The 72,089-nt window shown below is 40.5% G+C and overlaps 3 protein-coding genes and 1 long non-coding RNA gene across 4 annotated transcripts in view; all 4 read left to right on the top strand.

The window, feature by feature from the left end:
• LOC147867570 (glutamate receptor 3.1-like) overlaps positions 1-3,448 on the top strand; it is an 8,469-nt gene extending 5,021 nt beyond the window's left edge. Inside the window, exons 3-5 of the mRNA XM_087339614.1 lie at positions 2,201-2,232; positions 2,382-2,788; positions 2,883-3,448. Coding sequence (XP_087195740.1) covers positions 2,201-2,232; positions 2,382-2,788; positions 2,883-3,206 — 763 coding nt within the window. The 3' untranslated portion in view covers positions 3,207-3,448. The remainder of the gene's footprint in view (positions 1-2,200; positions 2,233-2,381; positions 2,789-2,882) is intronic.
• A 34,587-nt stretch (positions 3,449-38,035) lies between these two features.
• On the top strand, positions 38,036-47,501 carry LOC147867569 (glutamate receptor 3.1-like). Its single transcript, XM_087315716.1, has 3 exons — positions 38,036-38,396; positions 39,438-39,721; positions 47,432-47,501. The coding sequence occupies exons 1-3, from the start codon at positions 38,070-38,072 to the stop codon at positions 47,499-47,501; spliced, it is 681 nt and encodes a 226-aa protein (XP_087171842.1). The 5' UTR covers positions 38,036-38,069.
• Positions 47,502-47,790: 289 nt separating this feature from the next.
• On the top strand, positions 47,791-48,162 carry LOC147867568 (uncharacterized). The gene is made up of 2 exons (XR_015532400.1): positions 47,791-48,019; positions 48,114-48,162. It is a non-coding gene; the product is annotated as an uncharacterized LOC147867568 (long non-coding RNA).
• A 14,531-nt stretch (positions 48,163-62,693) lies between these two features.
• Positions 62,694-71,028, top strand: LOC147867567 (glutamate receptor 3.1-like). The gene is made up of 5 exons (XM_087315714.1): positions 62,694-63,020; positions 64,067-64,350; positions 69,964-69,995; positions 70,145-70,551; positions 70,646-71,028. The coding sequence occupies exons 1-5, from the start codon at positions 62,694-62,696 to the stop codon at positions 70,967-70,969; spliced, it is 1,374 nt and encodes a 457-aa protein (XP_087171840.1). The 3' UTR covers positions 70,970-71,028.
• Positions 71,029-72,089: the final 1,061 nt, after the last annotated feature.

Genomic DNA, 72,089 nt, shown 5'->3' with positions numbered 1-72,089 from the left:
TGTGCCCTTTTCATCAGGAATCTTCCTGGGTTCGACATTATTATAGACACCTTTGTCCTTCATCATGTGTTGTCAGTCCTTCTCGAAGTGTCTAGGCTTTCCACAATAGAAGCATGCTAGCTTGACTCTAGACTTGGATTTGTCTTAGGACTTCTCCGTTCTTTGTGGACTTCTTTGCCGATTTCTTCCCCTACATGTATGTTGAGTCAGGTTTGACTCCGACTGGGATAGGACACCCTTGTCCTTCCTTCTTGTCTCCTCACTAAAGATGCTTGTCTGTACCATTTGTAGAGACAAGTTCTCTTCTTCAAACATGGTGTTGAGAGTCACCACCAGGTTCTCCCACTTGTCCGGTAGTCTACACAGTGGCAGGATGGCTTGCATTGCATCCTTAAGGAAAAGTTTAGTTGCCACAATTTGGATTACATACCCCATGAATGTGCTTACATGCTCGACTATGCTTTCCCCGTCCCTATACTTCAACCTCACAATCTTTCTCATCAAAGATGTTTCATTGATGGCATTCTTCCACTCATATAGACCTGACAAGATGTTTCTCGTACGCATTTGTGTCATTCACCACATGCTGAAGGACACTCACATCAACACACTATCTAATGGTGGCCACCACCTTTCTGTTCAGAACTTTCCATTCAGACTGTAATAGTCCCGTGGGTATTTATGCTCTATCGATGGGCTCGTATAGGTCTTTGACTAAGAGAAGGCCTTCCATCTTTATCTTCCAGTCTGCAAAGTTTTGAAAGTGTAGAACTATCATGCCTAGGAAGCCACTCACACATGCTTCCATGCTTGCACCTCAAGCTCTGATACCAGTTTGTTGGTCTTCGATCATGGAGATTTGTGAGGAAATCCGATTATGAAATGCACAATAATGCGGAAATAGAAAAACAACAAATGCACTGAATACACAATTTAATGTGGAAACCCTAAACGGGGCAAACCACGGGAACAAAGATCCACTATACAATGGACAATACAAAGGAGATAGTATACAACACTCTCTCTGCACAGAGTGTATTCGCCATGTAGGGTTCTTGGCGTCCAAGCTCACACAGCTATGGCGCCACTCTCACTCTTCACTCTGTAACACACAGTTACTAAGCTCACACAACTATGGCGCTACTCTCACTATCACGCACTCACTCTTCACTCTGTAACACACATCTATAGGAACTCTACGCTATTCTATTCTTTCTATTCTACAATGCATCACACTATGTTTTTGCCTAAGTGTATTTATACTTACACACATTATGGGTTATTTACAAATATAGTTCCTTAGTACTACTCTCACTATCACACACTCACTCTTCACTCTGTAACACACATCTATAGGAACTCTACGCTATTCTATTCTTTCTATTCTACAATGCATCACACGATGTTTTGCCCTAAGTGTATTTATACTTATACACCTTATGGGTTATTTACATATATAGTTCCTTAGTACTACTCTCACTTCTATTATTATACTAACAATAATCGCAGTTAATCAACTGACTGATCGAGTAGTCGACTCCAGTGTCGATTGTCTAGTCGGCCCGACTAATCGGCCTTGTCGTCGACCCTCTGGTCGGTCCGACTAGTCGGTCTTGTCTTCGACTTAGATCGTCTGTTGTCGACTCTCTATGACATTGACTGTTGCGTCTCGGCCCGACTAGTCGGCTAGTCCTTGTCTACAATTGTCCGCTCTCTGTGACATCGATTGTCGGCTCTCGGCCCGACCAATTGGTTCCTCCCATAGGAGGGACATATTCCTAACGAACCCCCTAGAACTCATTATATAATTGGGTAACTAAATAACATATTGTCTCACTTGTCCTTCCCAAAATGTTGGTAATTAGAAAGTCTTAATTAAAGGAAGAAGAAACTATATGAATTATGGAATGGTAAATAATGTGACAGATGTGATTATATTGTTCTATGTACATTCCCAATGGTTTGGTATGACCTATTACCTCATCAAATCTATGCTAGTAAGGGTAGTGGCATTACCTACGCATTACAACTCTCTCTTTCTCTTTGCTAGTTAAATGTTCATTCCATGGTTTGGTTTTTAACCAAACATTATCCTCATTATTCAAAACCCATCTCTATAGTCTTGTTTTTATTCTCTAAATTCTAATAGAATACATCGTTTCTAATTTGTATTCCATCAATTATTTATTGATCTTGCTAGGTTGACAGCCATGGCCATCTTCTTCTCTCATAGTAAGTACACATTCAGATTATACATGATGAGTGGATAAATACTGTTGAATATAAGAAAACCAAAGTTCAAAATTTTTTAGATATCATATATTAATATTGTCCTTGAAAATGTTCAACACATTTTACTAAACAAAGGGAATGCTTCGCAGGGGATGACGCCAAAACCCACTCAGGTCGAGCATTCACACTAGTTTGGCTAGTTTTTGTACTCATATTTTCATCGAGCTATATAGCAAGCTTGTCATCTATATTAATAGCGCAACAACAACAACAACGTCCAACCATTCGAAGTTTCGCAGACTTGCAAAAAAGTCATCTAAAAATAGGATGTCAAGAAGGTTCATTCGAAGTAAATTACTTGAAGAATAACCTCAACATTTCATCAGAACGACTCATGAACTTGATTACTCAAGAAGATTATGACAATGCATTGACGTCAGGTAATGTGTCGGCAATTATTGATGAGTCACCTTACTTGGCAACCTTCCTTACCAACCTAGGATGCAAATACACAATCGTTGACTCGAACATTGGCTACTTTGGCGGATTTGCATTTGTAAGTATTCTTGATCGCATTTAAACTTGCCACTTCCATATGGATATTCTTCAATCGATGTGGTCTATTAAGGGATTTCCCCCCTCGCCTGCAGGCATTTCAAAAGAACTCACCCTTAACTAATGATATGTCACTTTCTATTCTATCTTTACAACAAAACGGAGATCTTCAAAGGATCAAGGATAAGTGGCTTGGTTCCGGAGTCTGCATTACAAGTTCTCCTGACACAGTAAAAATGTCTCTCCATAGTTACGGGGGTCTATTCATTGTCATAGCCGTGTCGTATGTTGGAATAATATTGTTAAGATGTTTATGGTTCCCAGTGAATCAATGCATAAGTAATAGAGAATCAAATCCTCGCCATCCCATTGACATGGAAATGAGAATGAATGGAAATCCTTATGCCATTTATGCTTGAATCAAATATACTCACAAAATCACTAATTGTTGAAGGGGACAAGGTTGTAAAAACAAATGTAGGGGGTGAATATTATAAGGTATTGTACAAAGTGGAATAATTAACAACATAGAGTAATAACATCATTTGTAATCTAAGTTGGGGAAGATCAAAGTTTAAATCAAATTTGCTGGTGTACAAAGTGGAATAAGCAATAACAGAGTTAGAACAACATTTGTAATCTAAGCTTGGTGAGATCAAAATTGTCCTCCTCACATATGTTTGTAATAAATATAACACTTAAGGTCATAATGGAAATTTTCATTTTAAGTATATTATTGCCAAAATCATTAAGTTCTTTTAAATGACTTACAAGAAACAGAATGTGATTAGACTAGCATAGACCCATAGACAATGTTTTAGAATCTTGAGGCACACATAGAAGTACATTATGTGCAAGGCTGAATACACAGGGTTGCCTATTCTAGTTGGCATAAAAACGTCTTCTATCTTGAGGTTTTTATACATTATGTCCAGAAATATGCAATATTATCTTGGATATCCCTTGGAAAGTTTTGTATCAAGAGGGGCATTTGGCTCAAATACATACATAAATATAAAAGGACTATATCCCGTTGATGTATGCTTGGAGCTATTATAAGCAAACTCAAAAGTTGGGAGATAACATTCCCATTTTGTTCGCTTTGCAAGAATGTATGCTCCAAGCATGTCCTTAAAAATTTTATTCATGTGTTTCGTCCGTGCATTCGATTGAAGATGTTCCGTGGATCTCATGGTCAAGGTTCTTTCTAACTTCTTAGGGATTTTCGTCCAAAAGTCACTACTACACCTTCAATCGTGATCATTCACAAAATCTATTGGTAACCCTTAAAAATGAAACCACTCATCAACAAATTGGTAAACCAATTTAGAAGCGATTATCTGTCATGATATGGCAAGACTCGAACCCATGACCTTAGGTTATATGGGTCGAGCTCTTGACCATTATATCATCTATTGTAATACATAAAATATTATTTTCATTTACATTTTATTATAGGAAATTAATGTATATTCCAGATTTCTCTGGAACATTCTAGAAGCTTCAGGATTACTCCTGAGAACACTATAAAAGAGGGCACTAGGCATTATGTTGAACCAAATTGGTTCAACGCCAGTCTTTATCCTCATAGCCCTTTTGTACTTACTCTTCTTATAGTATATAATCTGTTATCATCATCATCTCTCTCTCTCTCTCATACTCTCTATCTCTCTCTCCTCTTCTCTCTTCCTCTCTCGGGAGTCTTACGCAGTCCCGTCCTCTTAGTACTAATCATATTTCCCTTCTCTAGTACTAATTCTCTCTCTGTTTAGTACTATTCCTAACTGTTTGAACCAATTTTCCTTCTATCTCTCTCCCTTCATACTAATCTCTTATTCCTCTTTTCTTTTCATCCCATGGCCATTGGTAGCGCTCAGGAATATCAATCTGTTTTCTCAGTGTTTCAATGCTTGAAAGAGAAGTTCCTTGCTTTGGAACAAGAAAATCAATGGTTGCTGGGGGATCTTCAACAAATCTCCTTAGAAAAGCAGCAAACGCAACAACAACATGGGGAACTTGCATTACGCGTGCAACAACTCGAAGCAACCATCGCAGCGATGCAACAACAAGGCCTCAGAACACAAGGGATTCATAAGGAACCCAAGATTGGCCTTCCCACGAAGTTCGATGGAACACGATCGCAGTTTATAGCGTTCCTTAATCAAGTACGATTAGTTATTCAAATGCATCCTTCCCGATATCCTACCGATGCATCACGAGTGGGTTTAGTAGGGACGCTGTTAAGTGGCTCAGCGTTGGCATGGTTCGCTCCACTGTTGGAAAAGGAGTCTCCATTACTGAACAACTTTGAAGAGTTTATAGGTGAGTTTAAAGCATGCTTTGGAGATACTGACAACATAAGGACCGCAATCAACAAAATCCGGCGATTACACCAAGGAGACCGTCCAGCCTCCGCATATGCTGCAAATTTCTGCCTACTCACCGTTCACATCCCTTGGGATGATTAAGCGTTGATGGAGCAATTTCATTATGGTTTACGCAACGATGTCAAGGATTTACTCTTGACCTTCCCTGAAGAGCCAAAGTCCTTAACAGAAGCAAGCAGTCGCGCTGTGAGATGTGACAACCGCCTCTTTGAGCGACGTTCGGAACGACAACTACAGATGCTGAGGGCAAGAGCAAAGCCCACCTACACTTCAATGGTAGCAAAACCTTTACCGAGGGAGTCCTATAATGCCTCTCCAGTGAATACGCCGACTCTGATGGAGATTGACACTACACGTCGTCGAGGGCCATTATCCGAAGAAGAAAAGCAACGACACCGAACAAATCGACTATGTCTCTACTATGGTGGACCAGGACACATTGCAATAAATTGTCCCCATATGCCAAAGAAGACAGGTAAACCAAATAGTTGCTAGTTCTAATTGTATTAAGCCTGAGCCTATTACAATAGGGATATCTGATAGTACTAATAGTACTAATAGCCTAGATCTAGCGAACAAATTTGATGTCCTTAGTCAGTTAGAAGAAGAGTTAAACGACTAAGTCCAGCCAAAATAGGAGTTGTTTGGTTGGATAGCCCTAGATCTGTGCAACCCATTAGTGGTTCCATTCCCTCTAAGTAAGTTAGCAATGTGTTCGTAGCCCAAGTAACAGTTAGTACTAAAAGTACCCCTCCAATACACGTCTTAGCACTTCTAGACTCCGGAGCTAATTCTTGCTTTATGGATAGGAATTTTGCCCAAGCTCATCAGATATCTCTTAGAAAACTCCCGTGTCCAGCCTCTGTAGTCGTCATTGATGGTCGTCCCATTGCTTCCGGAAATATCATAGAAGAGTCAAAACCCGTTAATATTGTCCTAGATAACTTAGAATGTGTAGTATCATTTAACATAATTAGTATCCCAGAACATCCCATCGTTTTGGGATTACCATGGTTCGAGTTACATAACCTAGACATAGATTGGAGAACAAGAGAAATACGGTGTCGACAAACCCAAGGATCTACTCAGAAGATTGCCACCATTTCACTACATCAGTTGCGGGAAGAAGGACGAAAGGAAGAAATGTTTCTCTTCGCAATATCACTAAAACCCTCCGACACCATTAAAGAGGAGTCCACCGTTCAACTTCCAAAGAAGTATCATCATTATGCCGATGTATTCGATAAAGTACGAGCCAATACGCTTCCTCACCATCGACCATATGATTGCCCCATCGATTTACAACCGGGGAAAGAGCCACCATAGGGACCGATCTACAATTTGTCACCAACCGAGCTAGAAGTCCTTCGAGCCTATATAGAGGAGAATTTGGAGAATGGATTCATTTGACATTCAAAATCTCCAACCGACGCACCCATTTTCTTCTTCAAGAAAAAGGATGGCTCACTTCGTCTGGTGGTAGATTACTGTGGGTTGAATAAAGTTGCAATCCGCAATAGGTATGCACTTCCCCTTAACTCAAGTCTTTTAGAATGGAGCAATGGTGCCAGGTTCTTCACAAAAATCGACTTACAGGGGGCCTATAGCCTCGTACGGATCCGATCAGGAGATGAATGGAAAACCGCGTTCCGCACTAGATATGGGCACTTCGAGTATACAGTCATGACGTTAGGCCTCACTAATGCGCCAACAGTCTTCCAGCACATGGCAAATGATATATTCCGAGATCTCTTGGATGACCTACTAGTTTACTCAAAGACCAAAGAAGAGCACGATTCTCATGTACTGTTAGTACTAAAACGACTTCGAGAACATGGTCTTTACGCAAAGCTAGAAAAATGTAGTTTCGGGTGCAACCACGTGGAATTTCTCGGCTACGCCATTTCATCAGAAGGCATCTCCATGGACCCAACTAAGGTCAAGACGGTGGTAGAATGGCAGACTCCGCGCTCGGTGTGGGATGTGCAATGCTTTTTAGGCTTTGCCAATTTTTACCGGAAGTTTATACAAGATTACTCAAAGCTTGTTCTGCCTCTCACACACTTACCAGGAAGGGACAATCGTTCTTTTGGTCTGAAGAAGCAGATATGGCTTTCGAGAGTCTTAAAAAAGCATTTACATTGGCTCCAATTCTAGCTCATGTCGATCCAGAAAAACCATTCATTATCGAAGCTGACGCATCGGATTTCGCATTGGGGAGCATTTTGTCACAACGGGGTAATGATGAGAAGCTACATCCTGTGGATTTTCACTCACGCAAGTTTGACGCCGCCGAAATCAACTACGAAATTCATGATAAGGAGCTATTGGCAATAATGGACTCGTTTATGCAATGGAGGCATTTTTTAGAGGGATCCTCTCATCAAGTCACCGTATTCAGTGACCATAAAAACCTTGCCTACTTTCAGGATGCTCGTGTGTTAAATCGACGTCAAGCTCGGTGGGCCCACCTCCTCACGCGTTTCGACTTCAAAATTACATATCGTCTGGGGAAGCACCAAGGGAAGGCAAATGCATTATCACGACATTCGTATCTAACACCGCGTCTTGGCGAGCCAACTTTTGATAACCAAAAGCAAGTAATCTTGGGACCGGCACGACTGCAAGCAACACAGGTTTTTGGCATGCCCATGGATTCCCACGTTATTAATGTCATACATGCAAACCTGAAGACAGATGCTTGTACCCAAGCTATAATAGCACAAATTGATCCCTCTCGAGCGCCGTGTTCACAATCGCAACCACCAGGTACGGACTATCGGCAATTCAAATACCATGATGGATTACTCTTCTTTAAAGAATTTTTGTATGGTCCTAATGGTTCTTGCCGCCTTCGAGTAGTACAAAACTGTCATGACACATATACAACTGGGCATTTTGGTAGTACTAAAACATTACATTTAGTACAACGATCATTCTGGTGGCCCCGTATGTGACAATTTGTCGAAGATTTTGTTCGGACTTGTGATACATGCTACAGAGTGAAAATGCCAAGGCATCATCCATATGGTTTATTAGAACCATTACCAATTCCAAGCAAGCTGTGGCAATCCATTGCTCTAGACTTCATCACAGATCTTCCAGTCTCTAAAGGGTTCAATGCAATTCTAACAGTGGTAGATCGATATACGAAGATGGCTCATTTTTTGCCATGTACTAAGGAAATCTCCAGGGAAGACACCGCCGAAATTGTCATGCGTGAAGTATGTCGGCATCATGGACTTCCCGATAGTATCGTCAGCGACCGTGGACCCCAGTTCGTGTCAAAATTCTGGAAGCACCTTTTTAAAATGCTCAAGATCACTTATAACCTCTCCTCTAGCTACCACCCACAAACCGACGGCCAAGCCGAATGAACAAATCAAACGTTGGAGCAGTATCTGCGGTGCTTTCTCAGCTATCATCAAGATAACTGGGTAGATATTCTCCACTAAAGTTACGCCATTTTATGCTTATACGGGATGTCACCCTCGGTGGAGTGTACTTGAAACCCTAGAGGTGTCCACAAATCCTTGCGCGGAGGATCGACTGGAGCAGTTACGCAAGATACAAGTGGATTTATCTACTCATCTCCAGCAAGCTCAACAAACACACAAGGTCTATGCGGATCGTCATCGACTTCCATCTAGTTTTAACATTGGAGATCAGGTGTGGCTGCTACGACGACCCATCAAGACTACTCGCCCATGTGAGAAGTTGGATTATCAGCGATTAAGTCCTTTCCGTATTATCGAAAAGATTAATGATGTCGCTTTTCGCCTCGATCTACCTCCTCAACTTTGGATACATCCAGTGTTTCATAGTTCTCTCCTCGAACGCTATCACGAGAGCACCATCCCAGGACGTATTATACAACCTCCACCCCCGATCGAGCTTGAAGATGGAGCAGAGTACGAGGTTGCCGTCATCCTTGATTCCAAGATTGTTCGTAGCAAGCTCTACTATCTAGTCGATTAGCTAGGCTATAGTCCCAACGAACGTACTTGGGAACCAATCGAGAATGTGACCAATGCTCGTGCGCTTCTTGAAGACTTCCATCGTCAATATCCACACAAACCGGGTCCTCCATCCAAAACGACTGGTGACACTCGTCGTTTTAAAGGGAGGATAATGTCATGATATGGCAAGACTCGAGCCCATGACCTTAAGTTATATGGGTCGAGCTCTTGACCATTATATCATTTATTGTACTACGTAGAATATTATTTTCATTTACATTTTATTATAAAAAATTAATGTATATTCCAGATTTTTCTGGAACATTCTAGAAGCTTCAGGATTACTCCTGAGAACACTATAAAAGAGGGCACTAGGCATTATGTTGAACCAAATTGGTCCAATGCCAGTCTTTAGCCTCATAACCCTTTTGTACTTACTCTTCTTATAATATATAATCTGTTATCATCATCTCTCTCTCTCTCCTCTTCTCTCTTCCTCTCTAGTTTTTCAAAAAGATCATACACATGATCATAAAGATCAAACGTTTAGTAGGTTCTCAAAGAAATTAGCGAGATGTGATGCTTTCATGCTTCCTACGCTGTCAAAGTTGATCCTTGAACCTTATACCGCAAAGCAAGAAGTACAACATTTGGATGAAGTTTATGATTTTAAACACTTTTGCGTGGATGGTGATGGGGCTCTATGTAGGGTTCTTGTACCGCTTAATAATATCAATTTTAACCACATCTTCCTCATAAAAAGAAGTTCTATGAGCCACAAACAAATATTGTTGTATGCCAAACAATACTCATCTAGTTCACAATGAGAGCCACAAGAGGGATGTAGGCTCCTATTGCGTTTTCCTTATGCGGTAATCCATGGTGCAGAACAAATGTCGTATGATAACTATAAAAGATTGACTCTTGGTAGTTTGATTGAAGAGAAAAAGATATATTGGATGCGATGCCTGGAAGAGAAATAAAAAAATATTGAGTGCACCAGGAAGTACGTTGGTGATCAGGATGTTGAATGGTGGTGTTGAATGTTGAATGGCGAGATGGAAAGGCAGTTTGCATGAGCTACAAGTTGGTATGTTGGTTGCAATATTAGCTAGGGGTGATGAGTTGGGGCCTCCCTTTTGGATTGCTAGAATTCTTGAAATGATTAAGGATGAACAAGGCAATCAAGTTATGTCCATTGTGGTTCATTGGTATCATACCTCTTCCCCAGATGCATTTACTGGGAAGTACTCTTTAGAGATGGTTAAGGATGTCGAACGCACACACAGAAACCGGAGAAGAAAGAATGTACCAAGCACGTCTACTCTCACATTGGATAATGTAGACATACTAGTGTATGACTTCTCCTTGACCAAAACACACCATCTAAGATAAACCACAACCAAGATAATAAACGTGAAGATACCAAATGTAGATCCCACAATGACACAAAGAAGAACGAGGAGCATGTCTCATAATCACGGTGACGTTGGATTGCAATTGGATGAAGACAATGCGTTGGTTGCTAGTGATGATGAGGATGAGACCTCACAAAGCTCTTCTAGTTCATTGGATGGGTCTAAAGGGGATGACATAGCTTTGGGAAGTGATTGTTCAGATACATGAACTATAAAAAATGTATTTTACAACAAATTGTCGATTCACGAATATGTATAAATATAGGTGGTAGTCCTTTTGTAAATTTTGTACATTCTTTTGTAAGTTTTGCGTGTCGATTATTTAGGCATTTGAGGAAAGTCCTAAACTTTCGGACATGCTAAAAATCAATATATTTTGATTCAATTTTGAAAAACCTTTACGCATGCGGCATCCCTTTTTCTGAAATGACCTATTTTGTGCCTTTTTATGACGGAAAATTCTTAGAATGTGACATTACCTATTTCAAATGACCCGGGGTTCTGGTCATTTTAGTTTGTCTATCAACAAATACCCAACTGGCATCATGGCCTTTTTGGGTGCGAGGAAGGCTAACAATAAAATCCAAGGATATATAGTTTTGCATTTATTGTTGGGAATGTCCAAGGGACATAAAAGTCCCACATCTTTAAGTCACTCAACTTTGTTGAATTGACATTGGTGCCATGCGAACAAGTGTCAGATGTATTCTAGGCTGCTCCTAAGAGCGCATCATGGCATTAGAAAATAACTTTCATTTTTGTTGGGAATAAGGTCGTCAAGATGTAGATACAACTCCAACAAAATGTGTCAATAAACTAACACGATGAGGGATCAAAGTAGATTGAACAAGATTAGACATAGACAAACTTCAAGATCAAGCTGAACAAGTAAAGGGAGAGAGAGAGAGAGGCACACAAACAATACTCTATATAATTCAATAGTTAGTTACAAACCAATGGCAACATCATCTTACAAACTGGTTATATACAAACTAGACTAGGGCAATTACCCTTTATGTTATTTACATAAATAACCTATCCTAATTTTTCCAATGGGGTAATGTGAATATGGCCATTATATCCCTATATTCAATAAAAATCAACAAAGGTTCGGTTTAGTTCAATTAAGCTCAAGACTATCCAAACCAAACCATTTAAAAATTTCGAGACCTCAACCAAACTGAACCGAACCACAAAACCGTTCAACTAAAACCATTAGGGCAAAGTCCAAACCGTTAAACCATTAAACCGTTGTCATGATGTTTTCGACACATAGTGTGAAACCACCCTCAAAAGAGAATAAAATAGTAGTCCAAATAAACTAATGTTGTTAAATCAACTATAGTAATAAATGAAAGGATAAAAAGTTAGACGTTGTTTTCAAAAGTAGAGAAAAGTAGAGAAAAAGATGGGAAAAGAAAAGCTAGGCGTCGATATGAGGAGCAAGGTCGAGTAAAAAGCTATTAATTTCCTCGTCCAATTTCCAAATCAGAAAAGGAAATATGCATAAGAAAGCTAACATAAAGAGCTTTCTAAGAATATCTTGCATGTCAGATTTGATGTTACGAAACAGAAATAGTGATAAAAAGAAACTCAATTCATATAGACAAACTTTGAGGGAAAACAAAAGAAGGGAAGCAAGAAATCCTAAACCTATAATAAGAGCTCCATTTAAGAAGAAGGGGGAAGGGAGAAGGGATGTGGAAGCTCTACTAAATTGGAGAGCAGAAGGAGAAGGGTCAACAACATCAAGAGGTGTCATCAACAAAGGAACTCCTTCTATATTCCAGTCTCTTCTTTTCTCCACTTGTCTTCCCCCATTCCTTTATAAACAATCCTTTATATTCACATCCAAACCGTTGTAATATGATTCTTATACTAAAAGAATCTATTATTTTGACATAAACTAATTTTTTCTTTCATCTACATGTGTTATGTGTAAATCTTCCTTGTGTTATGCGTATGAGCCCTAATTCCTTCCAATCCATAACCCTGGTGGTTCCGCCTCACGATCCGCACGTAGTGGTGGATTTTCACGACATCGTTTCAACGTAGGTCACAATTCAAATTTTACAATTTAAAATTTAAAAATGATTTCATTATTTCTAATTTTAATTTTTCAAAATTTTAAATATTTTTCCTAAAATGTGAGAATTAGGCTTAAAATTAAATGGTTGTTTAAAACAAGTAATATTTTTGAAATAATTTTTTTTTACAAACCGTTAAACCATTTTAACCGCAATTTCAAACCATTAAAATCGAACTGAACTGAACCAAGCCGTTTAAACCATTAAGGCATGGTTTCACTTAAGTTTTGTCTTAAGTTGCCGAATCAGCTTGGGCCAAAGAATTAAAGTCGAGTCGGCTGGGCTAAAAGATATAAGTCGAAATTGGTTGGCTTGAAAAACTATAGCCAAATTCGCTGAGCCAAAATCATCTGTGTCTGAATTGATGGATGATGAATGAAAGAATGCGCGGAAGAATATGTGTGAGAACCTGTTGATATATGCACAACAAATGCCACATATATAGGAATAAGAAGATGATTATAGACATACTTCAAGCATGAATGGAAGTTCTTATTTCTCTCTCTAACTCTTTCACTCCAAGACTCAAGACACTCACTTATACAAAGTTAGGTTAGAGCTTATGTAGTCAAGCCCTAACTATCGGACGTGTTCACACTTATAGATTCAAAGTGGAAGGAGTCGACCTTTTATGCCAACAAACTCCCCCATAAAAGGACTACTCTTTCGTATGTATACAAATGATTTGGGGTTAAATCTCCCACTGTCCAATGAAGCCTGTCGGTTGAGACATGTAAATATCTTCTTCCAAATCTCTGTGTACAAATGTAGTCTTTACGTCCATCTGCTCTTGCTCTACATTCTTTGCCACCATGACCCCGAGTAGGAACCGAAGGGTGGTCATCTTGACTATTGGAGAGAATATCTCATCATAGTCAACCCCGTTGTTGCGAAAATACGACGAGGATACGTGAACTTGAGGCAGGACCTTGGGGCCTTCGATAAAGGATATCACATTCGTGCGTTTATATTTTTAACAATGAACGGAAATATGAAATTTAATAATTTTCATTAACAAAGTAAAAGAAATTACAATATGTCCCAAGATTGGGATTCCGAAGTTTTAGGTTTACTGAGATTAATAGAAAAGAAAAATTAGGGGTTTTGAGAGATATGGCTTCCGTAGGGAAAATTAGGGTTTTTGAGTGTTATGGCTTCCGTAGGGAAAATTAGAATTAGGTTATATGAGAGATATCGCTTCCGTAGGGAAAATTAGGGTTTTTGAGTGTTATGGCTTTGATAAGATAAGGAAGCTGAGAAAGAAAAGAAAAAAAAATGGAGAGAGGATAAAGTGGAGGAAAAGAATGGAATATACATGGAGTTCTCCGTTGATCATAGCCTCCCATGATCCTTTGCATGCATCCGCTTTTAGTTGCATGGCCTCCATTTTTAGTTGCTTGGCCTTTTTTTTTAGTTGCATGGCCTCTTTTTATTTAGTTGCTTCGCCTTTAGTTTACTTTACTTTAATTCGCCGCATGATCCTATCATTCGTCCATCTCGACCGTCGCCCATCCGATCTGTCCGGTCCGCATCCGGTTTCCGTTCCGTCGTCGTCCGATTGATGATTGCCGACTACGTCCGATTGCCAGTTTCCGATTGCCGGCTCTATCCGGTTTTCGGTTTTCGGTTTCCAGTTCCCGACTTTGTTGCCGGTTCTATCTAGTTGTCGGTTCTATCTAGTTTCCGGTTCCCAGCTTTGTTGTCGGTTCTATCCAGTTGCCGGCTCCATATAGTTTTCAATTCTCGGCTTTGTTGCCGGTTCTATCCGATTGTCGGCTCTATTCAGTCGCCGTTTCTTTAGCCACATTTGTCCATGTAGACAAATTGGTCCAAGTCCAACTATTCCTTTTGTGCTCTCAACACATAGATGGAAACTAATGGTTCTCAATCTGCTTATATAGATAGATCTATGTGGGATATTTCACAATTCTATTTTCCTTATCTTCTCAAACTCTATATTCACATAACTTAATACTTACTTATCCGTTTCATGTGTAGTAAAATGCGTTATGAAGCTTTTCAAGACATCTATCTTTCCATATCAAGCCATTAAGCTAATCTTAAATACTTATTTTACTAGTTTTCATATTGTGTGTGGAAAACCACACGACACCGTGTTCTTGTTTGAATCCCTTTGCGAGGAGCGGAACTTTGTATTTGGGCTTCTCTGAATCAAATACATATTTTTATCTAAAAAACCATTTGCAGGGTAGCGGTTTCCTTCCGGCTAGTAGTTCTACCAACTCCCATGTTTGGTTCTGATGGTTGTGGGAGCTCTGTTAATCACTGTATCGAGTCATTCCTCCTTGTACGCTTCGGCTTCTAAGCGAAACACCATTAGATCGTCGTTGAATTCCTCTAAGAGTTGCTCCATGGCCGCGGTGTGGGAAGCTGCTAAGGCATGATATTCCTCCGTTAAGTCCTCGCGGAGGGTCTGGATGCTGGTGTCATCCATCTTGTAAAAACCTCGGCCCTCCTTCCATCGGTTCTCGGCATCCGCGCGTAGTATGTGTAGGTCCGCGGCTTGGGTTGACCACCCCTGCCAGACATGGTCAAGCATTTCTTTGATCTTCATGGTGAATTGTTGGCGATACTTGTTGATTAGGATCTTGATTTTAGTATCATCCATGTTGATGCTACCGTGGTGAACTTCCATTGCCTTCCATGCTGGCTTTTGCTTAGCTTTTGCAGATGAGGAGTGCTAAAGTAGCTAAAGTAGTTTGATTATCCTTTGCTTTCTCGGTGATGAGCGTGATTGTCTGCTCATAGCGTGTGGTGATCTGAGCTACAATTTCGTCCATGTCCTGTCGCCAAGCATCCCGATGTTGTTCTTTAGCGGCGAGGTGCTCGGTTTGCAACTGGTGATAGGCATCGGAAATTTTTTCCCTTTGCTCTTCTGAAATCCTCCATTTTTGCATATGTTCGTTGGCCATGTCTTGTAAGGCTCTTTGATGACGTCGTAATTCTTGGTTGTTCTCCAAGAGCTCTTGTTCCCGTTGGCTATTCCACTCGGCTTCTTTGAGGAAACATTCTTTGGCCTCAATGATAGAGACCTGAAGGCTCATCACCTCTCATTCTCATGTTTCAAGCGCGCCCGACCTTTCAGCAAGCAGTCGCTTGAGGTTCACTTCGCGGCTTGTGGCTTGTTCCCTTAGCTGGCCAAGAATGTTATTGTGGTTCTTTTCTGCCAACTCGGCCAGAGCGATCTGGGCTTGAAGCTCCTCCTGGTAGTCCTGGAGAGAAGGCCCTGTCTAGGTTTCCGCTTGCTGGATTTGGGGCGAGGGCTCCCTGTGTATCTGTGTAGATCGTTCCATGACAACGGAGGGTGGTGGCGTTTGCGTAGAGGCTTGGCTGGTTTGGGGGTGCAGGCTCATATCTGCTCGTGACAATGGTTCACTTGTCTGTACCGAGTCCTTCATTGTGCTGGCCTCGACCGTGGCTACCCTGGGGTGTGCGGTACCTTCAGCACTCGGGCTCAGGTTTGGAAGAGTGGCTGGTGAGACAACGTCACTCTGCGCAAGGAGGCTTAAGGGCGGTTGTAGCTGCTTGAATGTCGCAAGTTTCTCCTCGGCAGTTTGCCATAGCTCGGTAGCCCGTTTGGCTTGCTGATGGACCGTTTTGATAAGTCAGGCCATGTCCTTGGCTGCCTGAGTAGTGTGGTGTAGATTGCGATATGCCTCAAGTAAGGCCGTGTTCAGATCTGGTAGTTCCATGAGGAGCGAAGCATTCTATGCTTGCTTCTTCCGTCCTATCTTTTGTAAGGCTTGATCCTCGTGAGGTTCGATTTCACCCATTAGAGCGCCAAAATCTTCTCCCTTTGTTTCCTTGGTGGAGAACACCTTTGGAGGGTTGTTATCCGTTCCTTTGGAAAACACCTTCGATGAGCCCACAAGCTATCGATGTCAAGGGATCGTGTTACGTGGAAGCTTCTTCTACACGGGGGAAAAAATGGAGAACATGGATCGTACACGGGCTACAACCCGTTAAGTATGAACGTAGCCCGATTTACGAGTACGGGGAGAATACACAGATAGAAGTTTAGAAAAGACGAAACTTATATTTCATGATAAAGCTTACAGCGATTACAATACTCCGCCTCAACTGGAAACAATATGTACAGAGCTTGCTCCTATGATATTACCCTCGCTCAGAATGATCTAGGTAGCCCCCCTTGCCGAGGTATGCAGACCTCGGTTTATATACTTTTTGTTCATACAAAGCCGAACCATCGACTGACTGTGAGGCTCGAAGCTCGGCGTTTTCCTAAACTCTACCTTCCTCACCTACTAACCTTACCTACCGTCGTATTATATTTAACTAATTTATCTTTTTGTCCCATGGATAACAAAGTTATACGACGAGTTTGACCAGATGTTTAATCATCTCCCCGCCACGAACGAAGTGCTGCTTGAGGAGGACAAGACTTTTTACTTCTTGAAAGTTGTGGATATGAAGGATAGACGAGAATTCTAGACTCTCCTCGAAGATGATACCCAAGAGAAGGGGCTTGTGGCAGACTGGATTGCAGTGAAGTGAGCATGCAACAGGCTTGACAAGCGTCGTCAATGGGTTCATGACACTGACTTGGCAGGATTGAGGGGGGGGGGGGGGGGAAATGAGATAACCAAAGGTGATTGAGTCGCCCAAACAAAGCAACTCAGATGAAAAGAAGTTTGATGATGACATCATTGAAGAATTGGAGAGAAGAAGTTCGAGACAGTCACACTAGCGAACATGAATCGTCGAGGCCCGAAAGGAAAAGAACCCTTTAGATGTGTGTGGTGCGACAACATGGACCACATGAGAAGGGTCTGTTCGACCCTTCGAGAGGCCATTCGACAAAATATCCTATACATGGATGGCAACATGATCTGCTCGAATGAAACCAGAAGACCCTTGAGGGTGAATTTCGGAAGAGGGGGAATGAAGAAAGTTATGTAAGATGCCGACGCGACTCATGTGGATGCGATGCACTATGCTGCATTGACCGGAATAAGAGTTGGGAAAGTTTTGGTCTTCTGTTCTAGAGTGTAAGAAAAAGGGCAAAGTTACTTCAGACGATGTAGAGCTTGTGGACCAAAGTGTGCAAAGATAACTGGATGGTCAGATCCATTAGATGACAACACCATACTTGCAAAAGTGATGTGTCACAAGCACGAGGTGCTCGTGGATGAAAAGAGAAAAAGAATGGAAGAGCAAGAAAACCCATCAAAAAGACATGAAACAAGGAGCACAGAAAAGAAAGAAGATGCAGAGGCAAGTCGAGCTTTACGAACGAAGGATGGAGACTCAAGCCGGAAAGGGGAGTCGAGCAAACGAGTCGAAGAAATGGTTCGGCTCATGAGGGTTGACGTCGAAGACCTCGCTCGGAAGACAAGAACTATGCCTACCTATAACCTATGGTCGGACATAGCACAAATGACAAATTTGAAGAAAATTCTCAAGGACCGTGTTCTTGATAGCCATGTGACCTTGTCCTTGAGGGAATTGTTTGGCATTAGGAAGAAGGAATTTCATGGTATGATCGTGGACCTTGAAGGAGAAAAAGGCGAAAGTCAGATGGGGAAGAAGAGAAGCCATAAGAAGCAAAAGAAAAATCCATAACGATGGCAGGGGATGAAGTCAATAATGATATGGTGGACAACCATTATACTCGGCCTCATTGGGCACGAGCGACGACGGAGATGTTAGTAAAGTTGGGAGAGAGAAAAGATACAGTCGTAGCTTTAATAGACCATGGGTACAAGATCAACCTTATATCGACTGAGGTCTACAAAAAGGGAAGATGGCCCATAAATACGAATCATGGGTGGAAGATCCATGCGGCAACGAAATCTACCGAAGACCTCTATGGTGCATGTCCTAATATCCCCATGATGATTGGCAACGTCGAGATAGATCAACATTTTTTTGTTCAAGATTCAACATCCCATCCTATCATTCTTGGGAAATTCTACATAATATCATCCCGTATGGAAACCAAAGTGTTCGATAATGGTGCGGCATTTTCTCGAATAAGGAGTCTTGATGGGAAGAAGGCCGTACAGTTCTTGACTATACGTGCCAATCATGAAAGGAATCGGGATAGTCTCGGAGAAGATGCTTCAGGTTGCAAGCGGAGTGTGAATAGTCCAAAGAAGTGTATGCCCCAAGAAGAAAGAAAAGTTCGAATTTGCAAAAGGAGGGTTGTACGTAGCCCCTAATGGAGTGTGCAAAATCAACACGTTTGACAAAGAAGAGAAGTCTCCGATGCAAAGCTTCAAGGAAGCTTTACGAGAAGAACAAATATTGGAAAGTGATGAAAGCATCGAATGGGTTATGGAGGAAGCCTCATTTAACAACACCATTGGAGGAATGGAGAATTTCGTGAACTTGGGCCCTCGTAGCTAGCGATCAATTCAGATAAACTCCATCGAGATGTATGTCGCCATTGACGAGTATAATCAAAGTATCATGGCAGAGAATGTCGAAGCTAATACGAAATACAAAACAGTGGACAAGAAAGTAAAGCATGTTGCTATTCCACTATTTGAGGATAGTTGTCAAAGGATGAATGAAGTTGCACAAGATCCAAGCCTATGGGATCCGAGAGGAATCAGACATGCCTTCAGTAAAGAGACAAGAGAAAAGTTTCGTGCCGAGAAAGATGATTTTTTGTTGCTAGAAGAGGAAGTCGCATTTTGGGAAATGCTCAAAAGACATGGGAAAGCATTTGCATTCCATCCAAATGAAATAGGATGCACCAATCCAAGGATGATAAAACCGATTATGGTATTCACAATACCACATGTGTCGTGGAACTTGAAGCCAATACCAGTCCCAAGAGCGAACATTCCAAAATTAATCAAGCTCTTGAAAGAGAAGGTTGAGATGGGAATTCTGGAGCCATCAAATGCCCCTTACTCGAATAACTGGTTCACGGTACCAAAGAAGAATGGAACCTTAAGGTTTATACAAGATCTTCAACCAGTGAATAAAGTTACGATCCGCAATGCTAGGATTGGTCTAAGTATCAATGAGTTTGCAGAAGCATTTAACACCAGGACATTTGAAACAGGTAATATGTCCCATTTTGAGAACTGTCCATCAAAAAATGACACAAATTAGGGTGATTCACAATAAGGGGTGCCGCATGCGTAAAGGAATTTTAAAAATGACCCAAAAATATATTGATTTTTAACATGTACAGAAATTTAGGTGTTCAAAAAAATGCCTAAATAATGGACATGCCAAACTTACAAATGAATGTCCAAAATGACTAACCCCAATATTTATAGAAATTCTGAATCCAAATCTTGATGTGCAATACAATATTTATAGTTAACGTATCAGGACAATCATTTTTCAAGTTTATGTCATCATCTTCATACCCATTAGATGAACTAGTATGAGTTTATGAGGTCTCATCCTCATCATCAATGGCAACTAATGCATTGTGTTGATCCAATTGCAATCCAACCTCATCGAGTTTATGAGCCATGCTTCTTCTTTGTCTTTGTGTTGTGTCTGAAGCCACATTCCAGATCCTCTTTTAGTATCTTCATTGTGGTCTGTCACAGATAACTTGTTTTGGTCAAAGATAAGTCATACACTAATATATAAACATTATCCAATGTAAGAGTAGATGTGCTTGATGCATCTTTCCTCCTCACTTTTTGGTTATGATATTTCATTATGTACTTTCCATTTACAAGATTAGATTATGTGAGAGAAGCTTTCTACCAAAATCATTAGAATCTAAAAAATGTCTTAAAGATGTTTTCCATTTTTCTTAGATTCTCATAGTAAGCCTTTGATGTCGTACAGAAATCTGATTCATTCCATCTAGATTTAATGCAACATGTCGAATTTTAATCTATACATCTAGAATTGGATATAATGCATCAGATGCCTGTAAGTCTTGGAATTTTTTAAAAATTTCCATTAAAAAAATACTCTTGCATTTTAATGCATTGCATTGAATTCTAGCTACATAGACTAAAATATGATACATTGCATGGATTTCCCGAAAATACATAAATAAATACAAATTGAAAAAATAAAACATTTTCCCATAAATAAATAAATAAACATTTTTTATTTTACTCGTAAATAAATAAATAAAAATTGACAAATTAGATTTCAATGGAAATCCAATTCCGTGCATCGGATTCAATTGAAAATCCAATTTCTCTTATTTTTTTGAAAATTTTCTTATTTTTTGAATTGTTTTTGAATTTGTTTTTATTTTTCCCATAAAAAAATAAATAAAAATTGAAAAAATGGATTTTCAACGGAAATCCGATGCACTGCATCGGATTTTGGTTGAAAGTCCACTTTTACGTATTTTTTTCCAAATTTCCTTTTTTTTTTTGAATTTTTTTGAATTTTTTTGAATTTTTTCTATAAAAAATAAATAAATATTGAAAAAATAGATTTTCAATGGAAATCCGATGCACTACATCGGATTTCCGTAGAAAATCCACTTTTTGTTTCTTTATTTTGTTTGTCTATTTTCTCATAAATAACTATATAGAAATTGAGAAAATGAATTTTCAAAGGAAATCCAATGCATTGCATCGGATTTCTATTGAAAGTCCACTTTTTGCTATTTGTTACCAAATTTTCATATTTTAAAATATTTTTTTGTATTTTTTAAATTTTTTCTCATTTTTTCCCATAAATAAATAAAATAAAATTGCAAAAAATGGGTTTTCAACAGAAATCCGATGCACTACATCGGATTTCTATTGAAAATCCATTTTGTCTTATTTGTTTCCAATTTTTCAGATATTTTGAATTTGTTTTTGTATTTGTTTTGAATTGTTTTTGTTTTTATCATAAATAAATATATAGGAATTGAAAAAAATGGATTTTCAACGGAAATCTGATGCACTGCATCGGATTTCCATTGAAAGTCCACTTTTTATTGTTTGTTTAAAAATTTTCTTATTTGTTTATATTTTTCTCTAAAAAAATTTTAAAAATAAACAAATTGTGATTTTTTCCATTTAAAATGATGTGTTTTCAACGGGAATCCGATGTAGTGCATCGGATTCCCGTTGAAAACAGATCATTTTCAACAGGATTTTCAATGAAAATCCGATGCATTGCATCGGATTTCCGTTCAAAATCACTGAGTTTCGTTGAAAGTCCAATATTTTTCTTATGTTTTTTCATAAAACATTAATATGCAATTGAAATCCGACTCAATGGTTTAGATTTTGTTGAAAATGTAATATTTTTTTATTATCTCATTGTTTTATGAAAAACCTAAAAGAAATTTGGATTTTTAATTGAAATTCGATGTAGTGCATTAGATTTCAGTTGGAAATCCACTTTTTTAATATATTTTTATTTATTTTTTGAAAAAATGAAAAACAATTGAAAAGAAAGAGGATTGCCAGCTAAAATCTGATGCAATGCATCAATGTCTAGCTGTATAGACTACGATCTGATGTAGTGTATCAGATTTCAATTGAAAAGCCGTTTATTATTTTTTTATATGGAAAATAAATAACATTGGAAAAAGAAAAAAGAAAAAAGGATTTTCGACTCTAATCCAACTCATTGCATTAGATTCTAGCTATATATACTAAAATATAATGTAGTGCATAGTATTTTAGCTGAAAATCCATTTTTTATTTTTTAATGGAAAATATTTTAAAAATTACAAAAAAAAAAAAAACTTGGATTTTCAACTGAAATCTAGTGCATCGCATTGGATTCCAATTAAAAATCCAAGATTTTTTATTTTTTCAAATTTTATTGTTTCAAATTTTCAATGGGTTTTAGATTAGTTTTCTGACACAGGTATATAATATAAAACTTACATCATTTTAGATTAATGTTATATTCTATTCTTCAGTTTGATGTTACCTGTGCAATTTCATTCTACTGTCATGTACTACTAAGACATACGCCTTAAAGATTATCAGGAACTCTGTTGCATTAGAGAAGGACCTTGAGCAAGTTAATGTCATCAAAATGAGGATCCAAGGTATCTGGGGTTGTCCTGATCAAGACCAAGAAGTTGGGGCAAAGCATATCAATAAAACTTAGATGTTCCAGATGACTTTTAGAAAACTTGTGGAACTATAGATGAAGACGCAGGGCAACTTGTTGAATTAGAAGACGTTTCAGAGTCTGAACATACTAACAATTCAACTTAGCGTACTGACGAAGCCAATGAGGACAATCCTGATGAAAGAGCTAATCCTGAGTAGACGGCTTTACCAGACTTATTATTCGATTGAATGGTTATGGCTTATTGTAAATTTTGAACAATATGAATTGTTAAATTTTGACGTAATATATAAGTTGAGCTTACTTATAATTTTCGTGTAACAATCATTGAACTTAGAAATTAAGTATACTTGTATGTGTACATGTTATCTAAACTCTCCTTTATCATTTGGGGTATATCGGAGATAAGTTTATACTCTATCATTTACTCGTATGATTGGAATGTTATTGTAGACTAGTTTATTTATACATTGACAGTGTCATGTATCACGTGTCAATGGAAATTTTCTCTTGACATAGTAGTATCTCTTAATTGCAAGGTTCACAATTTGCTTTAAGATGTATTATATTTAAATATACACACATAATTAGAAGAAGTCACTTATTCAATGGGGCATGCTTTTTAGAATATGCACAAGGACCCGTGTTACTATTATACTTGTGTTGACAAATACACCCCTGTCTAAGATTTGGACAAAAACATGGTAGATAGAATATACGTCGGATGATTTTGTTGACGTGATATTAATTAGTTCTTTTTTTCGCTATGTGTTCATAAACCACATACACATGCGTCGTGCCTTGTTGAAATTCTGCTTAAATAAGGCATTTTTTAACATCTCACTAAGATATGAAAAAGAGAATGCGACATATTACCTGTTTCAAATGACCCGATGTTATTTGTGGGAAGGTTCATTTATTCTATTCTATTTGTGGCCGACCAAGGGGAGTTAGATTCACACGAAGCAATGGAGCTCTTCGAGCGACTAGGCATAAAGCTCTCTCTCACAACTGCCTATAATCCGGAATCAAATGGGAAGATCGATTGAGGGCATGGGCCAATAGTCAAAGCCATCATACGAGCATGCGATGGTCGAGTTGGGAATTGGCCACGATTATTGCCCTATGCATTGTGGGCTGATAGAACTACACACAGTCATGTGACAGGCTATATGCCAGCAAAGCTCATGTATGGACAAAAATCAGTAATGCCCATCGAGAGGATGATCGCCTCATGGGTAGCAATACCATGGGAGAATGACATTAGCCGGGATGAATTATTGGCGGAATGGATAAGGCAGCTCAAAACAAGACCCGAAGATCTAGAGAACGTGCGAAAGATAATGGAGACAGCCCGAGTGAAGAATAAGATGCGACTCGATAAGAAACACCGACTGCGTCCAAAGAAGATCGAAGAAGGAGATTAGGTATTGGTCTATGACAACAACCTTGACAACCAAAATAGGACAACAAGGAAGTTCGCAAGAAGGTGGTTCGGACAGTATGTGGTGATGAGTGCCAACGACAACACCACCTACCACCTCGTGGAGCTAGATGGATCAAGGTTGGCCATACCCATTGCGGGGAAAAGAGTAAAGATATTCAAGAAAAGACAAGATGAGGGTCCTAACCTCAATGACCTCAACAATGAAGATAGTACGGCGGGACCCACAAACGTGAGCGAATTCAATGAGGACATGGAGGAAATTGATTAATCATCGTAGCCAAAATCTCACTCATTTCTTGGCACGTACCAGAGGACGTGCGGTTTGGTGGGGGTGGATGTCGTGAAGATTTTCGGCAACAGTGTGAAAATCACGTGGAATGAGGAAAATCGAGAAGGTGCAATGTGCACACGTATGAAAGAATCGATGGTTACACATGTATGTTAGCACATTAATGTGCATGTGTGATGTGTGTTTAGGTGTTCATTACACAAAATATAAAAATAAGCCTAGGGCTTAATGACATACAATGAGGTGCAAGTAAGGTTTTGAACCTTATACCTCCAAGATAGGAGGCAATTCATATACCATTAAGGCTAGGTTGTTTTCTTTAAATTTTTTCATTGTACTTTTCACATGCAACTGCTCCTACATGAGAGCTTGAATGAGGGACATGGTCATCATGCATCACATGTGATGCATGAGCGCCAAATGGCGATCATGCATCACATGCATTTCACGCATTATATGGATGTCGTACACCCTCACATGCATCATATGCATGGGGGCATCTATATAAGAAGGAAAGGAAAGGAAAGCAAGGGAAAGGAAATTAAGCAATGTATGAAATCAATAGCATAATAATAGTTGTCTCATTGGCAATGTGTCTTATCTCACATTTTTTAAGTCAAAGGTTCAATCTGGGAATTGGAATTCTCGTCTGTATCTATCTATCTACCATCTATCTTTAATACTTTCTCGCTTGCACTAGTCCTTCCGGTCTAGAACAATGACCAGTCCAGAACACTGACGGTTCTGCTTTATTGTCATAAACGATCCTTTCGATCCTCCATCACCACTTGCGGATAGAGGCTGGTGCTTGTCTACACACATCGTGACGTTTGGCACATGTGTCACGTGCTTCACGACATCTTGGTGGTGCGGTAAATATTTTCTTAATCTCTCTCTCTCTCTCTCTCTCTCTCTCTCTCTCTCTCTCTCAGTCAACCCACACAAGCATCTTTGACAACAAGAACAACCTGATTGTAAACCTAAACGATGGTCGATCCCTTACAAGCACAAGTCACCAGATTCATCTTGCTTGGTCAAAGCCCCCGGTGGTCCCGTTCGACCGACCTGCAGGCGAGGATTTTCGTGACAAAAGTTCGTATACGCACCCTCCTCCAAATAAAGCATGAACAGTTTACGGCCCAGCCACAAGCCGCATTAGATAAAGGATGGGCCGCATGGGCGGCGTAGGAAGCAGAACTTCACACTTATAGAGTAGACTGGGAAATTTGGCGTAAGGAAGGGAAAGGTTTTTATAAACTAAGCGAGGAAAGCATCGCTACGGTGCGCGAGGACCTTACGCAGGATTACCAAACAGTGGCCGATCGTCACACTGAAGAAATGGCACAACTATTGGAAGACTTTAGTGAAAGTCAAGAAGAAGTGTTACACTAGTTGTGCGACAACGAAGTGAACATCAAAGGACGGAAGAGATGGAGAAGTCGGAAGCCATCACCTTATAGGATAGTGACTCCGCGGAGCAAGATGAGACCCCGACCGAACATGCAGGCACTCCGGAGGTGACTACGATGACCGTACCCAACGACACAATCCCGCAGGATAGTGAATCCGCGGAACAGAACGAGACACCAACCAAACATGCAAGCACTCCAGAGGTGACTACGACGACCATACCCAACGACACAGTCCCAGGCACGATAGGCACTACAGAGGAAGCAGTACAAGAAGAGATACGGTCGGAGCCACCCACGGAGAGACTACAGACGGAAGCGCCGGTTGAGCCACAAAGCGACGAGCCTAACCACGTTACGGTGCCACCAATCACAACAAGTAACGATGAACGCCAAATATCCTCGATATTTTGGAAGACGAGTAAAGGGAGGAGGGGTCCGACATGCCAAGGCATTGTCCCACAGGCGTGCTAGGTGTTGTTTGCCGTAAGAGGACACACGTAAATAACTCATGATAAAGAAGCGTATTAATTATAATAGAAGCGTTGAAGTAACGCGTTTAACGGTTTAGGCGGGAAGCGTAACCGACTAGGCCCTGTGTATATAAAGGGCATATGAACATTATAAAGAGCTAGCGCAATACTAAGCACAATCGTTTAATATAGTTTTGGTCTTCTCTAAGTTCTGTCTCTTATCTCTTGTCTCTTCTCTGTTGTCTCTGTGTGACTGTATCAACGTAAGTGTGTAAGGTGAATACAAGTTGCGTGGTTACGCACACTAGGAGCTCGGTTGTAGCCGTCTCAAGTGTTACGCCGTTAGTAAACACATTGTCGTGAAAATATGATGAGGATACATGAACTTGACGCAAGACCTCGGGGCCTCCAAACAGAAGATATTAGATTCGTGCGTTTATACTTTTAACAATTAATGGGAATGAGAAAATTTAGTAATTTTTCATTAGCAAAGGGAAAGAAAATTCCAATATGTCCCAAGATTGGGATTCAGAAGTTTTAGGTTTACTGAGATTAATAGAAAAAAAGAAAAATTAGGGTTTTTGAGAGATATGGCTTCTGTAAAGAAAATTACGGTTTATGGCCCTGATAAAAAAATTAGGGTTTTTGAGTGTTATGGCTTTGATAAGATAAGGGAGCAACCCCCATGGAGAAAAGAAGAGAGTAAAATATATATGGGGTTCTTTGTTGATCTTTGCCTTTGATGTTCCTTTGCATGCCCACTTTTAGTTGCATGACCGTTACTTTTAGTTGCATGGCCTTTACTTTTAGTTGCATCAATCATCCATAAAGTTCAGCCCGTGCATGATTCGTACTTGCGTCCCGACCGACTCGAGCCGTGCAATTGTCCTGACCGAGCCGTGCGTGCATCCCGCAATTGAGCCACACCAAGCCGTGTGTAATGAACCGTCGAGCCCACGTCCTTTTGAACTATGCACGCATCCCGCACTTCAGCCGCCAAGCCGTACGTCACAAATTGCCGACCCACGTGTCCTTCCGAACCGTGCATGCGCCCGTGTGTAATGAACCGTCGAGCCCACGTCGGGCTTCTGTAAAGAAAATTACGGTTTATGGCCCTGATAAAAAAATTAGGGTTTTTGAGTGTTATGGCTTTGATAAGATAAGGGAGCAACCCCCATGGAGAAAAGAAGAGAGTAAAATATATATGGGGTTCTTTGTTGATCTTTGCCTTTGATGTTCCTTTGCATGCCCACTTTTAGTTGCATGACCGTTACTTTTAGTTGCATGGCCTTTACTTTTAGTTGCATCAATCATCCATAAAGTTCAGCCCGTGCATGATTCGTACTTGCGTCCCGACCGACTCGAGCCGTGCAATTGTCCTGACCGAGCCGTGCGTGCATCCCGCAATTGAGCCACACCAAGCCGTGTGTAATGAACCGTCGAGCCCACGTCCTTTTGAACTATGCACGCATCCCGCACTTCAGCCGCCAAGCCGTACGTCACAAATTGCCGACCCACGCGTCCTTCCGAACCGTGCATGCGCCCGTGTGTAATGAACCGTCGAGCCCACGTCCTTTTGAACTGTGCACCCATCCCGCGATTCAGACGCCAAGCCGTACGTCACAAACTGTCGAGCCACGCATCCTTCCGAACGGTGCATGCGCCCGTGCGTCGTTCTAACCATTCATCAACACAATCTAGCCCAAATCACCTTGAACATTCTATGCTCCACACATTGATATAACAAATATGTTCTGACCCTCCTTATATACTATTGGATCCGATGTTGTCCTATCTATGTGGGATATCTTGAAGACGTCCATCTTTTTGTACTAAGACATTTAAATTAATCTAAAACAATTATTTACTATTTTTTGACATCGTGTGTGAAGAACTACATGACATTCACCCCCACCAAACCTGCACATCCACCAATATGTGCCAATTGTGGTGAGGTTCCTCTTTTGATTACTCTTTTTCAACCTCGATGGTCGAGGCTACATCGTTTAGAGCTTTGATTTCAAGATTTGGGGCCTCTCTTCTCTTAAAGATCTTGATTCTGTTTCTTGCAATTGGCAAAGCAAGTGGTGTACCATCCAGTTCTACTAAACGATATGTTGCATTATTTTCCACTTTCTTCAGCACATGGTCCAAACCATCGTTGTGAAAATTTTCGAGCCGTACTATGTTGGTTGTCTAGGCTACTGTCGTAGACCAGCACCCAATCTCCTTCAACGATTTTCCTCGAACAAAGTCAATGTCGTTTGTCGAAGTCTTTCTTGTTTTTCAGCCTTGCATTCTTTTGCCACGCTTTAGCCACTTCTATATCTTCCAACTTCCGCTCCAACTAGTGAATCTTCAATGCTAGAAGATCTTCTCTACTTATCTCATCTTGCCATGGCAATGCAAACCATGAAACTGTAATACTCTGTTCCACTGGCATTATCGGCTTCTGACCGAATATAAGATCTTCCAGCATGTATCCCATCACCGTGCGATGAGTAGTCCTGTCAGCCCATAGTGCAAATGGCAATAGACATGGCCATTCTCCTATTTTCCCATGGCAAGCTCTCACTAGAGCCTTCACAATCAGTCCATGTCCACATTCCACTTTCCCATTCGCTTCCAGATTATACGCCGTGGTAAGAGATAATTTGATTCCCATCCCTAGACAAGAATTCTCTAGCTTCATTGGCATCCAACTCGCCTCTATCAACCACTATCTTGCTGACGCATCCACATCTGCAAATAACATCTCCAAGAAGGAATCTGCATACTGATGATGTCTTCTTAATTCTCAATGCTAGCCCTTCAACTTGATTGGTAAGATCCTCTCTCGCGAGCACAAGATACTTCATTTGCCATCGCCCCATTGGCATCATTACGATGTCCACCATCCACTTGTCATGCATAGCCAACGGGTAAGTCAGATGAAGTTCATCTCGATGGCGAACATTTGAAAACATCTAGCATTCCTTACATGTTTCCACATAAGTTGCTACATCTTTGTAGATGCACGACCACCAATATTTCTCCTTAAGCTTCGCGAATGTAGCCCATATTCCTCGATGGCCTACAAAAACATTGTCATGAAATTCAGACATTAGTTTTTGTCGGTCTTCCAGCTTGCAAACAACTCTCATTGGGGTCCCATTCTTCTGTTTTGCATGCCTCCAAAGAGCTCCATCCTTAAGGAAATACTTGTACCCCTTCTTCCGAATTTGGTGGAAGTCTTCTGTCAACCATGATTCATCTTTTTGGAGAGAACTCAAGTATTTCCCGATCTCCACGAATTCTCCTTCGTAGTCCTCTTCTATGAAAGTAGTCAGCACCCGAGGATAGGAACTTGTAAAGAAATCCAAGCCAACATCCTCTTCATTAGAATGTCGATCTTCTTCTCCGTCGTATCTTTCTCGTGCTAGTATGTCTGCAATGACGTTACGCTTCCCAGCTACATGAAGGATCTCTAGGTTGAGTGATTTGATATATGCAATCCAACGTAGTATGGCAATATCTAGTGTACTACAACTACATATCATACCCAAGATTGGTAGGCAATCTGTCTCGATTATGACTTCTCCTCCAATAAGGTAGTCACGATCAGACTTGATTGCCGATACAATTCCCCATAGCTTCCTCTTCACTTGGGCATACCTTCTTTGCCTATCACTTAACACTTTTGCGCAAAACTGAATTGCATATCGGTTGCAATCTTCGTCTTCTTGGTTGACAACCCATCCAATTCCAGTCGGACTAGTATCCACGGTCACGAAAATGGGCTTGCCGTTTGAATAGTCTGCCTTCCATAATGCAGGTGCCTCCATCAATAATTTCTTCAGCCTTCAGACGGAGAAAGTATGCTCGCTCATCCATTCGAACCTCTACTTCTTCTTTAGTAGACCATACAATGGCTCAACAATGTGGGCGTAGTGTGGAATCCAAATATGATAAAACACACATGCTCCAAGGAACCTTTGAACCTCCGTTTGGGTTACTCATTCTTCTTTCATGTCTTGGATCGCATTCACCTTGGATGGTGAAGCCTTCTGACTGTATGCTCCACACAAGTGACCAACCACCAAGATCTCTAGTTTCCCGAATGAGATTTTTTCTTCCGAAAATGTCAAATTCGCATCTTTGAGCATTTGAAGCACCTTCTCGCAATCTTTCATATGATCCATGACGAACTTTCTGCATCCATCCTTATCTTTCGATTCATCCTTCTCCTCATCCAAACATCCTTTTCTCGGATTGTCATCCAAGAATGGCATCGTGATGCTTGGGATGCAATCCTTCAAGACCTTGTTCATGGCATTCACCATATGAGCCACCAAGTTCATTGCACCTTGAGGTAAGGTACACATCCGCACAAGCCCGATCGGAGTCCTCATGGTTGTAATGTCACGACTGCTGATCGCCAACTGGAATTGATCATATCCAGAGTAGAGATCAGCAATGGAGTAGATGGACCGGCACGCAAACGCCTTGGCAAATTCATCCACACTCAGACCGATTCCATCATTCCAAATTCTTTCAAGCATTCTGCAGAACATTCGCTCCTCTTCAAGGGGGAGGAAATCCTCCCTTCCAACTTGTACCTTTCCTTTCATCTCTTCAATGAAGACGTGACCTATTGTCTTTGGATTCCTTAAGCTTGGATCTCTTGCAACTTCCTTCATCTTTTGCCAGCTATCTTCCGGTAGCGGAATTGCAATTGGCTTCATCTTCCTATCCACCATTTTATATTTTGTGGTGACTTTAGCTTCCTCCATCAAGATGCCTCGATGATATTCATCAATGATAGTATACATGTTGACAGAGTTAACAGAAATCACATGTTGATTGTGAGGATAGCTCAAGTCCATGACTTCCTCTATTTCGCCGATGGTGTTGTTAAATGAGGCTTCCTCCAGAATATGAGATAGGAATTCTTCTTCTTCGATTATGCTTTCTTCGTCTAGCACCTTCTTGGAGTCTTGTATCCAATGCTTGTCCTTCTGGTTGAGTAGTGTTAGTTTACATGTGCCCTAGGTGTGACGCATGTTGCTTCTCCTTGCAATCCACGGTCTTTGCTTCCTTGTGGAGATTTTTGATTGCTCAGACTATTTGTGGGCCATGCGTCAATAGTTCGCTTTAAAAATCTGAGGATTCACCTCCAAGGCTATCTCAGTTCCTTTCGTGATTAGCTCGCACCATCAGGAGTTGAACAGATCTTTCACTATCAAGACTCTTGACTCACGCAAAGGCTACTCCATTATCGAACACCTTGGTCTCCATCCGGGACAATGTTATATACGGTTGTCCTAGGATGACAGGATGCAAAGCCGAGTCTTGCACAAAGAAGTGTTGATCAATCTCCACATCCCTGATCGTGACCTTAACATTGGGGCAAGCTACGTACAAGTCCATGTGGCCTTCGTTGCCACTGAAATCCTCCATCCGTGGTTTGTATTAATCGGCCATCTTCCTTTCTTGTAAAACTCGGTCGACATGAGGTTGATCTCCAAGCCATGGTCAATCAAGGCCACCACGGTCTCTTTCTTCTTCTCGATCTTCACCGGCATCTCCGTTGTCGCTCTTGGCCAATGAGGTTGAGAGTAATGGCTATCTCCCACCACTTCTTCTTCCTCCTCCTCTTTCGATCTTGTCATGGTTATGGCACTTGTTTTCATCTCCCCTTCATCATATTGTTGCCGCTTCCACTTAATAAGGTCCACGATAGTATCATGGAACTCCTTCTTCGCGATCCCAAGTAGTTCTCTCAAAGTAAGGTCGACATGACTATCTAAAGCCTTCTTCTCAAGGACCTTCTGCAAGTTAGTTGTTTGTTCTATGTCCAACCTTAACTTGTAAGTCTGTGCCACTTATTCTTCTTCTTTCTTCGCTGATTCATCAACTTCCATCTGAGCAGGTTGGCTCAATCCATTGGGCTTCATGCTTGTTTCTCCAACCTCTCTTCGTGGCGTCCATTGGGCTTGCCCTTCTTCTTATTGGAACCTCGTACCTCGTATTGGAACGCTTTGATGTGCCATCTTCTTCTCCAGTTCTTTTCCTCTATTCTTCGACAAGAGCTTCATAGTTATCGCACACAACCTCCGCAAAGCTAGTGTTATCATCGATTAGATCAGACCATCTCATAACTTGTCGCATGTTCCGATTAGCAAGTTTTAGATCCTCCAAATCGATTTTCCTTTTTTCTCGCACTTGAAGACCGTCAGCCAAAACCCAACTCCTAGCTTGATCATTTTAAGATTCTCTCTTCCAAGTCATATCCCGGCCGATGCAGCATAGTGATGGCTTCCACATGCCTTGTGTCTTCCTCTTCCACAATCTTTTCATCCCGCCTCTTCCGAAGATCACTCGTAGTGGCTTCCGGGTCTCGCTCGAGTGGATCATATTGCCCTTGGGCCCGCGTCGACCTAAGTTGGCTAGTGATACAGCTTCAAACTTCTTGGAGAGCTCTTCGATTATAGATTCCTCCATCGCTTTCTTGTCAAAATTGTTGATCAGCTTGCTCGGCTCGATCATTGTAGGCATTGTCCTCCACGATTGTGGATTCTCCACATCAGTCTCCTCTAACCATTGTCGATGCTTATCAAGACGGCTACAAGCCTTCTTCACCGCCGCCCAATCCGCTACCAAGCCATTTGGTTGCGTTTCAACCTCCAAAAGGCTGCCCAATTCTCGCCGTTCTTTCATATCCACCACCTTCAAGAACAGCAAGACTTTATCTCTTTCGAGAACTCGTTGATCCGCACTCAGAAGTCAGTTGTACTTTTCGTCAAATTCCGCATATACTCCTGCCGCACACATATTCTTCCCTTTCTTCTCGATCCAAATCATTAGTGTATGTCGAGTCATCCTTGATGCATCTTCAAGCATGTATTCAGCAAGAACCACATTTTCGAACTCCGCCCAAGTTGTGTGCTCATTTTAGATCTCCATTATGCGCTCACAGATCCCTGGTTCCACCACACGTTTAAAGCTAGAAATTTGTTTTAGATCATTGACATCCCTCTGCTACATCTCGTTTAGATAGGTAGCAAGGAAATCTGTGATATTCTTGCCACCAAACCATCCAACTATCTCCACCGTTCAATCAACATCTTTGTCGATTAAAGCCTCCCGATCTCTCACCTTCAGCATGTATTCAACGACGAACACCATGCCTTTCGTTAATTCCTCTCCTTGAGTTCCGCTTGTCGAAGCCATCATCGCACTTGATATCCTCCTACCGCCTTGTTTCACGTTGGGTTCACCAAAGATGTTGCGAAAATACGACGAGTGTCGTGAACTTGAGGTAGGACCCTGGGTCCTCCGACCAAAGGATATGAGATTCATGCGTTTATACTTTTAACAATTAACGAAAATGAGAAATATTGTAATTTTCTTTTCCTTTGCTAATGAAAAATTACAATATTTTCTCATTTCCATTAATTGTTAAAAGTATAAACGCATGAATCTCATATCCTTTGGTCGGAAGCCCTGGTGTCCTACCTCAAGTTCACGTATCCTCGTCGTATTTTCACCACAATGCTCTAACTCACTACGTTCCACACGCTATGCAATTTCCTACCCTGTACCACGATCACCTTGATACGTACCCCGAAGGACTGAGGGTAGGCCATGTTCCTAACCGGCAACACTTGGTTGCTTAACATGAGAACAAGTGACTGAAGAGTATTCGATTACATCTTCATACAAGGAGTTATCGGAATATTTTATTGCTTTTAAGGATTGGGTTAGTATTACATATTTGAAATTTTCCATTCTAGTTTATTACATATGTGAACAATGTATGAGTTACTTCTTTTGTTGTTTCACATAGAAACCATGTCATAGCAAGAAGCCTGGAGAAGTCAAAGACAAACATGATTTTCCAGCTTCCTTTCTTGCCCATCTTGAAAGAGCACAGAAACAAAACAATCGGTGCTTAATGAAGGCATTCGATGTGGACGATTACGGAACTTTCAAGAAGTTTAGCCACAAAAATGATGTCACCCAAGAATTGTATTATAATGTGTACTATGGTGATGTGCCAAAGATGATCCAGAAGTTGCCAAAGAAGCAGTACACGTTACTCATTGTGGATATTCCATACGATTTATATATGGTCGGATCTTCTTATGATGATTAACCATTTAGGTTCAAACAATTGGAGAAAATGGTGAAGGATTTCGCAAAAGTTGACCAAAACGAGCTTGTGGAGAATAGTGGTCTTTCATAGCATGGACCAAAGATATTCTATGGCTCAAGCGTTGAGATCTCGTTGTCATGGTGTAGAGAACCTTGTTTGGTAAGCCTTACTTTTGGGTGTGACCATAATGAGTCTCCAAGTGTATCCACTATATGATACGTGTGTATGGATGTCCTCATTCATGTGTGTGTATTGGGAAAACTCTAGATGATATTTCACATGGACTTTATATCCATAGTGTCCATATGTTTGATTTTCTTCTTTCTTACTAACATTAGAGTAAGGTATTATATCGGGCCGCATTCACTAAGTATTAGAGTGCATAATGCATAATCACTAACTATAGCTATCAAATGTTGTATACACCATGTCCGTAACCTGTAATTTAATTACATTTTATGTCTAGAGGTCATGATTTTCTCAATATTTCAACCAACTTTGCATATTACATAATATAGCATTTCAATTGAATAAGCAATTGTCATATTCTTAATTTTAAATAAATTTTGTATTCAGAGATCATCAACTTTATAAATATTCAAAGAATACATGTTTTTTACTTTAAAACTTGTTAACTATTAATAATTTAGCAAATTCTATATGGGTTGACGAACATGTGATACTAATGTAACAAGTTTCTATATATTGCATAAATTTGCAAAATTATAAAAAGAATCTAAAAATGGAATGCACTATCCTTCCACTTCTGAACGCGAACGTGTTTATTATAGGATCATGTTATGACATTGAGAGCATGTCAAAACCTTTATGAACTCTTTCAATGGGTCTCTCTATTTGAGGGAGGTATGACTCCACAAAGTCATCTAACTCTTTTAAACAAAACCATAACTCCTAGAGAAATCCCATCAAGGCTCTTGTCAAGATTACAATCAATTCTTAGAGTCACGCGTGATCGTGTGGAAGTTGATGATGTATTTGTAAACCCACCAGTTGTAGGTTTCAGCCCATGCTAGAAGTCAAGCTGGTTACGACCTTTGGTACACCTCTAGTATGTCCTTACAAAATAAAGCAAGATAATCAAGAAACTATGGACTAAAATATGGCTAATGTTTCTTGACATACAAACCTTTCAAGACCCTCCATCTTGTCAAGTCAGTCTAGTTGGATCTTTCAATCAAACCTTATTGCATTATTTGCAACATGATAACAATGTAGGAAGTGCCCTTGACGGTGCCTATACGTGTTCTTGGTTTTGGTGATGGTTCTGGTGCTGGTGGTTGTACTTGAGTTGTCCTCCTAGTGTGTGTTTGCAATGGCATCAGAGAAGCACTTACGGAGGTCATCATACTCAAGCGTTTGTAAGAGAGCCAAGTGTGATGTTATATCCTCATCTGTATACCCCGATACCATCGTGCAACTATATGGAGAATATAAGTGCTGGGATGGTTGATGGTAATTTCTCCAACATAAGTTCCATAATACCTAAAACACGTACATAAACAATTTTAGTATGTATGTGTGTGCATGAATGATTGATTGTAGGAATGAATGTGTGCATCAATTTATGTATGCTATATGTGTGTGACTGAATGTGTATGTATGAATGAGAATCTTGTGTATAAATGTTAGTTTGAATATATTTATGCTAGTTTATAATTGAATTGTTAAACGTAAGGTATCTATGTGTACGAGTGTATAAATGTACGTGCATGAATGTGTTAATGAATAAATTATTATATGGATGTTTGTATATGATTGTGGTAATGCGTACATATATATGAAATCATAAATAGCCTGAATAATGTGCATGTGTCCATTACCATACACACTTACATTACAATGTAACAATGAAGTCCCAAGTACCTTTGAGATATTGGATATATTTTTCTCATGAATTAGAATGCTTGATAATAATATAAAAGGAAAGAAGGTGGTCAATACAATGGTCCATGCATTGGGACATGAAGATTATAACAAGGGTGTAAGTGTGGTGTAGAACAACTTCGCATCATTTGATCGTGAAGTGCCCAATGATAAGGCTAAAGATAAGAACATGTGTGAAAACGAGATCCCTTGGAATAGTTTGGACAATGCCGTGACATAAATCTCCAAGGCTTCAAGCCTAGCCTACACTACATTGGAAAATATGAGAGGACCATTGGCATTGTGCAACAATATGCACCTTAGAAGCTTTGAGTTGGAGCACTACTATACCCGATAATGGAAATAAGAAGGTTGAAGGTTGTCTAGATGATGGCATGAATGTCCTCTCCAAAACTTCATCCCCAAGCTTCACTATACTTTGTAACTTTATGAAGCAATGAAGTTATATGGGAACAAAGAATATGTAAAGGCCAAATTTGAGAAGTCATTTGCCATATAGAAACATTTAATACATGCATAAAATCATAAACATACATACAATTGTACTTTGTACATATATACACATACAATCATTAATTTATACAAATGCATACATTCATTCATTTACACATGCATATAACAATTACACACGCACATTTTTTACAATCATTTGCATACAATCATAGAAATATAAATGCATTAATTTATATACATATAAACATTGGCATAAGCTCTTCATCATTGCGACTTGCCATTTTATTTCCATTTGACATTCCTCACCATCTAGTTCTATATGTAGCTCAAATTTTAATGGTAACTACTAACGGAGGAGTAATAGGAACACTTCAAGAAAAGGAAATGAAGAACTATAAATAAAAGGGGTTGTACTCCCCTAAACTATATTACGGATAATGTTGCTTTCCATTACTTTATGAATGATAGATTAAGTAGAGTAGGCCTTTGACATTTATCTCATTATATTGCAAATTACATTTTGCTTGATTTATACTTCATTTTCCATATATATTAAGTAGAGTAATGCAAATATGGTCAAAACGATAGATGATGAAAAAAAAAACCATAAAAAATGTGGAAAAAAAACCTAATCCAAATTATGTTATTTAGATTTCGTAGATTAGACAAATAAAATTGCATATTGTATGTTATGTTGTTATTGAAGTTATGGAAAAAGGATGGATCATGGGAGACGATACAATACCCCCCCAAAAAGAACAAAAAAATACGAAGAATATGCTGGGTAGGAATCTCCTCAAGGTCAACACAGATACAGAGGGTAGTGCGCACAGATGATGTTCAAAAGAATTCCTCTCTACATAATTTCCTGAAAAAGAGGTTTGAATATAATGAGTCTGTGCAGATTAAATTTTTCAATGAGTTGAATGGCGATTGAGCAATGCATGATCTGTGGGTCTCCCCTTTAGATGACCTTACGAACGAGGAGAGCTCAATCAGAATCTCCTGGTTCTAGCAGCGACACATCAATCCATCCTTACAGCGAAGGATTGACCAAAATGCATGATTCTCTGCAGATGATGCTCTCTGAGCAATAGACCATGACTTGCTCATTCTGTACATATACATATACATATACATATACATATACATATACATATACTACATATACATGATATATATTATGTATATGTGTATGTATACATACATTATTACATATATAAACCCCTCTCTCTCTCTCTCTCCCTCGTCCCTTCCACCCCCTCAGTTCACACTTGGCCACCCGTTGGGGCCGTCATTCTCATCCCCCGACCATGTATGCTCCGATGGGCCTCATCACGGCTCTCCTAGTGCTTGCCATCTTCTTCTCCCCTGAATTTCCGACTGCGCACGCGACCAATTCCTCCAACTTGAAGATCCTTGTTCCTCTCAAACTTGGATTCGAGGAGTTTGTGAGTTGGCAATCGTCTGAGATACCGGTCACGCCCAACTCCGTCGTCAATTTCTCCGGCTTCGCCATCAATGTGTTTCAAGAATGCGTTGAGAAGCTTAATTATCGTATTAATTACACATTAATTGGCTATGGAGATGGCCTTGTAGACCCAACCTATAATGACCTTGTGCAAAAGCTTGTCTCTAAGGTATTACATTAGCTATACGTAATTTTTTTTTGTTTTTGTTGTAGTAATGACACTTAATTTTCATAAAAATCAATCGCTTAAGGTTAATCATTTATGATAAATGGACCTCGATAATGTGTTTATATCTATGTTAGCAAGAATTTGTACGTGCACATTAATGATAGAAAAGACATAAGGGATTGTGGCAATCCTCAAGTAGGATGTCATGGCTAGACAGGGAGAAACTAATATCTAAGTCCATAAAATACCTCGAGACTATATGTAACAAATTACTAAGATTGTCCTAATATCATACCCCTTACCATGGAATCTCGTTCAAAGATTGACATAGGCACTAACAAATTGTTGATAATTCCATCTATAATTGAGGGTTTGATCCAGTGGACAAGAGTTTGAACTCCAATACATATGAGTGTTTTAAAAGTAATTTTTAGCATCGCTAAAATTATTTTGACATTCCATGATATACTATTCAAGCATCGGTTGGCCAAGGTAATGTTTTCTAGTTATTCTTGTAAGATCTATTTGATTAATTGTGCAAGATCTATATTTCTTAGCGCCAAATAAGTCAAATATGAGAGGCTTATTCGGTGAATAATTGGTTTTGTTGTATTGTATGGAAAAGCTACTCTCAAGAGAGTACGATGTGCTCACTTCGAAGAGATAAAGTAACTTTGTTAGTAATCCTTGTGTAGAATGGTCCAAGGAATAGTTTGAGCAAATTTAATACCAAAGATTGAAATTTTTACTCAAAGAAATACATGTGCAATCAAGTACAAGTGTATGGAGTAAGAGCCAAAAATGTATGCAGTAGAATCGCTTCGTATGGAGAGGGAGTTGTCCGATTTTGACATACGGAAGCCGATTTGATGAAGATATTGCGTTATCTTTGAATGCCAAGCACACGGTGCTTTGAATTTCCACTGCTTGATAATGATATTTACATAGCATACAACAAGTTGGATTAATAAGGTTTTAATTAATTCTGTGCTCCAGTAATACGTTCGTATTGGTTTTCACTATATGCATGCATGGTCATAGGACGTAGATGGAGTAGTTGCTGATTTGACGATCACTAGTGACCGGTTACAGTTAGTAGACTTTACCCAGCCATATATAGGATCAAGTCTTCAAATGATCGCGCCACTTCAATCTAGGAGTAATATTTCATTCTGGACATTCATTTCCCCTTTCTCTTGGCAACTTTGGATAACCATTGGAGCATTATTTATTGTCACAATGTCTTTGATCTTCTTCGTGGAATGGTGTGGCCGAGCTGATGAACACGATGGAGGTTGGGGAAAGGCCTTCTCAAAATCGTTTTGGTAAGAACTCATGATCACCTCATATCATATTGTTTGTATCAAACTAGATTTTTCAACACCTCATATTAGTGTGTAATTTAAACGCACACAACATATGAATGCGAATATTTAATTGTATATATTGATAATAAATATGTTAAATTCGAGTCATAATATGGCATTGATGGCAATTGACAAGGTGCGGAACAACTTTCAATAGCAGGTACTATGACATTGACAAGGGATACAAGACTCTCTTAGGTGGAGGGTTTGTCGAGGTAGTGTTTATAGCAAAAAGAAGACAACCCAAACTTGAAGATAGATGTCTAGGGTTTACGGTTTAGGAACATGGAATTGGACGAGGTCCGGGCTGGGAGTACATGTGTAATATCGCGCTTTATATCAAAATGAAGTTAACCCAAACCCAAAGATAGACGTCTAGGTTTCTCAAGTAACCCTCACCTAATAGGGTTTAGGGTTTCATAGTAACTGCTACCCAATTGCTCTAGATTGTTTTCCAGGAGCTATTTAGACAACAATCTTACGATTGATTGCTAGCCATAGTTGGTTGGGAGATTAGTTACAAGCATAAACTGAAAGACATGAAGGGGATAGATATCATGAGGAATGTAGGAAGACAATGTGTTGTTGAAGAAGAGAAAAATCTAGAGACGTGAACCATGGGTAGAGTTCATCATAACAATAAATATATTAGGAAAATAAATATATCAAGTAGCTAAAATTACAAGTTAGTTACCTTCGACGGAGAGTTACTTGGGTGTTGAAGGACTATAGACTATGCCCTCACTAGTGTGCATTATATAATTGAGTACCTAACTAACATACTACGCCTTGCCTCATCTCATCTTTGAAGATCCTTGTCCCATTAGGAGCATCTACCCTTCAACAAAGCTTTTGCTTGAGTAAATGACAATAGAATAGTATGCTTGCCCAAATCTTCAACTACAAACGTGTTGGTCTTCGATTACTGAGATTCGTGAGGAAATCCGATTATGAAATGCACAATAATGCGGGAACAAAAAAATAGGAAATGCACAGAGTACACAGTTTTACGTGGAAGTCCTAAACAGGGAAAACCACGGGAATAGAGATCCAGTATACAATGGAGAATACAAAGGAGACAATATAAAACACTCTCTCTGCACAGAGTCTTGGCGTCACTCTCACTCTCACTCTTCACTCTGTTCCTACTACTCTTACTTCTATTATTATACTAATAATAATAGAAAATAATCAACCGATTGACTGAATAGTCAATTCAACTAGTCGACTCTAGTGTCGACTGTCCAGTTCGCCCGACTAATCGGCCTTGTCGTTGACAGTCCGGTCGGCTCGACTAGTCGGTCTAGTTTTCGACTTGGATCCTCTGTTGTCGACTCTCCTTGACATCGACTGTTGTCTCCCGGCCCGACCAGTCAGCTACTCCTTGTCTTCGACTATCGGCTCCTCCCATAGGAGGGACATATCCCTAACAAACTCCCCCTTCACTCCTATGGGTGGAGTTAGTTAGCCCTGTCCTTTGTCGACTTACTTTGAGTTTGTCCATCGATAGGTTCTTCGTGAGCATGTCGGATCCATTTTAGTCAGTATGGATCTTCACAAGAGTAAACTCTCCATCTTCCACTCTCTCCTGTAACCAGTGATACCTTCTCTATATGTGCTTGGTTCAGGAGTGGTACATAGCGTTCTTGGCTAGATGTATGGGGTTGTGGCTATCACAGTGAAGCAAGGACTCCCTTTGCTTCATTCCTAACTCACTGAGAAAATTTCTCATCCAGATCAGCTCTTTTCCGGCCTCTACCGCTGCCATATACTCTGCCTCTATGGTCAACAAGGCCACATATTTTTTGAAGTTGTGACTGCCATGACATTACTCCCCATGCATAAGTCATCATGTACCCTGAAGTGGATGAACTTGAGTTTGTGTCCCCCAATGTTTCCGAGTCGGTAAACCCTTCAACCATACCTTAGGCATACCCCAAAGGTGCCTTTCAAGTACTTGAGTATTTATTTAATAGTTGCCCAATGTTCTCTTCCTAGATTACTCCTATATCGGCTTATTGTCCCCATAGCAAATGCTATGTATGGTCTCGTACAAACCATAGCATACATTAAACTGCCGACGGCTAAGGCATATCGTACTTTCCTCATCTCAACCTTTTCTTTCTCACCCCTTAGGCATTGCTTAACATTCAACTTAGTTGGCCGGTAACATAGAGCCGACTAGCTTTGCTTCCGAGATGTTGAATCTTTCTAGGATCTTTGTCACATACTTCTCTTGTGACAACCACAACACTTTCTTAGTTCTGTCCCAAACTATGTGCATCCCTAAAATCTGTTTAGCGGGTCCAAGATCTTTTATTGCAAACAACTTGCCTAGAGCTTTCTTTTAGCTCAAGATCCTCTTCATGTCTTGTCTGACTCTCAAGATGTCATCCACATATAATAAGAGAATTAAGAAGTAACCTTCATCATACCTCTTTACGTACACATAGTGATCAACTTGTGTTTTCTGGAACCTATATTCCAACATGAAGGACTTAAACTTCTTATACCATTGGCATGGAGCTTGTTTTGAACCATACAAGATTTTCTTTAGTTGACATAGTAGGTTCTCTTTCTCTTTCTTCGCAAAGACTTTGGGCTAATGTGGGACATCACCTTTCAATGGTATTGAGGGAGACCTATTGATCAAATAAACAGTTGTGTACATCGCCTCAGTCCAGTACATTTTCGCCAGCATAGCATGCAACATCATGCTCCTTACTCTTTCCATTATCATCTGATTCATCCTCTTTGTAAGCTTGTTTATTGTTGGGGTCTTTGGCACTGTGTATTCGATTCGAATACTTTGGGCCTTGCAGTATTCTTCGAAATGCCCTCTATATTCGCCACTATTGTCGGTTCGGACCACCTTCAATTTCTGACTTGACTCTCTTTTTGCCCTTGCTTGGAACTCCTTGAAGAACGACAATACTTGATCCTTCAATTTTAGTACTAAAGTCCACAATTTTCGACTGTAGTCATCGATGAACGTGACAAAGTACTGTCCGCCTCGATGTGATGGAGCCTCCACATAGCACACGTTGGTGTGCACTAGTTCCAAGAGCACTTCTCTTCTTGGTGGTCTTGAGTAGAATGTTGCTCTGTTCTACTTTCCGACTAAGCAGCCGACACACTTCTCCAAGTGTACTCCTTTCACTTCCGGGAGAAGTTCCTGGTCAGCTAGTAGATGCATTCCCTTCTAACTCATATGGTCTAGCCTCTTATGCCATAACTCTCCACTCGAGTTGGCTACCAAGTTCACTTTCGACTTGTATAGTCCGGCATGCATCATATACAATGTGCCCTCTTTTTGTGCTCGGGCCACTATGAGGTTTCCTCGATAGAACTTCCACTTGCCGTTTCAAAAGCTACCATTGTAGCCTTCATCGTCTAGCCTTCCAGTCAATATCAAATCAATCTGATATCGGGGACATCTAGAACTTCCCTCAGATTAAATCGATAATCTATCGACATCATTAGGCTTACACTTCCTATGTCCACTATCTTGCACTCCCCATTATCTCCCATCTTTAGATAGCCATGATTCCTACCTAAGTCGAGAAACACACTCTCGACGGAGTTATGTGGAAAGATCCACCTGAGTCGATTACCCACGTACACTCTTCACTTGCAAGATTTGTGCTTGCCTGTTCACAAATGAACAAGATCTCCTTAACACTTGTATCTACGACCAATGTGCCCTTTTCATCAGGAATCTTCCTGGGTTCGACATTATTACGGACACCTTTGTCATTCCTCATGTGTTCACAGTCCTTTTGGAAGTGTCTAGGCTATCCACAATAGAAGCATGTTAGCTTGCTTTTGGACTTGGATCTGGCTTAGGACTTGTCCCTTCTTTGTGGACTTCTTTGCCAATTTCTTCCTCTACATGTATGTTGAGTCAGATTTGAAACCCTTGTCCTTCCTTCTTGTCTCCTCGTTAAAGAGGCTTATCTTTACCGTTTGTAGCGACAAGTTCTCTTCTTGAAATGAGGTGTTGAGAGTAACCACCAGGTTCTCCCACCTGTCCGGTAGTCTACACAATGACAGAATGGCCTGCATTGTATCCTCAAGGGGAAACTTAGTTGCCGCAATTTGGTTTACATACCACATGAATGTGCTTACATGCTCGACTGTGCTTTCCCTTTCCCTATACTTCAACCTCACAATCTTTCTCATCAAAGATGTTTCATTGATGACATTCTTCCTCTCATATAGACCTGACAAGTTCTGGCACATCTCATAGGCATTTGTGACGTTCACCACATGTTGAAGGAAACTCACATCGACACACTATCTGATGGTGGCCACCGCCTTTCTGTTCAGAACTTTCCATTCAAACTCTAATAGTCCCAGGGGTATTTATGCTCTGTCGATGGGCTCGTATAGGTCTTTGATTATGATAAGGACTTCCATCTTTATCTTCCAATCTGCAAAGTTCTAAAAGTGTAGAACTATCATGCCTAGGAAGCCACTCACGCATGCTTCCATGCTTGCACCTCCAGCTCTGATACCAGTTTGTTGGTCTTCGATCATGGAGATTTATGAGGAAATCTGATTGTGAAATGCACAATAATGCGGAAATAGAAAAACAACAAATGCACAGAATACACAATTTAATGTGGAAACCCTAAACGGGGCAAACCACGGGAACAAAGATCCACTATACAATGGAGAATACAAAGGAGATAGTATACAACACTCTCTCTACATAGAGTGTATCCGCCATGTAGGGTTCTTGGCATCTAAGCTCACACAGCTATGGCGCCACTCTCACTCTTCACTCTGTAACACACAGTTACTAAGCTCACACAACTATGGCGCTACTCTCACTATCACGCACGCACTCTTAACTCTGTAACACACATCTATAGGAACTCTACGCTATTCTATTCTTTCTATTCTACAATGCATCACACTATGTTTTTCTCTAAGTGTATTTATACTTATACACATTATGGGTTATTTACAAATATAGTTCCTTAGTACTACTCTCACTATCACATTATGGGTTATTTACAAATATAGTTCCTTCAACTTTTGACTTGACTCTCTTTTTGCCCTTGCTTGCAACTCCTTGAAGAACGACAATACTTGATCCTTCAATTTTAGTACTAAAGTCCACAATTTTCGAATGTAGTCATCGATGAACGTGACGAAGTACTGTCCGCCTCGATGTGATGGAGCCGCCACATAGCACACGTTGGTGTGCACTAGTTCCAAGAGCACTTCTCTTCTTCTTGGTGGTCTTGAGTAGAATGCTGCTCTGTTCTACTTTCCGACTAAGCAGCCGACACACTTCTCCAAGTGTACTCCTTTCACTTCCGGGAGAAGTTCCTGGTCAGCTAGTAGATGCATTCCCTTCTAACTCATATGGTCTAGCCTCTTATGCCATAACTCTCCACTCGAGTTGGCTACCAAGTTCACTTTCGACTTGTACAGTCCGGCATGCATCATATACAATGTGCCCTCTTTCTGTGCTCGGGCCACTATGAGGTTTCCTTGATAGAACTTCCACTTGCCGTTTCAAAAGCTACCATTGTAGCCTTCATCGTCTAGCCTTCCAGTCGATATCAAATCAATCTGATATCGGGGACATCTAGAACTTCCCTCAGATTAAATCGATAATCTATCGACATCATTAGGCTTACACTTCCTATGTCCGCTATCTTGCACTCCCGATTATCTCCCATCTTTAGATAGCCAAGATCCCTAGCTATGTAAGTCGAGAAACACTCTCTCGACGGAGTTATGTGGAAAGATCCACCTGAGTCGATTACCCATGTACACTCTTCACTTGCAAGATTTGTGCTTGCTTGTTCACAAATGAACAAGATCTCCTTAACACTTGTATCTACGACCAATGTGCCCTTTTCATCAGGAATCTTCCTGGGTTCGACATTATTACGGACACCTTTGTCCTTCCTCATGTGTTCACAGTCCTTTTGGAAGTGTCTAGGCTATCCACAATAGAAGCATGTTAGCTTGCTTTTAGACTTGGATCTGGCTTAGGACTTGTCCCTTCTTTGTGAACTTCTTTGCCGATTTCTTCCTCTACATGTATGTTGAGTCAGATTTGAAACCCTTGTCCTTCCTTCTTGTCTCCTCGTTAAAGAGGCTTATCTTTACCGTTTGTAGGGACAAGTTCTCTTCTTGAAATGAGGTGTTGAGAGTCACCACCAGGTTCTCCCACCTGTCCGGTAGTCTACACAATGACAGAATGGCCTGCATTGTATCCTCAAGGGAAAACTTAGTTGCCGCAATTTGGTTTACATACCACATGAATGTGCTTACGTGCTCGACTGTGCTTTCCCTTTCCCTATACTTCAACCTCACAATCTTTCTCATCAAAGATGTTTCATTGATGACATTCTTCCTCTCATATAGACCTGACAAGTTCTGGCACATCTCATAGGCATTTGTGACGTTCACCACATGTTGAAGGACACTCACATCGACACACTATCTAATGGTGGCCACCGCCTTTCTGTTCAGAACTTTCCATTCAAACTCTAATAGTCCCGGGGGTATTTATGCTCTGTCGATGGGCTCGTATAGGTCTTTGATTATGATAAGGACTTCCATCTTTATCTTCCAATCTGCAAAGTTCTAAAAGTGTAGAACTATCATGCCTAGGAAGCCACTCACGCATGCTTCCATGCTTGCACCTCCAGCTCTGATACCAGTTTGTTGGTCTTCGATCATGGAGATTTCTCTAAGTGTATTTATACTTACACACATTATGGGTTATTTACAAATATAGTTCCTTAGTACTACTCTCACTATCACCCTCACTCTTCACTCTGTAACACACATCTATAGGAACTCTACGCTATTCTATTCTTTCTTTTCTACAATGCATCACACGATGTTTTGCCCTAAGTGTATTTATACTTATACACCTATGGGTTATTTACAAATATAGTTCCTTAGTACTACTCTCACTTCTATTATTATACTAACAATAATCGCAGTTAATCAACTGACTGATCGAGTAGTCGACTCCAGTGTCGATTGTCTAGTCGGCCCGACTAATCGGCCTTGTCGTCGACCCTCCGATCGGTCTGACTAGTCGGTCTTGTCTTCGACTTGGATCGTTTGTTGTTGACTCTCTATGACATCGATTGTTGCCTCTCGGCCCGACCAGTTGGCCAGTCCTTGTCTTCAATTGTCCGCTCTTTGTGACATCGATTGTCGGCTCTCGGCCTGAGCAGTTGGTTCCTCCCATAGGAGGGACATATTCCTAACAACCCCCCTAGAACTCATTATATAATTGAGTACGTAAATAACATATTGTCTCACTTGACCTTCCCAAAATGTTGGTAATTGGAAAGTCTTAATTAAAGGAAGCAGAAACTATATGATTTGTGGAATGGTAAATAATGTGACAGATGTGATTATATTGTTCTATGTACATTCCCAATGGTTTGGTATGACCTATTACCTCATCAAATCTATGTTAGTAAGGGTAGTGGCATTACCTACGCATTACAACTTTCTCTTTCTCTTTGCTAGTTAAATGTTCATTCCATGGTTTGGTTTTTAACCAAACATTATCCTCATTATTCAAAACCCATCTCTATAGTCTTGTCTTTATTATCTAAATTCTAATAGAATACATCGTTTCTAATTTGTATTCCATCAATTATTTATTGATCTTGCCAGGTTGACAGCCATGGCCATCTTCTTCTCTCATAGTAAGTACACATTCAGATTATACATGATGAGTGGATAAATATTGTTGAATATAAGAAAACCTATTTTCAAAATTTTTTAGATATCATATATTAATATTGTCCTTGAAAATGTTCGACACATTTTACTAAACAAAGGGAATGCTTCGCAGGGGATGACGCCAAAACCCACTCAGGTCGAGCATTCACACTAGTTTGGCTAGTTTTTGTACTCATATTTTCATCGAGCTATATAGCAAGCTTGTCATCTATATTAATAGCGCAACAACAACAACAACGTCCTACCATTCGAAGTTTCGCAGACTTGCAAAAAAGTCATCTAAAAATTGGATGTCAAGAAGGTTCATTCGAAGTAAATTACTTGAAGAATAACCTCTTCATTTCATCAGAACGACTCATGAACTTGATTACGCAAGAAGATTATGACAATGCATTGACGTCAGGTAATGTGTCGGCAATTATTGATGAGTCACCTTACTTGGCAACCTTCCTTACCAACCTAGGATGCAAATACACAATCGTTGACTCGAACATTGGCTACTTTGGCGGATTTGCATTTGTAAGTATTCTTGATCGCATTTAAACTTGCCACTTCCATATGGATATTCTTCAATCGATGTGGTCTATTAAGGGATTTCCCCCCTCGCCTGCAGGCATTTCAAAAGAACTCATCCTTAACTAATGATATGTCACTTTCTATTCTATCTTTACAACAAAACGGAGATCTTCAAAGGATCAAGGATAAGTGGCTCGGTTCTGGAGTCTGCATTACAAATTCTCCTGACACAGTAAAAATGTCTCTCCATAGTTACGGGGGTCTATTCATTGTCATAGCCGTGTCGTATGTTGGAATAATATTGTTAAGATGTTTATCGTTCCAAGTGAATCAATGCAGAAGGAATAGAAAACCAGATCCTCACCATCCCATTGACATGGAAATGAGAATGAATGCAAATCCTTATGCCATTTATGCTTGAATCAAATATACTCACAAAATCACTAATTGTTGAAGGGGACAAGGTTGCAAAAACAATTGTAGGGGGTGAATATTATAAGGTATTGTACAAAGTGGAATAATTAACAACAGAGAGTAATAACATCATTTGTAATCTAAGTTGGGGAAGATCAAAGTTTAAAGCAAATTTGCTAGTGTACAAAGTGGAATAAGCAATAACAGAGTTATAACAACATTTGTAATCTAAGCTTGGTGAGATCAAAATTGTCCTCGTCACATATGTTTGTAATAAATATAACACTAAAGTTCATAATGGAAATTTTGATTTTAAGTAGATTATTGCCAAAATCATTAAGTTCTTTTAAATGACTTACAAGAAAGACTGGGTGATTACACTAGCATAGACCCATAGACAATGTTTTTGAATCTTGAGGCACACATAGAAGTACATTATGTCCAAGGCTGAATACACAGGGTTGCCTATTCTAGTTGGCATAAAAACGTATTGTATCTTGAGGTTTTTATACATTATGTCCAGAAATATGCAATATTATCTTGGATATCCCTTGGAAAGTTTTGTATCAAGAGGGGCATGTGGCTCAAATACATACATAAATATAAAAGGACTAGATCCCGTTGATATATGCTTGGAGCTATTATAAGCAAACACAAAAGTTGGGAGATAACATTCCCATTTTGTTCGCTTTGCAAGAATGTATGCTCCAAGCATGTCATTAAAATTTTTATTCATGCATTTCTTCTGTGCATCTAATTGAAGATGATATGTGGATCTCATGCTCAAGGTTCTTTCTAACTTCTTAAGGATTTTCGTCCAAAAGTCACTACTACACTTTCAATCGTGATCATTCACAATATCTATTGGTAACCCTTAAAAATGAAACAACTCATCAACAAATTGGTAAGCCAATTTACATGCAATTATCGTGATTTTAGTTGCAATAAACCTAGCAACACCAGGTCATTTGAAACAGCTAATATGTCGCATTCTCTTTTTCATATGTTGGTGAGATGTTAAAAAATGCCTTATTTTAGTAGAATTTCAAAAAGTCTCGATGCATGTGTACATGGTTTCGTGAAACATAACGAAAAATAGAACTAAATAATATCATGACAACAAAATCATCGAGCATATATTCTGTCTACCATGCTTTTTACCAAATCTAGTGTATGGTATGGAAGTCAATGCAAGTAAAATTGTATCACTAGTCATTGTGCATAATCTAAAAGTCATACCCCACTAAATAAGTTTCTTCTTCTAATTTTGTGTGTATATTTATATATAATAAATCTTAAAGCAATTTGTGAATGTTACAATTAAGAGATGTTACTATGTTGAGAGAAATATTCCATTGACACGTGACACATGACACTGTTAATGTAAAAATAAACTAGGTTGCAATAACTTCCAAATCATACGAACAAATGACAGAGTATAAATTTATCAAGTGAATACCCCAAATGATAATGTAGACTTTAGAGTCCAACATATACACATAAAAATTATACTTAAACTCTAAGTTCAATAAGTGTTACTCGCAAATTAGAAATAAGCTCAAATTATATATTACACCAAACTTAAATTAACAATTAATATTGTTCAAACTTTAGAATAAGCCATATGCATTCAATCCAATAGTAACTCCGGTAAGGGAGGCTCTTCAAGATTAGCTATTTGATCAGGATTGTCCTCATTGGCTTCATCAATAAGCTCAATAGAATCTTTAGTATGTTAGGGCTTTGACACACCTTCTAAGTTCACAAGATCCCTTGCTTTTTCATCTATAGGTTCCATTGGTTCTCTAGAAGTCATCTAGAACATATCTATTTCATTGATCTGCTTTGCCCCAACTTCTTGGTCTTGATAAGGACAATCCTAGATACCTTGGATCCTCATTTTGATGATGTTAACCTGCTCAGGGTCCTTCTCTAATGGAACAGAGTTCTTGAACATCTTTAATGTGCATATTGTGGTAGTACCTAATAGTAGTATGAAATTACACATGTTCAAACAAACTGAAGAATAGACTATACGTTAATCTAAATTGATGTGACAAGTTTTATATTATATACATGTGCCAGAAAACAAATCTAAAATTCAAATAGGTCGATGAGGCGGTTGATTAATCTTTGTGGTTTTTGGTAGGGGTTCACCAACAGGCTCTTATCGCTAGATACATGGCATAACTTCTTTGTCACCGCTGGACACAAGATGTACATATTTCTTTCATTCACATGAGCCCAAGCCTTCTTCTTCGTAATTGCATCGTAGTACCCCACAAAAAGATGTTCAACCACACTAACCATTCGATCACCCGTACTATGTTCAAAAAGAGATGAATGCCTTCTATCGGTGACCCAATATGTTTAATATGTCGAAGGTTGCCAAAGGATATTGAAGATGAATGCCTTCTACAAATGCATTTAGTAGGTAATACGTCAAACAATAAGGCCTCAAGTCTTCCTAACTTATCCTAATATCTACAATAACCCTAATCTTACAGTGACAGTCATGCAAAAAATTTTATAGACTTGACAAGGTATTCTCCCGCTAGTACTATACGTGCAACTAGACAACACGGCCGGAGAAAACAAAAACTCAGCTGTGTTTGGTTATTTAAGAATGCTAGTAGAGAGGGGCATATTAAAAAAGATGAAGGTCAACTTCTTACTAGTTGGTCATACATATGATCATAAAGATCAAACATTTAGTAGGTTCTCAAAGAAATTAGCGAGATGTGATGCTTTCATGTTTCCTACGCTGTCAAAGTTGATCGTTGAAGCTTATACCACAAAGCAAGAAGTACATCATTTGGATGAAGTTTATGATTTTAAATGCTTTTGCGTGGATGGTGATGGGGCTCTATGTAGGGTTCTTGTCCCGCTTAATAATATCAATTTTAACCACATCTTCCTCATAAAAAGAAGTTCTATGAGCAATACTCATCTAGTTCACGATGAGAGCCACAAGAGGGATGTAGGCTTTTATTGCGTTTTCCTGATGCGGTAATCCATGGTGCAGAACAAATTTCGTATGACAACGATAAAAGATTGACTCTTGATAGTTTGATTGAAGCGCAAAAGATATATTGGATGCGATGCTTGGAAGAGAAATAAAAAAATATTGAGTGCACCAAGAAGTACACTGGTGATTAGGATGTTGAATGGTGGTGTTGAATGTTGAATGGCGAGATGGAAAGGCAATTTGCATGAGCTACAAGTTGGTATGTTGGTTGCAACATTAGCTGGGGGTGATGAGTTGGGTCATCCCTTTTGGTTTGCTAGAATTCTTGAAATGATTAAGGATGAACAAGGCAATCAAGTTATGTCCATTGTGGTTTATTGGTATCATACCTCTTCCCCAGATGCATTTACTGGGAAGTACTCTTTAGAGATGGTTAAGGATGTCGAAGGCACACACAGAAACCGGAGAAGAAAGAATGTACTGAGGACGTCTACTCTCACATTGGATAATGTAGACATATTAGTGTATGACTTCTCCTTGACCAAAACACACCATCTAAGACAAACCATAACCAAGATAATAAACGTGAAGATACCAAATGTAGCTCCCACAACGAGACAAAGAAGAACAAGGAGCATGTCTCATAATCACGGTGACGTTGGTTTGCAATTGGATGAAGACAATGTGTTGGTTGCTAGTGATGATGAGGATGAGACCTCACAAACCTCTTCTAGTTCATTGGATGGGGCTAAAGGGGATGACATAGCTTTGGGAAGTGATTGTTCAGATACACCGAATTCGGCACACAAGGACTTCCCGGTATGGGAGCAAGGAGCGAGCAGAGTGTTGTATTGCCTCGTGTCCTATGTGGACGACTAGATGCTAGGCTACATCAAAGATGCAAAGTCACAGAAGGAGGCCTGGGAAAATCTTCAGAAGATTTTCGTCGCAAGTACCATAGCTCAGACGTTGCAGCTCCGACAAGAGCTCAACAATATCTGACAAAAGGCATGTCGGTTACCGATTACACCACCAAGACCAAGGAGATGTGTGACGCACTCGGTTCTAATAACGTGACATTGGACGAGGGCGAGATCTTCCTCAGTGGTCTAGCACAACGGTAGGGATATGTCAATTCAAAGAAAACCACACAAGTGTGTCAAGGACCACTCAATCGGACAATCGGCTGTTTTACACGAAGGCGGATTGGGCCTGTGGGCGTGGAGAATGAGGTGGGTCGGCAGCAATGCAAGCGGCCGACAAGAGCAGAACCCAAGGCACAGAGATAGTGCCGATAGCAGTTCCAAACCCTCCACAAGCGGCAGGAGTCAAAGCGTTGTCATGGAGAAAACCGCCCCTAGGAGGAATCAGGGAAATATGCGCAAGAATTGGCCCTTACGTGTGGGCACGTTATTAAATAACTTGTACATACTTAGGAGGAATTCAGTTGATGTGAAGATAGTAGGTAGTACACATTTATTGTTTAGGAAATGGTAGTGTATCTTTGTCCGAAATGACAGAGAATAAAGATGATGAAGGCCGAGAGAGGGATCGCTTTTGTCGAGGACTAAGTGCTATCGGACTGGAACCGAGCTCTTCTCCTCTATCTTTCATCATTTTCTGCAGGGTTTGGGGAGGTAGCCTCTGCTTCGTGGAAAGCCCGAGTGCTTCCAGCAGAGGGTCCATCTCTTGTTGTTGTGTGCGTTGTGTAAGTTGGTGTCAGCAAGTTGGCACTTGCCGGCTAGCCGGCTGTAATCTTGATTATATATATATATACACATTCGCCTCACTCGTTGTTGGACCTTGTTTGTGAGGTCTCTGTGAATCTGTGTGTGCGCGGTTGGGCCGTATGTTCGTGTGCTCCTCCTTCTGTCCAGCTATTCCCAGGTTTAGGGCCCCCGCAGTTCCGCCTTGGTTTCTCCTACGCGTGCAGAATAACACGACATTATTTGGTGAACCCGACATGAAACAAGGTGATAGAGGAATCGAAGATGAGGGGATCAGAGCTCGCCGAAGCCATGGCGGCAGCAGTCGATCAGATAGTAAGTGCTTGTGAGGGCATGGGTGCCCTCGACAGGGCCATTGAAGCAATTGTCGTCACAATAGGCCGGTTCGATGGGAAGGATGCCATGAGTTATTTGGTGGCCTACCGAGCCGAAATGGTGATGAGGGACATCCCGGAGGAAAGGCGTCTGGTTGGGTTCCCTTGGGGCGACACTAGGCATCCACGCAGAGGTGCTCGAGGTGCAAGTTGGATGTCGGACCTGGGGAGAATTCAAAGTGTGGCTCCTCGAACTGTATGGGCTTGATGACGCGCTTCGGTTAACGAAGCGGGACTTCGTGGATTGGGTAGAGACGCCTGGGAAGGGGAGGAATGCGTCGGTGCTCCTCTGGGAGTTTGAGGAACGCTTTGCATGACTTTCGGCATTGGATAGGACCATATTGGACACGAGCCATGTTCTTTTATTCATCAAAGCTGTGGACGAGCGGGATCGGGAGCAAGTGGGTCTCCTGCTGGAAACGGACGATGGGCTGATGGCCGACTGGGCCATGGTAAAAGGGGTCTGTGGCCGTTTCGACAAACGGCGTGAGTGGGCCGACAAGACCTCATCGGAAGCAGGAGCGGTTGCAGCAAAGAAGCTCGAGGGACCCCCATCAGCGCGAAGGGAGGAAGCCTGGGATTGGCTTGAGATAGGCTCGACTTCGACCAGCGTGGTCAAGGGCCCGCCCAGAGGAGCTGACGCAGATGGTACGAGACCTCCAGATTGCACAGGCAAGGAGGGACGAGTTGGTAGAAAGCCACTATTCAAAGCTACACTAGCCAAGAGCCACTACGGAGACCCTGGTTAGGATTGGAGACGTCTAGGAGCCGGTGGTGGTGTTGGTAGACCATGGTTCAGAGATCAACCTGATGTCTATGGACTTCTACAAGAAGGGCAAGTGGCCAATCAATACCAAGCACGGGTGGAAAATACGAGTGGCGATGTGCGCCACGGAGGAGCTACACGGGGCCTGCCCAAATGTAAGGGTGAAAAACTGTGATGTCGAGATTGACCAGCACTTCTTCGTGCAGGAGATATCCTCTTATCCGGTGATACTCGGAGAACCGTACATTATGGCAGCACGCATGGAGACGAAGGTGCTGGATAACGGTTCGGCGTACGCACGTGTGAAGAGCCAAGATGGGCAACACTCATCCAATTTCAGACGGTGTGACCGAACCACGAGCGCAACCACAAGACCCTTAGCGGCGAATGCCAAGGGGATTTTTAGAGAGGGCTATCAAGGCGTCGGGCCGCGATAGTCCAGACACCCCAGAAACACCCCACACGTGTACCATAGGAAGGAAACCCTGTACTGTAGATAGGAAATTTTGGTTCTCCGACAATGGAGGCATACGATAACCAGCATTAACAGCGGGGAGAAGAAATGGGCAGAGGGACGTCTCAGGGCGTGCGGAGTCCTAGGCCCCGACGATGAGATTGGTGGAGTCGTGGAGGCGGTCTCTTTCGATGACACCTAGGGGGAATTAAGGAAGGTGTTCGAAGAAGGCCTCAGCGAAGACCGGAAGATTCCGGTTAGTTTAGAAAGGATGTACGAAGTCATCACCGACTTCGGGGAGAGGGTCGAGTTGGATCGGACGGCCCATGTGCATACGAAGTACAAGACTATGGACCGGAAGGTTAGGCCAATGGCGGCACCCTTGCTGGAGGGCAGCGAGTTACGGATAAAAGGGGTCGCGTCGGACCCAAAGTCTACGGGGTCTGGCCGGCATAGGACACCGATTCACCAACATAACGCTACGGGAGCTCAAGGTTGGTGGGGGTGGCTTTCTACTGCAGGCGGAGGAGGAACGGTTTCGGAGGATGCTCGGGAGGCATGGGAAGGCCTTCCCATTCTCGCCGGACGATTGTTGAGCCGATGGTTATCTTCACGGTACCGCACGTGCCATGGAATCTCAAACTGATTCTAGTAAGCTGATGGAGCTGCTGAAGCAGAAGGTGGTGGATGGGCATCCTTGAACTGTCGAGTGCCCCATACTTGAAACGGTGGTTAACCATGCCTAAGAAGAACGACACGTTGCCCTTTATTCAGAATCTGCACTCGGTCAACAAGGTGACCATTCGGAACGCAGGAATCAGACCGACCATTGACGAGTTCACGGAGGCCTTCGCCGGAAGGTCGATTTACTCGGTCAAATATCTGTACTCGGGGTACGACCAATTCCAACTAGCCGTGGAGAGTAGGGATATTACGACAATGCGGACTCCTCTCGGCCTAGTGTGGATGTGTACGCTTCCGCAAGGGGGGACAAACTCGGTAGCACACATGGTGAATGCGATGAATAAGGTGCTAAGGGATTGCATCCCGAACATCACCATGCCGTTTTTGGATGACATTCCAATCAAGGGATGTCCGGTGGAGGATAAGGACGAAACGATCAGACCAGACGGGTGTCGGAAATTCATCTCAGACCACATCGGAGACTACGAGAAGCTGCTACAAAGACTAGAAGGCGCGCAGCTCACCTTCTCCAGGGAGAAGTCGGCTTTCGGACAGTCGGAAATCATGGTCGTCGATCACTTGTGTGGGCCTTATGGCCGGAGACCGTCTCCGGCAAAGGTCAAAGCCATTTCCGCGATGAAGAAGGAGTGCAAGTCAGTAACGGAGGTGCGGAGGTTGCTGGGGGTGTGTGCGTTCTACCACATCTGGGTTCCACATTATGCGCACATCGCGGAACCACTCCACGGGCTGCAAAAGAAAGGGCGGAAATTCAACTAGGACGAGGAACATACGGAGTCGGTCCGAAGATTGAAAGAAGCGCTTACCGCGGCACCGACACTTTGTAAAGCGGTTTACAGCAAGGATGTTCTGATCTATGTAACCGTAGATATGAGCCCGACATGGATAAGATGGGTGATCAGTCAGGAAGACGAGGGCGGCACACGGGTCCCTATCCGGTTCAGAGCGAAGGTACTCAGTGAGCGACAATGAGGATATGCCCAAACTAAGCGCGAGCGCTGGGGTATTGTTTCGGCAGTCAAGGCCGATAAAGATTATCTTATCGGGACGGAGGTAATAATCGAGACGGACTTCCTACCGATCCTTGGGATGGTTTCCGGATGCGCGACGCCGGACCTAGCAATGCTCAGGTGGATCACGTACATTAAGTCCCTGAATCTGGAGGTACGACACATCTCCGGAAAGGACAACGCCATGGCCGACATACTTTCGAGAGCGACGTTCGACGACGAGGACGGCATGGTTTCGGAGGACGAAGAAGTCGGCGAGGACTTCTTCGAGTCGGCTTGCCTAACAAGGGTAGGGAATTTAACGAGGGTAAATATGAAGGGGAGTGTCTTAGGATTCGTAGATTCCTGAAGACAATGACGTTGGATGCCGCCTGGACGAAAGGCGAAGCTAACCGAGTCCGGAAGAAAGCGTACCGGTTCTTCCTATGGGACGGGAACCTATGGAAGCATCCAAAGAAGAGAGGCGGCGTCCCACTACGAGTAGTGGCAGGAAAGGAGGAGCGGCAGATGCTGCTCGCGGCGTACCATGAGAGTCCTTGGGACGGTCACCGCAAGACTTGGGTCACATTCGAGAAGCTAAAGGAGAGGTATTGGTGGCTAATGCTATACTGAGACATGCACTGGTTCGTGACGACGTGCGAAAGTTTCCAGATGCACTCCATGATCTGGCATCGAGACGAGCTACACCCGACCTACCCGCCAACCGTCCATTTCAAGTGGATGGTAGATTTGGTGACGATGTCGATGGGGGTAGGACAGATGCGGTACTTGGTACTGGCCCGAGAAGACTTGAAGAACCAAGTGGAGGTCCGCGCACTGCAGAATAAGACGACTTTGGCGGTATGACGATTCCTGATTAAGGAGGTGGTGTGCTGGTACGGGTGCGTAGGAAAGATTGTGGCAGATTGGGGGGAGCTGGACGCGCAGGAAGTCGAAGAGTTGTTCGACCGGTTCGGGGTCAAGCTCTCCCTCACTACGGCGTACAACCCAGAGGCGAACGGGAAGGTGGAACGAGGGCAAGGCCCAATCGTGAAGGCGTTGGTGCGAGCGTGTGAAGGACTGGTTGGGAATTGGCCGCGGCTTCTACCTTACGCATTGTGGGCGGACTGGCGCACAGTTTGGTGACTGGGTTCATGCCGGCGGAGTTGATGTACGGGTATAAACCGATTATGTTGGTGGAGCGGGCAATCACTTCGTGGGCCACGGTGGATTGGAGGAACGAAATGAGCCGGGAAGAGCTATTGGCGGCGTGGATTCGACAACTTGAACGGAGACCAGAGGACGTAGAGCGAGCAAGGGAGAAGTTGCGCACAACACGGGGAAGGAACAAGGCCCGGTTCGATCGGACACACCGGCTCCGGCCGAAGGAGATTGAAGAAGGCGATTGGCTGCTGGTATATGACAACAACCTCAACAATCAGCACAAAACAGTGCGAAAATTTGCGAAGAGGTGGTTCGGGCCCTACGCCGTGACGAGCGCTAACGACAATGGCATGTACCATCTCGTGGAGCTTGAGAGGATGCGGATAGATGTGCCAGTAGCAGGGAAGAGGATCAAAGTATTTAAGAAGCGACACGAGGACGAACTGGACCTGGCAAGCCTAGACGATGGTGACGACAACACCAACGCGGACAACGACTTGGAGAATGAAGGGTGATTACGGGCTGGTCTTCCCCGGCAATTGTTGTATTTGGACTATACGTTAATCTAAATTGATATGAAAAGTTTTATATTATATACATGTGCTAGAAAACAAATCTAAAATTGAAAATAGCTCCATGAGGCGGTTGATTAATCTTTGTGGCTTTTGGTAGGGGTTCACCAACAGGCTCTTATCGCTAGATACATGGCGTAGCTTCTTTGTCAACGATGGGTGCATGATGTAGTTGACAACATTTTTTACATTGACATGTGCCCAAGCCTTCTCTTCGTAATTGCATCGTAGTAGCCCACAAAAAGATGTTCAACCACACTAACCATTCAATCACATGGACTATGTTCAAAAAGAGATGAATGCCTTCTATCGGCGACCCAATATTTGTAATATGTCAAAGGTCGCAGAAGGATATTGGAGATGAATGCCTTGTACAAATGCATTTAGTAGGTAATACGTCAAACAATAAAGCCTCAAGTCTTCCTAACTTATCCTAATATCCATAATGACCCTAATCTTACAGTGACATTCATGCAAAAAGTTTTATAGACTTGACAAGGTATTCTCCCACTCCCACTCCTACCGCCTTGTTTCACGTCGGGTTCACCAAAGATGTTGCGAAAATACGACGAGTGTCGTGAACTTGAGGTAGGATCCCGGGTCCTCCGACCAAAGGATATGAGATTCATGCGTTTATACTTTTAACAATTAACGGAAATGAGAAATATTGTAATTTTCTTTTCCTTTGCTAATGAAAAATTACAATATTTTCTCATTTCCGTTAATTGTTAAAAGTATAAACGCACTGATATCCTTTGGTCGGAAGCCCTGGGGTCCTACCTCAAGTTCACGTATCCTCGTCGTATTTTCACGACAATGCTCTAACTCAGTACGTTCCACACGCTATGCAATTTCCTACCCTGTACCACGATCACCTTGATACGTACCCCGAAGGAGGGTAGGCCATGTTCCTAACCGGCAACACTTGGTTGCTTAACATGAGAACAAGTGACTGAAGAGTATTCGATTACATCTTCATACAAGGAGTTATCGGAATATTTTATTGCTTTTAAGGATTGGGTTAGTATTACATATTTGAAATTTGCCATTCTAGTTTATTACATATGTGAACAATGTATGAGTTACTTCTTTTGTTGTTTCACATAGAAACCATGTCATAGCAAGAAGCCTGGAGAAGTCAAAGACAAACATGATTTTCCAGCTTCCTTTCTTGCCCATCTTGAAAGAGCACAGAAACAAAACAATCGGTGCTTAATGAAGGCATTCGATGTGGACGATTACGGAACTTTCAAGAAGTTTAGCCACAAAAATGATATCACCCAAGAATTGTATTATAATGTGTACTATGGTGATGTGCCGAAGATGATCCAGAAGTTGCCAAACAAGCATTACACGTTACTCATTGTGGATATTCCATACGATTAATATATGGTCGGATCTTCTTATGATGATTAACCATTTAGGTTCAAACAATTGGAGAAAATGGTGAAGTATTTCGCAAAAGTTGACCAAAACGAGCTTGTGGAGAATAGTGGTCTTTCATAGCATGGACCAAAGATATTCTATGGCTCAAGCGTTGAGATCTCGTTGTCATGGTGTAGAGAACCTTGTTTGGTAAGCCTTACTTTTGGGTGTGACCATAATGAGTCTCCAAGTGTATCCACTATATGATACGTGTGTATGGATGTCCTCATTCATGTGTGTGTATTGGGAAAACTCTAGATGATATTTCACATGGACTTTATGTCCATACTGTCCATATGTTTGATTTTCTTCTTTCTTACTAACATTAGAGTAAGGTATTATATCGGGCCGCATTCACTAAGTATTAGAGTGCATAATGCATAATCACTAACTATAGCTATCAAATGTTGTATACACCATGTTCGTAACCTGTAATTTAATTACATTTTATGTCTGGAGCTCATGATTTTCTCAATATTTCAACCAACTTTGCATATTACATAATATAGCATTTCAATTGAATAAACAATTGTCATATTCTTAATTTTAATTAAATTTTGTATTCAGAGATCATCAACTTTATAAATATTCAAAGAATACATGTTTTTTACTTTAAAACTTGTTAACTATTAATAATTTAGCAAATTCTATATGGGTTGACGAACATGTGATACTAATGTAACAAGTTTCTATATATTGCATAAATTTGCAAAATTATAAAAAGAATCTAAAAATGGAATGCACTATCCTTCCACTTCTGAACGCGAACGTGTTTATTATAGGATCATGTTATGACATTGAGAGCATGTGAAAACCTTTATGAACTCTTTCAATGGGTCTCTCTATTTGAGGGAGGTATGACTCCACAAGGTCATCTAACTCTTTTAAACAAAACCCTAACTCCTAGAGAAATCCCATCAAGGCTCTTGTCAAGATTACAATCAATTCTTAGAGTCACGCGTGATCGTGTGGAAGTTGATGATGTATTTGTAAACCCACCAGTTGTAGGTTTCAGCCCATGCTAGAAGTCAAACTGGTTACGACCTTTGGTACACCTCTAGTATGTCCTAACAAAATAAAGCAAGATAATCAAGAAACTATGGACTAAAATATGGCTAATGTTTCTTGACATACAAACCTTTCAAGACCCTCCATCTTGTCAAGTCAGTCTAGTTGGATCTTTCAATCAAACCTTATTGCATTATTTGCAACATGATAACAATGTAGGAAGTGCCCTTGATGGTGCCTATACGTGTTCTTGGTTTTGGTGATGGTTCTGGTGCTGGTGGTTGTACTTGAGTTGTCCTCCTAGTTTGTGTTTGCAATGGCATCAGAGAATCACTTACGGAGGTCATCATACTCGAGCATTTGTAAGAGAGCCAAGTGTGATGTTATATCCTCATCTGTATACCCCGATACCATCGTGCAACTATATGGAGAATATAAGTGTTGGGATGGTTGATGGTAATTTCTCCAACATAAGCTCCATAATACCTAAAACACGTACATAAACAATTTTAGTATGTATGTGTGTGACTGAATGTGTATGTATGAATGAGAATCTTGTGTATAAATGTTAGTTTGAATATATGTATGCTAGTTTATAATTGAATTGTTAAACGTAAGGTATCTATGTGTACGAGTGTATAAATGTACGTGCATGAATGTGTTAATGAATAAATTATTATATGGATGTTTGTATATGATTGTGGTAATGTGTACATATATATGAAATCATAAAACTTCATCCCCAAGCTTCACTATACTTTGTAACTTTATGAAGCAATGAAGTTATATGGGAACAAAGAATATGTAAAGGCCAAATTTGAGAAGTCATTTGCCATATAGAAACATTTAATACATGCATAAAATCATAAACATACATACAATTGTACTTTGTACATATATAAACATACAATCATTAATTTATACAAATGCATACATTCATTCATTTACACATGCATATAACAATCACACACGCACATTTTTTACAATCATTTGCATACAATCATAGAAATATAAATGCATTAATTTATATACATATAAACATTGGCATAAGCTCTTCATCATTGCGACTTGTCATTTTATTTCCATTTGACATTCCTCACCATCTAGTTCTATATGTAGCTCAAATTTTAATGGTAACTACTAACGGAGGAGTAATAGGAACACTTCAAGAAAAGGAAATGAAGAACTATAAATAAAAGGGGTTGTACTCCCCTAAACTATATTACGGATAATGTTGCTTTCCATTACTTTATGAATGATAGATTAAGTAGAGTAGGCCTTTGACATTTATCTCATTATATTGCAAATTACATTTTGCTTGATTTATACTTCATTTTCCATATATATTAAGTAGAGTAATGCAAATATGGTCAAAACGATAGATGATGAAAAAAAAAACCATAAAAAATGTGGAAAAAAACCTAATCCAAATTATGTTATTTAGATTTCGTAGATTAGACAAATAAAATTGCATATTGTATGTTATGTTGTTATTGAAGTTATGGAAAAAGGATGGATCATGGGAGACGATACAATACCCCCCCAAAAAGAACAAAAAAATACGAAGAATATGCTGGGTAGGAATCTCCTCAAGGTCAACACAGATACAGAGGGTAGTGCGCACAGATGATGTTCAAAAGAATTCCTCTCTACATAATTTCCTGAAAAAGAGGTTTGAATATAATGAGTCTGTGCAGATTAAATTTTTCAATGAGTTGAATGGCGATTGAGCAGTGCATGATCTGTGGGTCTCCCCTTTAGATGACCTTACGAACGAGGAGAGCTCAATCAGAATCTCCTGGTTCTAGCAGCGACACATCAATCCATCCTTACAGCGAAGGATTGACCAAAATGCATGATTCTCTACAGATGATCCTCTCTGAGCAATAGACCATGACTTGCTCATTCTGTACATATACATATACATATACATATACATATACATATACATATACATATACTACATATACATGATATATATTATGTATATGTGTATGTATACATACATTATTACATATATAAACCCCTCTCTCTCTCTCTCTCTCCCTCGTCCCTTCCACCCCCTCAGTTCACACTTGGCCACCCGTTGGGGCCTTCATTCTCATCCCCCGACCATGTATGCTCGGATGCGCCTCATCACGGCTCTCCTAGTGCTTGCCATCTTCTTCTCCCCTGAATTTCCGACTGCGCACGGGACCAATTCCTCCAACTTGAAGATCCTTGTTCCTCTCAAACTTGGATTCGAGGAGTTTGTGAGTTGGCAATCATCTGAGATACCGGTCACGCCCAACTCCGTCGTCAATTTCTCCGGCTTCGCCATCAATGTGTTTCAAGAATGCGTTGAGAAGCTTAATTATCGTATTAATTACACATTAATTGGCTATGGAGATGGCCTTGTAGACCCAACCTATAATGACCTTGTGCAAAAGCTTGTCTCTAAGGTATTACATTAGCTATACGTAATTTTTTTTTGTTTTTGTTGTAGTAATGACACTTAATTTTCGTAAAAATCAATCGCTTAAGGTTAATCATTTATGATAAATGGACCTCGATAATGTGTTTATATCTATGTTAGCAAGAATTTCTACGTGCACATTAATGATAGAAAAGACATAAGGGATTGTGGCAATCCTCAAGTAGGATGTCATGGCTAGACAGGGAGAAACTAATATCTAAGTCCATAAAATACCTCGAGACTATATGTAACAAATTACTAAGATTGTCCTAATATCATACCCCTTACCATGGAATCTCGTTCAAAGATTGACATAGGCACTAACAAATTGTTGATAATTCCATCTATAATTGAGGGTTTGATCCAGTGGACAAGAGTTTGAACTCCGATACATATGAGTGTTTTAAAAGTAATTTTTAGCATCGCTAAAATTATTTTGACATTCCATGATATACTATTCAAGCATCGGTTGGCCAAGGTAATGTTTTCTAGTTATTCTTGTAAGATCTATTTGATTAATTGTGCAAGATCTATATTTCTTAGCGCCAAATAAGTCAAATATGAGAGGCTTATTCGGTGAATAATTGGTTTTGTTGTATTGTATGGAAAAGCTACTCTCAAGAGAGTACGATGTGCTCACTTCGAAGAGATAAAGTAACTTTGTTAGTAATCCTTGTGTAGAATGGTCCAAGGAATAGTTTGAGCAAATTTAATACCAAAGATTGAAATTTTTACTCAAAGAAATACATGTGCAATCAAGTACAAGTGTATGGAGTAAGAGCCAAAAATGTATGCACTATAATAAGTGTGATGAATATCGTAGCACCATGACATACCTTGGCAACTTTGATGTAAACGGTGTGAGTAAATCTCCAAGGTATGTAGCTCATGAATAATTCGACTCATTATTTCCACTGCTTGATAATGATATTTACGTAGCATACAACAAGTTGGATTAATAAGGTTTTAATTAATTATGTGCTCCAGGAATACGTTTGTATTGGTTTTCACTGTATGCATGCATGGTCATAGGACGTAGATGGAGTAGTTGCTGATTTGACGATCACTAGTGACCGGTTAAAGTTAGTAGACTTTACCCAGCCATATATAGAATCGAGTCTTCAAATGATTGCGCCACTTCAACCTAGGAGTAATATTTCATTCTGGACATTCATTTCCCCTTTCTCTTGGCAACTTTGGATAACCATTGGAGCATTATTTATTGTCACAATGTCTTTGATCTTCTTCGTGGAATGGTGTGGCCAAGCTCATGAACATAATGGAGATTGGAGAAAGGCCTTCTCAAAATCGTTTTGGTAAGAACTCATGATCACCTCATATCATATTGTTTGTATCAAACCACATTTTTCAACACCTCATATTAGTGTGTAATATAAACGCACACCACATATGAATGCGAATATTTAATTGTATATATTGATAATAAATATGTTAAATTGGAGTCATAATATGGCATTGATGGCAATTCACAATGTGTGGAACAACTTTCAATAACAGGTACTATGACATTGACAAGGGATGCAATACTCTCTTAGGTGGAGGGTTTGTCGAGGTAGTGTTTATAGCAAAAAGAAGTCAAGACAAACCCAAAGACAGATGTCTTGGGTTTACGGTTTAGGGTTTAGGAACATGGAATTAAAGGAGGTACGGGCTGGGAGTACATGTGTAATATCGCGCTCTATATCCAAAGGAAGTTAACCCAAACCCGAAGATAGATGTCTAGGTTTCTCAAGTAACCCTCACCTAATAGGGTTTAGGGTTTCATAGTAACTGCTACCCAATTGCTCTAGATTGTTTTCTAGGAGCTATTTAGACACCAATCTTACGATTGATTGCTAGCCATAGTTGGTTGGGAGATTAGTTACAAGCATAAACTGAAATACATGAAAGGGATAGATATCATGAGGAATGCCGGAAGACAATGTGTCGTTGAAGAAGAGAAAAATCTAGAGACGTGAACCATGTGTAGAGTTCATCATAACAATAAATATATTAGGAAAATAAATATATCAAGCAGCTAAAATTACAAGTTAGTTACCTTCGATGGAGAGTCACCTGGGTGTTGAAGGACTATAGACTATGCCCTCACTAGTGCGCATTATATAATTGAGTACCTAACTAACATACTACGCCTTGCCTCATCTCATCTTTGAAGATCCTTGTCCCATTAGGAGCATCTACCGTTCAACAAAGCTTTTGCTTGAGTACATGACAATAGAATAGTATTCTTGCCCAAATCTTCAACTACAAACGTGTTGGTCTTCGATTACTGAGATTCGTGAGGAAATCCGATTATGAAATGCACAATAATGCGGGAACAAAAAAATAGGCAATGCACAGAGTACACAGTTTTACGTGGAAACCCTAAACAGGGAAAACCACGGAAATAGAGATCCTTGTCCTTTGTCGACATACTTTGAGTTTGTCCATCGATAGGTTCTTTGTGAGCATGTCGTATCCATTTTGGTCAGTATGGATCTTTGCAAGAGTAAACTCTCCATCTTTCACTCTCTCCCATAACCAGTGATACCTTCTCTATATGTGCTTGGTTCAGGAGTGGTACATAGCGTTCTTGGCTAGATGTATGGGGTTGTGGCTATCACAGTGAAGCAAGGATTCCCTTTGCTTCATTCCTAACTCACTGAGAAAATTTCTCATCCAGATCAGCTCTTTGCCAGCCTCTACCGCTGCCATATACTCTGCCTCTATGGTCAACAAGGCCACATATTTTTGAAGTTGTGATTGCCACGACATTACTCCCCATGCATAAGTCATCATGTACCCTGAAGTAGATGAAATTGAGTTTGTGTCCCCCAATGTTTCCGAGTCGGTAAACCCTTCAACCATACCTTAGGCATACCCCAAAGGTGGCTTTCAAGTACCTGAGTATCTATTTAATAGTTGCCCAATGTTCTCTTCCTAGATTACTCCTATATCGGCTTACTGTCCCCATAGCAAATGCTATGTATGGTCTCGTACAAACCATAACATACATTAAACTGCCGACGGCTTTAAAGGCATATCGTACTTTCCTCATCTCAACCTTTTCTTTGTCACCCCTTAGGCATTGCTTAACATTTAGCTTAGTTGGTCGGTGACATAGAGCCGACTAGCTTTGCTTCCGACATGTTGAATCTTTCTAGGATCTTTGTCACATACTTCTCTTGTGACAACCACAACACTTTCTTAGTTCTGTCCCAAACTATGTGCATCTCTAAAATCTGTTTAGCGGGTCCAAGTTCTTTTATTGCAAACGACTTGCCTAGAGCTTTCTTTAAGCTCACGATCCTCTTCGTGTCTTGTCTGACTATCAAGATGTCATCCACATATAATAAGAGAATTAAGAAGTAACCCTCATCATACCTCTTTACGTACACATACTGATCAACTTGTGTTTTCTGGAACCTATATTCCAACATGAAGGACTCGAACTTCTTATACCATTGGCATGGAGCTTGTTTCGAACCATACAAGATTTTCTTTAGTTGACATAGTAGGTTCTCTTTCTCTTTCTCCGCAAAGACTTTGGGCTAATGTGGGACATCACCTTTCAATGGTATTGAGGGAGACCTATTGATCAAATAAATAGTTGTATACATCGTCTCATTCCAATACATTTTCGCCAGTATAGCATGCAACATCATGCTCCTTACTCTTTCCATTATCGTCTGATTCATCCTCTCTACAAGCCCGTTCAATGCTGGGGTCTTTTGCACTATGTATTCGATTCGAATACCTTGGGCCTCGCAGTATTCTTTGAAATGCCCTCTATATTCGCCACCGTTGTCGGTTGGGACCACCTTCAACTTCTGACTTGACTCTCTTTCTGTCGTTGCTTGGAACTCCTTGAAGAACGACAATACTTGATCCTTCGATATTAGTACTAAAGCCCACAATTTTTGATAGTAGTCATCGATGAACGTGACGAAGTACTGTCCGCCTCGATGTGATGGAGCCTCCACATAGCACACATCGGTGTGCACTAGTTTCAAGAGCATTTCTCTTCTTTTCGGTGGTCTTGAGTGGAATGTTGTTCTGTTCTGCTTTCCGACTAAGCACCCGACACACTTCTCCAAGTGTACGCCTTTCACTTCTGGGAGAAGTTCCTGTTCAGCTAGTAGATGCATTCCTTTCTAACTCATATGGTCTAGCCTCTTATGCCCTAACTCTCCACTCGAGTTGGCTGCCACGTTCATTTTTGACTTGCACAGTCGGACATGCATCATATACAATGTGCCCTGTTTCTGTGCTCGGGCCACTATGAGGTTTCCTCGATAGAACTTCCACTTGCCATTTCAAAAGCTACCATTGTAGCCTTCATCATCTAGCCTTCCAGTCGATATCAAATCAATATGATATCGAGGACATCTCGAACTTCCCTCATATTAAATCGATAATCTGTCGACGTCATCAGGCTTACACTTCCTATGTCCGCTATCTTGCACTCCTCATTATCTCCCATCTTTACATAGCCATGATCCCCGGCTATGCAAGTTAAGAAACACTCTCTCGATGGAGTTATGTGGAAAGATCCGCCCCAATCGATTACCCAAGTACACTCTTCACTTGCAAGATTTGTGCTTGCCTATTCACAAATGAACAAAATCTCCTTAACACTTGTATCTACGACCAATGTGCACTTTTCATCAGGAATCTTCCTGGGTTCGACATTATTATGGACACCTTTGTCCTTCATCATGTGTTGTCAGTCCCTCTCGAAGTGTCTAGGCTTTCCACAATAGAAGCATGCTAGCTTGACTCTAGACTTGGATTTGGCTTAGGACTTCTCCGTTCTTTGTGGACTTCTTTGCCGATTTCTTCCCCTACATGTATGTTGAGTCAGATTTGACTCCGACTGGGATAGGACACCCTTGTCCTTCCTTCTTGTCTCCTCGCTAAAGATGCTTGTCTGTACCATTTGTAGAGACAAGTTCTCTTCTTCAAACGTGGTGTTGAGAGTCACCACCAGGTTCTCCCACTTGTCCGGTAGTCTACACAGTGGCAGGATGGCCTGAATTGCATCCTTAAGGAAAAGTTTAGTTGCCACAATCTGGATTACATACCCCATGAATGTGCTTACATGCTCGACTATGCTTTCCCCGTCCCTATACTTCAACCTCACAATCTTTCTCATCAAAGATGTTTCATTGATGGCATTCTTCCACTCATATAGACCTGACAAGTTCTGGCACATCTCGTACGCATTTGTGTCGTTTGGCACATGCTGAAGGACACTCACATCAACACACTATCTAATGGTGGCCACCGCCTTTCTGTTCAGAACTTTCCATTCAGACTGTAATAGTCCCGTGGGTATTTATGCTCTATCGATGGGCTCGTATAGGTCTTTGACTAAGAGAAGGCCTTCCATCTTTATCTTCCAATCTGCAAAGTTCTGAAAGTGTAGAACTATCATGCCTAGGAAGCCACTCACGCATGCTTCCATGCTTGCACCTCAAGCTCTGATACCAGTTTGTTGGTCTTCGATCATGGAGATTTGTGAGGAAATCCAATTATGAAATGCACAATAATGTGGAAATAGAAAAACAACAAATGCACTGAATACACAATTTAATGTGGAAACCCTAAACGGGGCAAACCACGGGAACAAAGATCCACTATACAATGGACAATACAAAGGAGATAGTATACAACACTCTCTCTGCACAGAGTGTATCCACCATGTAGGGTTCTTGGCGTCCAAGCTCACACAGCTATGGCGCCACTCTCACTCTTCACTCTGTAACACACAGTTACTAAGCTCACACAACTATGGCGCTACTCTCACTATCACGCACTCACTCTTCACTCTGTAACACACAGTTACTAAGCTCACACAACTATGGCGCTACTCTCACTATCACGCACTCACTCTTCACTCTGTAACACACATCTATAGGAACTCTACGCTTTTCTACTCTTTCTATTCTACAATGCATCACACTATGTTTTTGCCTAAGTGTATTTATACTTACACACATTATGGGTTATTTACAAATATAGTTCCTTAGTACTACTCTCACTATCACACACTCACTCTTCACTCTGTAACACACATCTATAGGAACTCTACGCTATTCTATTCTTTCTATTCTACAATGCATCACACGATGTTTTGCCCTAAGTGTATTTATACTTATACACCTTATGGGTTATTTACATATATAGTTCCTTAGTACTACTCTCACTTCTATTATTATACTAACAATAATCGCAGTTAATCAACTGACTGATCGAGTAGTCGACTCCAGTGTCGATTGTCTAGTCGGCCCGACTAATCGGCCTTGTCGTCGACCCTCTGGTCGGTCCGACTAGTCGGTCTTGTCTTCGACTGGGATCGTCTGTTGTTGACTCTCTATGACATTGACTGTTGCGTCTCGGCCCGACTAGTCGGCTAGTCCTTGTCTACAATTGTCCGCTCTCTGTGACATCGATTGTCGGCTCTCGGCCCGACCAATTGGTTCCTCCCATAGGAGGGACATATTCCTAACGAACCCCCTAGAACTCATTATATAATTGGGTAACTAAATAACATATTGTCTCACTTGTCCTTCCCAAAATGTTGGTAATTAGAAAGCCTTAATTAAAGGAAGAAGAAACTATATGAATTGTGGAATGGTAAATAATGTGATAGATGTGATTATATTGTTCTATGTACATTCCCAATGGTTTGGTATGACCTATTACCTCATCAAATCTATGTTAGTAAGGGTAGTGGCATTACCTACGCATTACAACTCTCTCTTTCTCTTTGCTAGTTAAATGTTCATTCCATGGTTTGGTTTTTAACCAAACATTATCCTCATTATTCAAAACCCATCTCTATAGTCTTGTTTTTATTCTCTAAATTCTAATAGAATACATCGTTTCTAATTTGTATTCCATCAATTATTTATTGATCTTGCCAGGTTGACAGCCATGGCCATCTTCTTCTCTCATAGTAAGTACACATTCAGATTATACATGATGAGTGGATAAATACTGTTGAATATAAGAAAACCTAAGTTCAAAATTTTTTAGATATCATATATTAATATTGTCCTTGAAAATGTTCAACACATTTTACTAAACAAAGGGAATGCTTCGCAGGGGATGACGCCAAAACCCACTCAGGTCGAGCATTCACACTAGTTTGGCTAGTTTTTGTACTCATATTTTCATCGAGCTATATAGCAAGCTTGTCATCTATATTAATAGCGCAACAACAACAACAACGTCCAACCATTCGAAGTTTCGCAGACTTGCAAAAAAGTCATCTAAAAATAGGATGTCAAGAAGGTTCATTCGAAGTAAATTACTTGAAGAATAACCTCAACATTTCATCAGAACGACTCATGAACTTGATTACTCAAGAAGATTATGACAATGCATTGACGTCAGGTAATGTGTCGGCAATTATTGATGAGTCACCTTACTTGGCAACCTTCCTTACCAACCTAGGATGCAAATACACAATCGTTGACTCGAACATTGGCTACTTTGGCGGATTTGCATTTGTAAGTATTCTTGATCGCATTTAAACTTGCCACTTCCATATGGATATTCTTCAATCGATGTGGTCTATTAAGGGATTTCCCCCCTCGCCTGCAGGCATTTCAAAAGAACTCACCCTTAACTAATGATATGTCACTTTCTATTCTATCTTTACAACAAAACGGAGATCTTCAAAGGATCAAGGATAAGTGGCTTGGTTCCGGAGTCTGCATTACAAGTTCTCCTGACACAGTAAAAATGTCTCTCCATAGTTACGGGGGTCTATTCATTGTCATAGCCGTGTCGTATGTTGGAATAATATTGTTAAGATGTTTATGGTTCCCAGTGAATCAATGCATAAGTAATAGAGAATCAAATCCTCGCCATCCCATTGACATGGAAATGAGAATGAATGGAAATCCTTATGCCATTTATGCTTGAATCAAATATACTCACAAAATCACTAATTGTTGAAGGGGACAAGGTTGTAAAAACAAATGTAGGGGGTGAATATTATAAGGTATTGTACAAAGTGGAATAATTAACAACATGGAGTAATAACATCATTTGTAATCTAAGTTGGGGAAGATCAAAGTTTAAATCAAATTTGCTGGTGTACAAAGTGGAATAAGCAATAACAGAGTTAGAACAACATTTGTAATCTAAGCTTGGTGAGATCAAAATTGTCCTCCTCACATATGTTTGTAATAAATATAACACTTAAGGTCATAATGGAAATTTTCATTTTAAGTATATTATTGCCAAAATCATTAAGTTCTTTTAAATGACTTACAAGAAAGAGAATGTGATTAGACTAGCATAGACCCATAGACAATGTTTTAGAATCTTGAGGCACACATAGAAGTACATTATGTGCAAGGCTGAATACACAGGGTTGCCTATTCTAGTTGGCATAAAAACGTCTTCTATCTTGAGGTTTTTATACATTATGTCCAGAAATATGCAATATTATCTTGGATATCCCTTGGAAAGTTTTGTATCAAGAGGGGCATGTGGCTCAAATACATACATAAATATAAAAGGACTATATCCCGTTGATGTATGCTTGGAGCTATTATAAGCAAACTCAAAAGTTGGGAGATAACATTCCCATTTTGTTCGCTTTGCAAGAATGTATGCTCCAAGCATGTCCTTAAAAATTTTATTCATGTGTTTCGTCCGTGCATTCGATTGAAGATGTTCCGTGGATCTCATGGTCAAGGTTCTTTCTAACTTCTTAGGGATTTTCGTCCAAAAGTCACTACTACACCTTCAATCGTGATCATTCACAAAATCTATTGGTAACCCTTAAAAATGAAACGACTCATCAACAAATTGGTAAACCAATTTAGAAGCGATTATCTGTCATGACATGGCAAGACTCGAACCCATGACCTTAGGTTATATGGGTCGAGCTCTTGACCATTATATCATCTATTGTAATACATAAAATATTATTTTCATTTACATTTTATTATAGGAAATTAATGTATATTCCAGATTTCTCTGGAACATTCTAGAAGCTTCAGGATTACTCCTGAGAACACTGTAAAAGAGGGCA

The sequence above is a fragment of the Azolla caroliniana genome, unplaced genomic scaffold (genome assembly GCF_043228905.1).
Source record: "Azolla caroliniana isolate FFs.n. ecotype wild unplaced genomic scaffold, voAzoCaro1.0.p SCAF_2, whole genome shotgun sequence".
Classification (NCBI taxonomy): Eukaryota; Viridiplantae; Streptophyta; class Polypodiopsida; order Salviniales; family Salviniaceae; genus Azolla; species Azolla caroliniana.
The sequence above is the reverse complement of the archived record's forward strand: the minus strand, read 5'-3'. Positions and strand labels throughout refer to the sequence as shown.

Bases quoted from the DNA above. Each gene is read 5' to 3' on its own strand.
- LOC147867569 (XM_087315716.1), top strand. From the start codon at position 38,070: ATGTATGCTCCGATGGGCCTCATCACGGCTCTCCTAGTGCTTGCCATC. The intron at 38,397-39,437 runs GTATTACATTAG...GCATGGTCATAG, and splicing joins TGCAAAAGCTTGTCTCTAAG to GACGTAGATGGAGTAGTTGC. The intron at 39,722-47,431 runs GTAAGAACTCAT...TGATCTTGCCAG, and splicing joins GCCTTCTCAAAATCGTTTTG to GTTGACAGCCATGGCCATCT.
- LOC147867567 (XM_087315714.1), top strand. From the start codon at position 62,694: ATGTATGCTCGGATGCGCCTCATCACGGCTCTCCTAGTGCTTGCCATC. The intron at 69,996-70,144 runs GTAAGTACACAT...AATGCTTCGCAG, and splicing joins GGCCATCTTCTTCTCTCATA to GGGATGACGCCAAAACCCAC. The intron at 70,552-70,645 runs GTAAGTATTCTT...CCTCGCCTGCAG, and splicing joins ACTTTGGCGGATTTGCATTT to GCATTTCAAAAGAACTCACC.